At 43.5% G+C, this 72,089-nt stretch overlaps 3 protein-coding genes across 5 annotated transcripts in view; 1 reads left to right on the top strand and 2 right to left on the bottom strand.

The window, feature by feature from the left end:
* shdb (Src homology 2 domain containing transforming protein D, b) overlaps window positions 1–111 on the bottom strand; it is a 28,509-nt gene extending 28,398 nt beyond the window's left edge. The window contains exon 1 of the mRNA XM_024404137.2: window positions 1–111. This exon is cut by the window's left edge and continues 154 nt beyond it. The gene's annotated coding sequence lies outside the window, so the exon portion shown is untranslated.
* A 24,793-nt stretch (window positions 112–24,904) lies between these two features.
* Window positions 24,905–25,527, top strand: LOC121847447 (ankyrin repeat domain-containing protein 24-like). Its single transcript, XM_042328572.1, has 2 exons — window positions 24,905–25,127; window positions 25,399–25,527. Exons 1-2 carry the CDS (start codon window positions 24,970–24,972, stop codon window positions 25,472–25,474), a joined length of 234 nt encoding a protein of 77 aa, XP_042184506.1. The 5' UTR covers window positions 24,905–24,969; the 3' UTR covers window positions 25,475–25,527.
* Window positions 25,528–43,270: 17,743 nt separating this feature from the next.
* Window positions 43,271–69,327, bottom strand: LOC112235421 (SHC-transforming protein 2). Of its 3 annotated transcripts, XM_024404026.2 has the most exons (14): window positions 69,182–69,327; window positions 60,554–60,808; window positions 54,452–54,522; window positions 52,316–52,376; window positions 52,109–52,228; window positions 49,938–49,991; window positions 49,701–49,752; window positions 49,353–49,479; window positions 48,009–48,186; window positions 47,332–47,422; window positions 45,816–45,986; window positions 45,333–45,631; window positions 44,590–44,758; window positions 43,271–44,362 (listed from the first exon to the last, which is right to left on the bottom strand). In XM_024404026.2, the coding sequence occupies exons 2-14, from the start codon at window positions 60,782–60,784 to the stop codon at window positions 44,340–44,342; spliced, it is 1,647 nt and encodes a 548-aa protein (XP_024259794.1). In that variant the 5' UTR covers window positions 60,785–60,808; window positions 69,182–69,327; the 3' UTR covers window positions 43,271–44,339. The 3 variants fall into 3 exon arrangements, with proteins under 3 accessions (XP_024259794.1, XP_024259672.1, XP_024259736.1); XM_024403904.2 differs by lacking the exon at window positions 69,182–69,327 and having other exon boundaries at window positions 60,554–61,813; XM_024403968.2 differs by lacking the exon at window positions 69,182–69,327 and having other exon boundaries at window positions 44,590–44,734; window positions 60,554–61,808.
* Window positions 69,328–72,089: the final 2,762 nt, after the last annotated feature.

Raw genomic sequence — 72,089 nt, 5'->3', positions numbered from 1 at the left:
GAGCGTGGAGAAGCACAGTAGAGTTCCGATAGAAAGAAACGACTGATCGCAAATGTGCAAGTGAGAGCAAAGCCTACGAGAGAAACCACGCGATTAAAGGGGAGGGTGTGAACCCACGAGTCCCAGCGGATTATCCCTTTAAAAATCAGCCGATTTATCATTGAAACATTCAGCACAGACCACTAATCCCATATCGTCTGAGTAATTGCTTAAATAGAATCGTGTATTTTTTATGTTTATTTTTTTCTTCTATGTAGTAGCCCTACAAATTAAAGGAAGGAAAAAAACTAACTTCAGCATAGCCACGGAAGTAGGGGTGAGCAGCACCCTCTGAAAAAATAATAATATATAAATAAATAATAATAACATTATTTTTAGAAAAATATATATTTTTCACAAAAGTAGTGTACTGGGCCTTTACTAGCATTATCAGATCGATTATAGACTTCTGTAGCATGTGCAAAAAAAAATGTTTCAGTGTCTCTGCTTTTTAGAGTTGTTGCCCTGTCCCTTTCTCTGAGATTGACATTCTAATGGTTTCAGAAAGAACAAAACCCTGTCCTTAAACATTTACATCAAAAGGTGCAAAGTTTTGGGTAAAGACACTAAACATCCACATCAAAGGAAATATTTATCTTGAACAAATAACATTAGAAAACAGCCACTTTTTGTGCAGTATTAAAAAATCATCCTTACAAACAACTTAATGTAAATGTATTGTACATAGGCTGGTCATTGAGTACATAGAGACATCAAGTGGTTTGTGATGATATGATGTGGCTCAGTTGGTAGTGCATGACACTTGCAATGCTAGGGTTGTGGGTTCAATTCCCACAGGGGACCAGTATGAATATGTATGCTTGGGATAAGAGTGTCTACTTAAAAGGAATTAATAGACTACTTCAGTTTTCACATAGAAAAAAAGTATTTCAAGAAACTGGAAACATATATCAAGCATCTGTTTTTATTTTCCACAAGAATTATCAGATTAACTGTTTTGTACAGATAATTATCAGACTCAAGTTACAAATGCTGGTAAAAACTCAAGTACATTTAGTTAACATTTTTCACATTTTTTTGCTAGTCCTATTTTAGGGACCAGTTATATACCCCAAAACTACTTCCTGCTGACCAGATTAATGAAATGCTTGTTCTGGTTGAATAACAATTGAAAACTCATCAAAAGAGACTAAAAGCTTTGCATAATTGCAAAGTTTCCTCTTTTTTCCTCTCAGATGTTCCTCATTCCAACACTCTTTTGCTGATTAGTATGGCTTAATAACAAGTTAGGCTATGCCACTCAAAATTATGTAAATGATGTGGGACAATTTGTAAAAGAGGACGAAGGATTTCCTCTGCACAATAATTAACACCTACACCCACAAACTGTCATCCTCAGCAAAGTCTGACACACACATATTGAGCAAGCAAATGGAAGACATGAGGTGCATGCCTGCCATACTCTCCAAGAAATGCCCACCTATGCAAAAGCATGGTGATGCAACATCTGCAAAGAAAACCACATAATTGGTCTGCACACTAAGAGAAAACATAATTTATGTTAAAATGGATTGCACATTTGTCATCTAGGCAGAGTGTGCTTCATACTTCCACAAATGTCCATTTATCCTGGGCACACGGTTGTTAAGGAGCCAATTGGATTTCAGCAATTAGGTGGGTGATCCAGTACTGTCTGGGCCAGTTAAGACACCATTAATGCCTCTTTACGACAGCCATGATCTCACTCCCTCCACGGGAGAAAGAGAGGATGAGGTCATAGCTGAACAGCAGCCCTCACCACCATCGCTACAATTCCCCCTCTCCTCCCCCGCAATACTCCCCAAATGACTTCTTCCAGACTGGTATGCCAGGAAGGAGGGACAGTGGGGAACAAAAGAGTGAAGTAGTGCAAGAAACAGAAGGAAAGGCAGAACCCCCTGCAGAGAGAGGAGGACAAAGAAAATACCACATTTATTGATACAATGTTGTGTTTGCATTAACAATCTTCCAGTTTTTTCCACCAAAGACTGAAATCAAATCCAGTTTAATGAAAATCGATGTTGTGGACAGACTTCTAACACAATCATCAATGAAGACCAGTGACAAAATAGCAAATACTAATGCTTGGCATTTATTGCCCCCTTTTGGTGATTTGAACATACTGCATAAAGACGTCATTATGTATCCATCATTCTCATAATGACACCTGTTAGACGTGATATGTGTAGGAGAAGCTGACCTGACTGTTTGGCTGGTGTGGTTTGTCTGTGCTGTTCCTGGGATTGTGTCTCTCCCTACAGTGCTCTGCTCTCCACCATCCACATAGCCACAGCCAACCTTCTGTGAAGAACACATTTCAGGTATAATTAAGTTAGCTTTGGAGGATTACACACTGAACATCCAGTAGTTTCAATTAGATAGATACATATTTTAGTTCCAATATTTTAGTTCCCTGTAAATTAGTGTAGGTCTATTTATTGTGTTATAATTGCCTGAAATTGGCACAAACTTGACAGCAGAAATGTGGGGGGCAGGGAAACATGAATACAAGCCAAATGTCATTTAAACTGCTCCGGACTTTTCTAACTTTATTAGGTTACACTGTGCAATGTCTACATGTTTCGAGCAGCCCACCATAGTCCCTGTGTCCAAGAGCGCCAAAGAGGGGTTGGGTTAAATGCGGAAGACGCATTTCAGCTGAAGGCATTCAGTTGTACAACTGACTAGGTATCCCCCTTTCCCCCTTATCTAACCTTTATTTAACTAGCCTAGTCAGTTAAGAACAAATTCTTATGGGGACTGGAATTAAAAATGCAAATAAATAAATAAATAAATATAGGACAAAACACACATCAGGACAAGAGAGACAACACAACACTACATAAAGAGAGGCCTAAGACAACAACATAGCATGGCAGCAACACATGACAACACAGCATGGTAGCAACACAACATGACGACAACATGAATGAAGAGATTGAGATAAAACTGTCCAGTTTGAATGTTTGTTGCAGCTCATTCAAGTTGCCCCGTAGAACCCACATCTGTAGCCATGAAATGCTTTGAAAGGCTAGTCATGGCTGACATCAACACCATAATCCCAGACACCCTGCACCCACTACAATTTGCATACTGCCCCAACAGATCCACAGATGACACAATCTCTATTGCACTCCACTTTTGCACCTGGACAAAACAACTGCTTGGATGCGCACAACTCCAACACCATCATTAAGTTTGCAAGCGACACAACGGTTTTAGGCCTGATCACCGACGATGACAAGACAGCCTAATTGGAGGAGGTCAGAGACCTGGCAGTGTGGTGCCAGAACAACAACCTCTCAGTCAACAAGGCAAAGGAGCTGATCGTGGACTACAGGAAACGGATAGCCGAGCACACCCCCATCCACATCGACAGGGCTGTAGTGGAGCAGGTTGAGAGCTTCAAGTTCATCGGTGTCCACATCCCTAAGGAATTATCATGGTCCACACACACCAACACAGTTGTGAAGAGGGCACGACAACGCCTCTTCCCCCTCAGGAGGCTGAAAATATTTGGCATGGGATCTCAGATCCTCAAAAAGTTATATAGCTGCCCCATTGAGAGCATCTTGACTGGTTGCATCACCGCTTGGTATGGCAACTGCTTGGCATGCGACCACAAGGCGCTACAGAGGGTCATGCGTACAGCACAGTACATCACTGGGGCAGAACTCCCTGCCATCCAGGACCTCTGTACCAGGACTTGTCAGAGGAAGGCCCTAAAGTTATAAACGATTGTCTCTGCTACCGCACGGCACGGCACGGCAAGTCCGGAACCAACAGGACCCTGAACTGCTTCTACCCCTAAGCCATAAGACTGATAAATAGCTACCGGGATGATCTGCATTGACCTTTTTTTCACTAACTCTTTTAACTCATAACATATACTGCTGTTACTGTTTATTATATATCCTATTGCCTAGTCACTTTATCCCTATGCACATACAATTGAAGTTGGCAGTTTACATACACTTAGGTTGGAGTCATTTAAACCTGTTTTTCAACCACTCCACAAATTTCTTGTTAACAAACTATAGTTTTGGCCAGTTAGGACATCTACTATGTGCATGACACAAGTAATTTTTCCAACAATTGTTTACAGACAAATTATTTAACTTATAATTCACTGTATCACAATTCCAGTGGGTCAGATGTTTACATACACTAAGTTGACTGTGCCTTTAAACAGCTTGGAAAATTCCAGAAAGTGATGTCATGGCTTTAGAAGCTTCTGATAGGCTAATTGACATCATTTGAGTCAATTGGATGTGTACCTGTGGATGTATTTTAAGGCCTACCTTCAAACTCAGTGCCTCTTTGCTTGACATAATGGGAAAATCAAAAGAAATCAGCCAAGACCTCAGAATTTTTTTTTGTAGACCTCCACAAGTCTGTTTCATCCTTGGGAGCAATTTCCAAATGCCTGAAGGTACCACGTTCATCTGTACAAACAATAGTACGCAAGTATAAACACCATGGGACCACGCAGCCGTCACACATCCTATAGAACATTTGTGGGCAGAACTGAAAAAGTGTGTGTGAGCAAGGAGGCCTACAAAGCTGACTCAGTTACACCAGCTCTGTCAGGAGGAATGGGCCAACATTCACCCAACTTCTTGTGGGAAGCTTGTGAAAGGCTACCTGAAATGTTTGACCCAAGTTAAACAATTTAAAGGCAATGCTACCAAATACTAATTGAGTGTATGTAAACGTCTGACCCACTGGGAATGTGATGAAAGAAATAAAAGCTGAAATAAATCATTCTCTCTACTATTATTCTGACATTTCACATTCTTAAAATAAAGTGGTGATCCTCCCTGACCTAAAAAAGGGAATATTTACTAGGATTAAATGTCAGGAATTGTGAAAAAGTGAGTTTAAATGTATTTGGTTAAGGTGTATTGTGTGTGAACTTCTGACTTCAACTGTATCTACTGCAAATACCTCGTACCCCTGCACATCGAAACGGTACTATTACCCTGTGTATATAGCCTTAAATAAAGACTACAAAGCTCATTGTGTATTTATTCCTTGTGTTATATTTCTATGTTTCTATTATTTATCTTAATTTCTCTCTACATTGTTGGGAAGCACCCGTATGTCAGCATTTCACTGTTAGTCTACAACTGTTTACAAACCATGTCACAAAGGCATTTTTATTTTATTTGTTTACTTTCTTTTCCATCTCCTGTCCTGGGTTTACCACAAAGTCAACACTGGCCTATAGTAAAATGTAGTGAAAAAAAATTGCTCTGTGGTCTGATTTTAAGGCTAGGGTTAGACACAAGCTTGACAGAGTGGTTAAGGTTAGAGTTAGGTTTAAAATGTTTTCAGAAAAATTGTAGAAATGGCCGTGGCTTATGACTTTGTTAATGACGACCTTTGTCCTGAGTGCACAACTACTTCCGGGCTGATCTTAAATACCACCCCCAATTATCATCATTTGCTACATCTTATTGCTTTGGTCTTCCTGCCTTGGGCTAGATAGCCTACATTATTTGATACATTCTATCAATGTCTTGAAGTCGTCCAAAAATGCAATATTTGACCGAATAGGTTAAGTTTTCAGATGACACAACAGTGGTAGGCCTGATCACCGACAAAGACGAGACAACCTATAGGGAGGAAGTCAGAGACCTGGCCGGGTGGTGCCAGAATAACAACCTATCCCTCAACGTAACCAAGACTAAGGAGATTATTGTGGACTACAGGAAAAGGAGGACCGAGCACGGCCCCATTCTCATTGACGGGGTTGTAGTGGAGCAGGTTGAGAGCTTCAAGTTCCTTCGTGTCTACAACGACAAACTAGAATGGTCCAAACACACCAAGACAGTCGTGAAGAGGGTACGACAAAGCCTATTCCCCTTCAGGAAACAAAAAATATTTGACATGGGTCCTGAGATCCTCAAGGTTCTACAGCTGCAACATAGAGAGCATCCTGACTGGTTGCATCACTGCCTGGTACGGCACCTGCTCGGCCTCTAACCACATGGCACTACAGAGGGTAGTGTGTACGGCCCAGTACATCACTGGGGCTAAGCTGCCTGCCATCCAGGACCTCCAGGCGGTGTCAGAGGAAGGCCCTAAAAGACCCCAGCCACCCCTGTCATAGTCTGTTCTCTCTACTACCGCATGGCAAGCGGTACCGGAGTGCCAAGTCTAGGACAAAAAGGCTTCCCAACAGTTTTTACCCCCAAGCCATAAGACTCCTGAACAGGTAATCAAATGGCTACTCGGACTATTTGCATTGTGTGCCTCCCCCCAACCCCTCTTTTTACGCTGCTGCTACTCTCTGGTTATCATATATGCATAGTCACTTTAACTATACATTCATGTACATACTACCTAAATTGGCCCAACCAACCAGTGCTTCCGCACAGTGGCTAACCAGGCTGTCTGCATTGTGTCCCACCCACCCTCCACCCACCAACCCCTCTTTTTATGCTACTGCTACTCTCTGTTCATCACTTTAACCATACCTACGTGTACATACTACCTCAGCCTGACTAACCGGTGTCTGTATGTAGCCTCGCTACTTTTATAGCCTCGCTACTGTATATAGCCTCGCTACTGTTATAGCCTCACTACTGTATATAGTCTGTCTTTTTACTTTTCATTGCGTGATGACGTAGTTAAGTGCGTGATGACGTAGGTCAGCGTGATGACGTAGTTCAGTGCGTGATGACGTAGTTAAGTGCGTGATGACGTAGGTCAGCGTGATGACGTAGTTCAGTGCGTGATGACGTAGTTCAGTGAGTGATGACGTAGTTCAGTGCGTGATGACGTAGTTCAGTGCGTGATGATGTAGTTCAGTGCGTGATGATGTAGTTCAGTGCGTGATGATGTACAGTGCCTTGCGAAAGTATTTGGCCCCCTTGAACTTTGCGACCTTTTGCCACATTTCAGGCTTCAAACATAAAGATATAAAACTGTATTTTTTTGTGAAGAATCAACAACAAGTGGGACACAATCATGAAGTGGAACGACATTTATTGGATATTTCAAACTTTTTTAACAAATCAAAAACTGAAAAATTGGGCGTGCAAAATTATTCAGCCCCCTTAAGTTAATACTTTGTAGCGCCACCTTTTGCTGCGATTACAGCTGTAAGTCGCTTGGGGTATGTCTCTATCAGTTTTGCACATCGAGAGACTGAAGTTTTTTCCCATTCCTCCTTGCAAAACAGCTCGAGCTCAGTGAGGTTGGATGGAGAGCATTTGTGAACAGCAGTTTTCAGTTCTTTCCACAGATTTTCGATTGGATTCTGGTCTGGACTTTGACTTGGCCATTCTAACACCTGGATATGTTTATTTTTGAACCATTCCATTGTAGATTTTGCTTTATGTTTTGGATCATTGTCTTGTTGGAAGACAAATCTCCGTCCCAGTCTCAGGTCTTTTGCAGACTCCATCAGGTTTTCTTCCAGAATGGTCCTGTATTTGACTCCATCCATCTTCCCATCCATTTGAACCATCTTCCCTGTCCCTGCTGAAGAAAAGCAGGCCCAAACCATGATGCTGCCACCACCATGTTTGACAGTGGGGATGGTGTGTTCAGGGTGATGAGCTGTGTTGCTTTTACGCCAAACATAACGTTTTGCATTGTTGCCAAAAAGTTCAATTTTGGTTTCATCTGACCAGAGCACCTTCTTCCACATGTTTGGTGTGTCTCCCAGGTGGCTTGTGGCAAACTTTAAACTACACTTTTTATGGATATCTTTAAGAAATGGCTTTCTTCTTGCCACTCTTCCATAAAGGCCAGATTTGTGCAATATATGACTGATTGTTGTCCTATGGACAGAGTCTCCCACCTCAGCTGTAGATCTCTGCAGTTCATCCAGAGTGATCATGGGCCTCTTGGCTGCATCTCTGATCAGTCTTCTCCTTGTATGAGCTGAAAGTTTAGAGGGACGGCCAGGTTTTGGTAGATTTGCAGTGGTCTGATACTCCTTCCATTTCAATATTATCGCTTGCACAGTGCTCCTTGGGATGTTTAAAGCTTGGGAAATCTTTTTTTATCCAAATCCGGCTTTAAACTTCTTCACAACAGTATCTCGGACCTGCCTGGTGTGTTCCTTGTTCTTCATGATGCTCTCTGCGCTTTTAACGGACCTCTGAGACTATCACAGTGCAGGTGCATTTATACGGAGACTTGATTACACACAGGTGGATTGTATTTATCATCATTAGTCATTTAGGTCAACATTGGATCATTCAGAGATCCTCACTGAACTTCTGGAGAGAGTTTGCTGCACTGAAAGTAAAGGGGCTGAATAATTTTGCACGCCCAATTTTTCAGTTTTTGATTTGTTAAAAAGTTTGAAATATCCAATAAATGTCGTTCCACTTCATGATTGTGTCCCACTTGTTGTTGATTCTTCACAAAAAAATACAGTTTTAATCTTTTGTTTGAAGCCTGAAATGTGGCAAAAGGTGCAAAGCTACTTTCGCAAGGCACTGTAGTTCACCCAAAATAAAATGTAAATGTTCATGTGAAATAAAAATGCAAAATTCAATGTTTCCATTACATTTTCGAAGATTGGCAAATGTGTGCCTACTCTGGGAACTGCTCTTGCCAACAGCTCGAATCACTGGCTCTTGGCTGCAATATTTTTATTTGTCAAATGGCAGTCAAGTTCATCATGTCACCAGAATAATACCTCAATATTTATTGTCAAACTGTGGTTGAAGTTAATCAGAATATATTTAATCTGTAGCCTAATAAACTACATGGTTTCCTGATTGTAGTGGGAGGACCACACACAACATATTATTGCGTGCCTCCAAGGTTACTTCTAAACTCAACAAAAAAAGAAACGTCCTCTCACTGTCAACTGCGTTTATTTTCAGCAAACTTAACATCTGTAAATATTTGTATGAACATAACAAGAGTCAACAACTGAGACATAAACTGAACAAGTTCCACAGACATGTGACTAACAGAAATGGAATTGTCCCTGTTTTAACAGTCAGTATCTATGCCACTGATCATCTCTGGCTGCATTTACCCCACTCTTCCAAAGGCACCTGCAAGTTCCCGGACATTTTGGGGGAATGGCCGACATGATCCAGGTCCATCTTCAATGGGATTGAGATCTCTTCGCTGACCATGGCAGAACACTCTTGTCTTGCAGGAAATCACGCACAGAATTATGGCTGGTGGCATCGTCATGCTGAGGGTCATGTCAGGATGAGCCTGCATACCATGAGGGAGGAGGATGTCTTCCTGTAACGCACAGCATTGAGATTGCCTGCAATGACAACAAGCTGAGTCCGATGATGCTGTGACACACCGCCCCAGACCATGATGGACCCTCCACCTCCAAATCAATCCCGCTCCAGAGTACAGGCCTGATCATTCCTCAAGGAAATCATCATCCCTGGTGAGACAAAACCATGACTCATCAGTAATTTGTCTTTAGTCCCAGGGTGTGCAGGACCTTCTTACCAGGCCTACTACCTCTTCCTGCCTAGTTCTTCTAAGGCGCTTGTCATGTTGACAGAACAGGAGGAACTGCTTTGGGTGACTGTTGTTGATGTGTGCAGTTGGTCCCTGGTTGCGCCCGGGTATGGGCGAGATGGTTATACTGTTACTGTCTCTGATGGAGGGACTGTGCGTTCCTGGTGTAACTCAGTTGTTGTTGCCATCCTGTATCTGTCCCGCTGTTCTGATGTTCGGAACTCATCCTGTGCAACTTCTGCCAACTTCCCCTGTCTCCCTGTAGCAACAGCAACACTTTCCTCACTGCAGCCTGCCTGAGTTAAAGTTATGTGGAGATTTTATGTGTGGAGCTGGCCTTGTGCATTTCAGGTAAAATAACAACTCAATGTTTATATCCCAGGACAAATTAGCTAGCAACAGCAAGCTAGCGACTTCGACCTGTCCCCAAATTAATATAATTGGTTCAGAGTTTGTTTTGATATTTTAACCTACATGTTGGATCGCGTTTGGTGTGGGGTGACAAAATAAATTTATGCACGATGGCGCATGTTATGCTCCTGAGAACAGGGGAGAAATAATCACGAGAGTGATACGATGTTGTATTCTCAATTCAACGTTTAGTGTAATCATTTCACAAAAGTAACACATTACAAAACAACAGAAAACCCATTATACAACTAACACAGCAAAATATCTTATTAACAACGTACATGTTCATTCACAATCGACATAAAATGGCAGCTACTTTCAGTATGATGCTATTCTTCACTTCAACCGAGCAGGGCTAATATTACTCTCTTCAAACTTAACTCTTAACTTCCTCAAGACGTTACTAAGACACACCTTAAACACTCTTGACATGTTAGCGAGTTATAACATTTAAATTACTATTTTTATCAACAATAAAGTACCTGAGAACAGGGGCGAAATAATCACGAGAGTGATACGGTGTTGTATTCTCAATTCAAGGTTTAGTGTAATGAGAAAAGACCGCGATTTTCCCCAGGAATATGGGTGGAGACCAGAGCAATCGATCTCCGGCTCATAGATTAAGAGCATTTTGTAGATGACAGATGAACACTTTTAGGCACCACAAAATAAAGTAATCAATATAACGTTTACACATTACTCTCACAATTCGTACCCTTTGACAGATTTGAACTTTAACACAATTATATGAATGTTATCAATCTCTATCAACTAATACTGAGTGCATCTTCTTAACCTTAGATGTTTTAAGATCCTCACATACTATGAACTTACTAATACTTTTTAATGTATAACAGGCTATGAATATTTCCTTTAACCTGTTACACTCTCCCCGACAAAATAAATGTTGTCCCAACATTACCAACATTGTCTTCTTCAACAGTCCGTATGCACTGGACCTAGAAAATCCTCTTCTGTAAGGTAGTACTTGAGCAGAGGTCAAGGGTCTCAGTTCAAATATAACTAACAAGTTATATTCACAGTCCATATCTGTTGACCAGCTATATAACATAAGCAGTCTTTTCTCATACTATTGATCAACAGTCCATCAATTTTAATGATCTATATGCATATTCTGCAAATTGTCTCTTTTGACAGTCTGTGAAATCAGACAGTAGTCCATGGTCAAACATGTCAACTCTGTATCCTCATGTTTGCTGAAGCCCATACATGTAAGGTGGCTGAAAGTAGCATTGCTGTAGTGATGGCAGCCATGGAACCAGTCCTGGTGCAGAGTAGACAGGGAACAACTGTGGCTGTGGCTGTATATTGTAGCAGGAAGGGATACCAAGCTGATCATAGGTGATACGTCTTGGAGGGTGTCTCTCTCTTTGTGGCAGCTGGTAGGCTGGTTCCTCAGGTTCAGCAGCATCAGTATATGAAGGAAAGGCACTTGGTGGATGATCATCAGGCAAATTTTCAGCAGGCAAGTCTTTAACTGTTGTTGTCTCCTCCAGCCGCTTTTCAACAAGAGGCTGTGCTGGTAGCGTATCAGGGACTGGCACTGCAACTGTCTGTTTCACTGTTGGGGGCCTGTGTTCCCACTCTCTCGCTGGTTCAGCATTCCTCTCTTCAGGTACTGTAGGAGATGTGGGAACCTGTAGCAGCTGTCACTGTTCCCACTGTCTTCATCAGAATCTAGAGTCTGTGATGCAGGCTGGTGTCTCCTCGTTTTCTGACTTTTGTCCACTTTGGTCATTTCTGGTTGTGTCTCAAAAGGTAAGTGGTCACAGGACATGAGCAGATTTCTGTGCAGGACCCTGGAGCGTCCATACCCTTTTCTGGTCTCAATTCATAAATCGGCAGGTCTGAACCCATTTGTCTCACCACTGTGTGAATTGTATCTTCCCAATAGTTACGGAGTTTTCCTGGTCCTCCTCTTGGTGTCAGGTTTTTAATCAGAACTCGCTCACCAGGCTGTAGCACTGAACTCCTAACTTTAGTGTCATAGTACTTCTTACTTCTTTCAGCGGCTTTCTGAGCATTTTCATTTGCAATGGCGTATGCTTCTTCCATCCCTCGTTTCCAGTTCTCCACGTATTCTCGCTGGTTACTGGAACCTGCCTCTGTGCACAATCCAAAGAGCATATCAACTGGAAGCCTGGGTGATCTCCCAAACAGAAGATAAAATGGTGAATAGCCAGTCACTTCGCAACGGGTGCAGTTATAGGCATAAACCAGTTTGTTCAGAGACTCCTTCCAATTTGACTTTTGTGTCTCAGTTAGTGTCTTTAACATTTGCAACAATGTTCTGTTCATGCGTTCCGCTTGACCGTTTCCCATCGGGTGATAGGGTGTTGTCCTGGACCCCGCCATGCCACTGAGTTTCTTTAACTGATGGAACAACTGATTTTCAAATTCTCCCCTTGGTCATGGTGGATGCGGGACGGGAACCCAAACTTCAGGGCAAAGTCATTGAAGATGAGATTTGCAGCAGTTTTACCTGACTTTGATGTGGTGGCGTAGGCTTGAGTGTAACGTGTAAAATGATCAACAATCACGAGGATGTACTCATATCCCCCTTTGCATCTGTCGAGATGAAGGAAGTCTATACATACCAGTTCAAATGGCTGTGTTGTCACAATGTTTGTCAGAGGAGCTCTTGTTGCATGGGCTGGCTTTTTCTGCTTGACACAGCTACAAGTTTTAGTCACATAGTGCTCGATGTCAGATTGCATAAAAGGCCAGAAGAAGCGGTCACGTACTAGTGATACAGTGCGGTCAGTACCTTGGTGTCCCATGTTATTGTGCAACTCTTCCATCACTTTACCTTTGTACTGCTCTGGTAGAACTAACTGCTGTAGTGATTCTGTACAGAATGCCATCACTGTCTAGTGTCAATTTGTCCCATTCTCTGAATAGGCATTTTGTCTTTGGACTGAATTTCTTTTGCTCTTTAACTGGCGGTTTGGAACCAGACAGTTTGAAATTGAGCACAGGACGGATGACCAGATCAGATTCTTGTGCTTCTCTTATCCCATCTTTTGGGATCGAGCTGGTTGTTGCAGTAGTTGTCTCACCTTCAGCTGATACTGACATCGATGCAGCTGAAAATGACCAAGGTACAACAGCCTCTTTCTGTACCTCAACTGCTTGTATCGTGGCGGCGATGGTGTCTGGTGGAAGCTCCTCAGAACATTCTCTCATCAGTGACTCTACATCCAGTGGCATCCTTGACAAAGCATCTGCATCGCCGTTCTCTCTGCCTGGCCTGTACTTTATTGTAAAGTGGAAATCAGCCAAGTCTGCAACCCACCTGGAAGTGGTTGCGTTCAGTTTTGCAGTAGACAAAATGTAGCAGAGCGGGTTGTTATCGCTGTATACAGTGAAGGTCGGAGCATAGTACAAATAGTCATGGAACTTATCAGTGATTGCCCATTTTAGAGCGAGAAATTCTAGCTTGCTCGAGTGGTAGTGATAGTTCTTCTCAGCTGCTGTTAAGGTTCGAGAGCCATAAGCAATGACCCTAAGCTTCCCCTCTTGCTTTTGGTAAAGAACTGCTCCCAAGCCTTGGTGTGACGCATCAGTGTGTACAACAAATGGCTGAGTGAAATCAGGGAAACCTAAAACTGGTGGGTGAAGCAAACACTCAATCAGCTGTTCAAGTGCCTGTTGATGCTGGTCAGTCCACAGGATTGGCTTGTTTGAGGGCACCACATGACTTACTCTCTTTGTTTTTGTTTTCTGTGGGTGGTCAGGTAATTTCTCTGAATCTGCTTTCAGGAGGTCATACAGGCAGCTGGCACTCCTAGAAAAGTCCTTGATGTACTGTCTGTAGTAAGTGAGTAAACCAAGCATTTTTCTGAGCTGGCCCACAGTCTCTGGTCTGATTTCTTTCAATGCTCTTACTGCTTCAAAATCGGCTGGGTCAACTCGGCTGCCCTCTGCAGACACTATTCTGCCCAAATAACGGACCTGGGGTTTAAAGAGATCACACTTACTTGGTTTGAGTTTAATGCCATACTCTCTGAGACGCTGCAAAACTTTTCGCACATCATTCACATGGCTGTTGAATGTTTTACTGAAAACTAGCGTGTCGTCCAGATAAGGAATGCAGATGTTATCCCGGACCCTTCCAAACACTCCTCCATACACCGCTGAAAAGCTGCAGGAGCGTTCATGAGGCCGAATGGCATACGTATCCACTCATAGAGTCCCCACGGTGTCACAAATGCTGTCAGTGGTCTGCTTTCTTCAGAGATGAACCCCTGGTGATACGCTTTCCCCTGATCTAAGAGGGAAAACCAGGAATTACCACCTAAACTGTCCATGATGTCTTGGCCCCGAGGGATGGGCTGGCGGTCGGGATGTGTCTTTCTGTTCAGATCTCTGTAATCTATACACAACCGGAGGGTCCCGTCCTTCTTACGAACGCACACGACAGGTGAAGAATATGAAGAGTTTGACTTCCTAACCCAGCCCTGGACTATGAGGTCATAAATGTAACCCTTCATCTCCTGATACAGTGGCCTGGGCACTGACATGTATGTGCGCTTTACTGGTTCAGAGTCCTTTAGAGAAATAGTCATTTTCAATCATTCAATGCAGCCAATGTCATTGTCTGATCTGGAGAAGGAGTGACACTCTTCTCTAAGCATTTGCCTAACAACCTCTCTCTGTTCTTCGGTTAGGTGAGTTAAATCTACTGGTGGATCCCACTGTTCAGTAGCAGTACATGGGGTTCGAACGCTGGTATGATTCACTGTGGCTGGGGTGACAGTTTTTTCAAAGACTTGGGCAGGTAACACAGTCATAATGGTTTGTACTGTACCGATTATTGTGCGTCCTAGCAGGGCAATGTCGTGGTCAGTGGGGTTAGAGACATCAAGCAGGATAACTGGGAAAACACCTTTCCTGACTCTGACTAGTGTGTCAAAGAACTCAAGGTCGTCTGGCCACTGCGGGTTCAGGTCTGGCTGGAAAAGCATTGTCATGTCATCTTTGAAAGGCTGGGAAGCTACACGGCACTCAATCTGAATGCTACTGTGTTTTGGTACAGCAACCTTCTCTTTCTTGGTTTTCACTGCGTATTCATCTGTCTGTTCTGCGCTAACAGCCTGTATAAAAGCTCTCACCTTGTTTCTTTTGAGGCTTGGGAAAGCTGTTTTTACTGTACTGTATCGTTTAGTCTTTTCGGTCATTGTCAGGATGTGCTCGATAACATTGAAACCTATGATGGGATGTGATAGGTGACAGCCTTTCATTACCAGCACCGGGATGATGAGTTCCTTTGTTTGGTCAGTTTCAGAGGCTAGCCGAAAAGTTGTTTCAATCCATCCCAGGTACGGCATTTCAGTCCCATTTGCTGCAGTCAACCTTAGATCATCAGGTGAGTCCAGGATTTCTGAAACATCTCTCAGCCTTGCGTTTGGGAGAGATTCCTCTTTCCATCGTTCATCAATGACCGATACCTGAGAGCCTGTGTCCCATAGAGCTTGGAGGTGGTGGCGATTCAGGTGACACTCAATAAGGCACTGTCTGCCGACTAGCGAGGTGACCTTACGGGGTGGCAACCTTGAGCTAGGGATGGTAAGGAGTGGGCATTTTCCTCTGTGCGGGAAAACCTTTCACTATTAGAGTCAATTTTCAGGTGAGTGCATTTTTTTGCCTTATGTTTAGTCCAATGTTGGTTTTGACATACTTTGGAACAGTACAGTGTCTCTTTACATGATGAACATTGTTTCAGGTTCTCAAATGAATCTTCTCTGGCACAAACCTAATATTACTCTCTTCAAACTTAACTCTAACTTCCTCAAGACGTTACTAAGACACACCTTAAACACTCTTGACATGTTAGCGAGTTATAACATTTAAATTACTATTTTTATCAACAATAAAGTACCTGAGAACAGGGGCGAAATAATCACGAGAGTGATACGGTGTTGTATTCTCAATTCAAGGTTTAGTGTAATGAGAAAAGACCGCGATTTTCCCCAGGAATATGGGTGGAGACCAGAGCAATCGATCTCCGGCTCATAGATTAAGAGCATTTCGTAGATGACAGATGAACACTTTTAGGCACCACAAAATAAAGTAATCAATATAACGTTTACACATTACTCTCACAATTCGTACCCTTTGACAGATTTGAACTTTAACACAATTATATGAATGTTATCAATCTCTATCAACTAATACTGAGTGCATCTTCTTAACCTTAGATGTTTTAAGATCCTCACATACTATGAACTTACTAATACTTTTTAATGTATAACAGGCTATGAATATTTCCTTTAACCTGTTACACGCACACACACGCAGCCGGTTTGGGTTCCGTGTAAGGCACATTCAACCAGATGAGCAGAGACTCTGGGCATCTTTCTTTTGGTGTTTTTCAGAGTCAGTAGAAAGGCCTCTTTAGTATCCTACGTTTTCATAACCGTGACCTTAATTGCCTACCGTCTGTAAGCTGTTAGTGTCTTAATGTCCCTTCCACAGGTGCATGTTCATTAATTGTTTATGGTTCGTTGAACAAGCATGGGAAACAGAGTTTAAACCCTTTACAATGAATATCTGAGAAGTTATTTGGATTTTTACGAATTATCTTTGAAAACAGGGTCCTGAAAAAGGGGTTATTTTTTTGCTGTGTTTGTATGAAAAGTTATTATATCAATATTTGAGCATAAAGGCGTTTACACTGCCATTTCTCTCCTAACTAATTTTACCGACATAAATAGATCCTACCATGTCAAGCGAACAAATGTTTCCCTTTTTTAAATGTATTTTTTAAAATATTATAATTATAATTATTTGTGGTATTTAAAATGTAAAAAATCAAACGAAGAAATTATCTGTCGGCCTGTATAAAATTGTACCGACACTTCCTCTTTCCATCACAGCTGTCGTGATTTTGTTTTAATAAGGTATAACTTTACTAGCAAAAAAACTCTGTACGGAAACGTGGTTAGAGTTACAATTTGGGACATGCTGCAAGACAAACTGCAATGCAGTTAAACATGGTTTATAGCAATAAACCAGCATTGAACTAGATTATTTATAAAAAGAAATTAGCCTACGATAATTTGAAATGAAATAGGAATATTTGTCCTTATTTGATAAATATGAGTTATTCCAATGTTTACATAAAAAATACATACGACACTAAATCTGTCATCTACCCCCGCCAATCAAACACTGATCCAACCTCTTGCGCATAGGTGATTGGAGGATCTAGAAGAAAGGGCAGGTGCCTTTGAAAGTCCCAACATGATCAGTGGTGTACGTTGCGATAGCAGGCGACTCATGGGACCGAAGCAACCTCTTCCAAGTACCAACACTCTACATCAGGTATTTATTTATATACCAAGATAATTTAGAGGTATGTAGCCTAATGTGTGTAGGCCTACTACATGTACATTACCTATTCATTACCACTTTAATAATAATCTGTGTGAACTACATGTACTTCAACTAGTAATTGAACTACATTTTGCAGTAGCTTGGTGGTAGTTGAACTAAATTCAAATATAAGTAGTGTTTCCAGTAGTTAACTTTTTTTGTCAAGTAGCAGTGTAGCTAACTAGGATACTGGAACTATGCACTACTTTTCATGCAAAAATAAAATCTGGATGAAGTAGGCAATCATTTCCTTTCTTTTTTTGGCGTCAGACCTGCCTATTTTTTTCTGTTTTAATATGCTAAATTACACATTCTGTTAACATATGACCTCAAAGTGTCTTGCAATTTGTAGTCTATGACATTACAGATTTACAAAGGATAATTTTTCCCAAAAGTAGTTTGGATGTAGTGAACTACTTTTTCAAAGTAACTTTAGTTAACTAAAATATACATTTTTAATAAGGGTAGCTTTAGTGTAAGCGTAAATTATTTTCGTGTGAAATCATTTGTAGCTTGGTAAACTATATTTTTAGTGTAGCTTCCCCAACACTGATAAAAACTGTAAATGTATTGGTTATTTTTCCCAAAAGGCAAAATGCTTCATAAATGCGCAGACCAGCTGGCCGGTGTGTTTACGGACATATTCAATCAATCCCTATACCAGTCTGCTGTTCCCACATGCTTCAAGAGGGCCACCATTGTTCCTGTTCCCAAGAAAGCTAAGGTAACTGAGCTAAACGACTACCGCCCCGTAGCACTCACATCCGTCATCATGAAGTGCTTTGAGAGACTAGTCAAGGACCATATCACCTCCACCCTACCTGACACCCTTGACCCACTCCAATTTGCTTACCGCCCAAATAGGTCCACAGACGATGCAATCTCAACCACACTGCACACTGCCCTAACCCATCTGGACAAGAGGAATACCTATGTGAGAATGCTGTTCATCGACTACAGCTCGGCATTCAACACCATAGTACCCTCCAAGCTCGTCATCAAGCTCGAGACCCTGGGTCTCGACCCCGCCTGTGCAACTGGGTACTGGACTTCCTGACGGGCCGCCCCCAGGTGGTGAGGGTAGGCAACAACATCTCCTCCCCGCTGATCCTCAACACTGGGGCCCCACAAGGGTGCGTTCTGAGCCCTCTCCTGTACTCCCTGTTCACCCACGACTGCGTGGCCACGCACGCCTCCAACTCAATCATCAAGTTTGCGGACGACACAACAGTGGTAGGCTTGATTACCAACAACGACGAGACGGCCTATGAGGGCCCTCGGAAGGAAAATAACCTCACACTCAACGTCAACAAAACTAAGGAGATGATTGTGGACTTCAGGAAACAGCAGAGGGAACACCCCCATCCACATCGATGGAACAGTAGTGGAGAGGGTAGCAAGTTTTAAGTTCCTCGGCATACATCACAGACAAACTGAATTGGTCCACTCACACAGACAGCATCGTGAGGAAGGCGCAGCAGCGCCTCTTCAACCTCAGGAGGCTGAAGAAATTCGGCTTGTCACCAAAAGCACTCACAAACTTCTACAGATGCACAATCGAGAGCATCCTGGCGGGCTGTATCACCGCCTGGTATGGCAACTGCACCGCCCTCAACCGTAAGGCTCTCCAGAGGGTAGTGAGGTCTGCACAACGCATCACCGGGGGCAAACTACCTGCCCTCCAGGACACCTACACCACCCGATGCTACAGGAAGGCCATAAAGATCATCAAGGACATCAACCACCCGAGCCACTGCCTGTTCACCCCGCTGCCATCCAGAAGGCGAGGTCAGTACAGGTGCATCAAAGCTGGGACCGAGAGACTGAAAAACAGCTTCTATCTCAAGGCCATCAGACTGTTAAACAGCCACCACTAACATTGAGTGGCTACTGCCAACACACTGTCAATGACACTGACTCTACTCCAGCCACTTTAATCATGGGAATCGATGGGAAATGATGTAAATATATCACTAGCCACTTTAAACAATGCTACCTTATATAATGTTACTTACCCTACATTGTTCATCTCATATGCATACGTTGATACTGTACTCTATATCATCGACTGCATCCTTATGTAATACATGTATCACTAGCCACTTTAACTATGCCACTTGGTTTACATACTTATCTCATATGTATATACTGTACTCGATATCATCTACTGTATCTTGCCTATGCTGCTCTGTACCATCACTCATTCATATATCCTTATGTACATATTCTTTATCCCCTTACACTGTGTATGACAGTAGTTTTTTTTGGAATTGTTAGTTAGATTACTTGCTCGTTATTACTGCATTGTCGGAACTAGAAGCACAAGCATTTCGCTACACTCGCATTAACATCTGCTAACCATGTGTATGTGACAAATAAAATTTGATTTGATTTGAAATGAAACTGAGAATTGCTCTGTCTCGATGATGGCATTCTAAAAAATATGTAAGGCATAATCAATGAGGGGCTATGCATTCTATATGGAAAATAATGAACAAAATGGAAGGTGTGTTCCACAATGCACTAGCGGATATTCCGTGCTGATATACTGTGCATTATACGGAAATGATGCATGCTGTAAAATGCCCTTTAAGCCAATCAGAAACTAGTATTTAACAATGCCATGGTATAAATCGTGGTTATCACACGACTCCATCAAACCGGGTTATTGTTGTGTTGTAGGTAATGCAAAGGGAAACCTGTTTGAATGCATGTTAAAAGCTAGCAACCCATGTGTTGAAATCTATGGTGAGTGAAATAATTGGTATATTTCTTTTCAGAGTTTCACTTTTCTGGGTGCCAAGTGCAGTAAGCCAAAATGAAGAACCTCAAGGCAAAATTGAAGAGGAATGAGGTAGGAGAATCTCTCTTACAAAACCATCCAACCATGCACTGATATCTACAATACACAGAGTCAGATTACATTTAGAGTTTGGAGGTGTATTCAGGTGCAGTAAAACCTCTTACTCAAACTTTCTTTGAACCTGGTATTGATTGCTATGTGTGGTGCTAGGCTCTTCTCAGGTGGCTAATTGTGTGTAGGTCCCCGTGCTGACAGACAGTGTGTGTGTGGGTATCACTGAGCAGTATCACTGAGCAGCAGGAGAGCAGTCCAATCTGCTGTAACCAGAGCTCTCAGGTAGCCTTTAATTATTCAACTCATACACACTCACACAAGAATCCTTATTTTCCTTCTGTCGTCACCATCTCATTATGCAGGTGGTTTTAATGTGACATGTGAGAGTGAAAATAAAGTAATCAATCCCAAGACAAGAATTCTGTACAAATGCTGTGTATATACTAATGTCTTAAATGTCTACGCAACGGAAGCTGGTTGCGATAGCTTTGTGTGGCTATGCTATAGGTTATAGTACAGTTAGCTCTACTGTAAGCTCTGAGTAGAAATGTAACTCCTGTGTGCCTTGACCTGTTTTAGTGAGAGATCCCCATAGCCAGAGTGATATGACTGCTTTGCTGGGGTGTAGCTGAGAGAGAACAGAGTAAGTTATTAATTAATCAATCAATGACTTACACTCTCACTGGGAGGGATGCTCAGATTTTCATTTAGAGACTGGGAGAGAGTGAGAGAGAAGGGGTTGGGGGAGGGAGAGAAGGGGGCTCACACACCATATTGAAGAACCCCTTTAGGTTCTAGGTAGAAGTCTTTTGAGTTCCATGTAGAACCCTCTGTGTGGAAAGGGTTCTACATGGAACCCAAATTAGTTCTACCTGGATCCAAAAGGGTTCTACTTAGAACCAAAAGGGGTTCTTCAAAGGGTTCTCCGAGCTATGGGGACAGCCAAATAACTTATTTTGATTTTAGATAGCAACTTTCTTTCTAAGAGTGTAGCTTATCATCCATCTTAATGTTTCTCACAATGTTAGTCACACACACACACGACACACATAATCACACTATAGGAAATAGGACCAGCCTACTTTACTTGCTATTAATGTTGGTATACCCTGTCCTATTTTCTACTAACTTAACCATTTGATACAACGTTGTACACTGTACAAAACATTAAGACCCCCCCACCCTCAGAACAGCCTCAATTTGTTGGGGCATGGACTCTTCAAGATTTTGAAAGCATTCCACAGGGATAATGGCCCATCTTGACTACAATGCTTCCCACAGTTGTGTCAAGTTGACTGGATGTCCTTTGGGTCATGGACCATTCTTGCTACACACAGGAAACTGTTGAGCGTGAAAAACCCAGCCGCGTTGTAGTTGTTGACACACACCGGTGTGCCTGGCACCTACTACCATACCCCGTTCAAAGACACTTAAACCTTTTGTCTTGCCCATTCACCCTCTGAATGGCACATATTCACAATCCATGTCTCAATTGTCACAAGGCTTAAAAATCAGTCTTTAGTCTGTCTCCTCCCCTTCATCTACATTGATTGTGTTGCTGCCATGCTGTGTTATTGTCTTAGGTCTCCCTTTATGTAGTGTTGTGGTGTCTCTCTTGTCGTGATGTTTGTTTTGTTCTACATTTTTACAGTTGAAGTCAGAAGTTTACATACACTTAGTCATTAAAACTCATTTTTCAACCACTCCACAAATTTCTTGTTCACAAACTATAGTTTTGGCAAGTTGGTTAGGACATCTACTTTGTGCATGACACAAGTAATTTTACCAACAATTGTTTACAGACAGATTATTTCACTGTATCACAATTCCAGTGGGTCAGAAGTTTACATACACTAAGTTGACTGTGCCTTTAAATAGTTTGGAAAATTCCAGAAAATGATGTCATGGCTTTAGAAGCTTCTGGTAGGTCAATTGACATCATTTGAGTCAATTGGAGGTGTACCTGTGGATGTATTTCAAGGCCTACCTTCAAACTATGTGCCTCTTTGCTTGACATCATGGGAAAATCAAAAGAAATCAGCCAAGACCTCAGAAAAGAAATTGTAGACCTCCACAAGTCTGGTCATCTGTACAAACAATAGTACGCAATTATAAACACCATGGGACCACGCAGCCTTCATACTGCTCATGAAGGAGACACGTTCTGTCTCCTAGAGATGAACGTACTTTGGTGTGAAAGTGCAACTCAATCCCAGAACAACTGCAAAGGACCTTATGAAGATGCTGGAGGAAACGGGTACAAAATTATCTATATCCACAGTAAAAAGAGTCCTATATCGACATAACCTAAAAGGCTGCTCAGGAAGAAAGAACCACTGTTCCAAAACAGCCATAAAAAAGCCAGACTACGATTTGCAACTGCACATGGGGACAAAGATCGTACTTTTTGGAGAAATGTCCTATGGTCTGATGAAACAAAAATAGAACTGTTTGGCCGTAATGATCATCGTTATGTTTGGAGGGAAAAAGGGGGAGGCTTGCAAGCCAAAGAACACCATCCCAACCGTGAAGAACGGGGGTGGCAGCATCATGTTGTGGGGGTGCTTTGCTACAGGAGGGACTGGTGCACTTCACAAAATAGATGGCATAATGAGGATGTAAAATGTTGTGGATATATTGAAGCAACATCTCAAAGACATCAGTCAGGAAGTTACAGCAAATGGGTCTTCCAAATGGACAATGACCCCAAGCATACTTCCAAAGTTGTTGCAAAATGGCTTAAGGACAATAAAGTCACAGTATTGGAGTGGCCATCAAATAGCCCTGTAAATGGCTGCGTCCAGGTCAGATGAGATTATTCAGGATGTTATTATTCTATCAGCGTGTCCTCTCTGCCCCTACCCTGGCACTACCAGCCAGCTCTGTTCTCCTCTTTCTGCTGAGCCTTCGTCTGAGAGCGAGAGAGAGAGCTGACTAGCCCAAATAGGACAGCAGAGAGAGGGAGAGAGAGCTGACTAGCCCAAATGGGACAGCACAGAGAGGAAGAGAGCTGACTAGCCCAAATAGGACAGCACAGAGAGGAAGAGAGCTGACTAGCCCAAATAGGACAGCACAGAGAGGGAGAGAGCTGACTAGCCCAAATAGGACAGCACAGAGAGGGAGAGAGCTGACTAGCCCAAATAGGACAGCACAGAGAGGGAGAGAGCTGACTAGCCCAAATAGGACAGCACAGAGAAAGAGAGAGAGAGCTGACTAGCCCAAATAGGACAGCACAGAGAGGGAGAGAGAGCTGACTAGCCCAAATAGGACAGCACAGAGAGGGAGAGAGAGCTGACTAGCCCAAATAGGACAGCACAGAGAGGGAGAGAGAGCTGACTAGCCCAAATAGGACAGCACAGAGAGGGAGAGAGAGCTGACTAGCCCAAATAGGACAGCACAGAGAGGGAGAGAGAGCTGACTAGCCCAAATAGGACAACACAGAGAGGGAGAGAGCTGACTAGCCCAAATAGGACAGCACAGAGAGAGGGAGAGAGCTGACTAGCCCAAATAGGACAGCACAGAGAGAGAGAGAGAGAGAGAGAGCTGACTAGCCCAAATAGGACCGCACACACAGAGAGAGAGAGCTGACTAGCCCAAATAGGACAGCACAGAGAGAGAGAGAGAGAGAGAGAGCTGACTAGCCCAAATAGGACAGCACAGAGAGAGAGCTGACTAGCCCAAATAGGACAGCACAGAGAGGGAGAGAGCTGACTAGCTCAAATAGGACAGCACAGAGAGGGAGAGAGCTGACTAGCCCAAATAGGACAGCACAGAGAGGGAGAGAGCTGACTAGCCCAAATAGGACAGCACAGAGAGGGAGAGTGCTGACTAGCCCAAATAGGACAGCACAGAGAGGGAGAGAGCTGACTGAAACAAATGGATAGACTGTGAGAGGAGTGGGAAGAGAAGACGGTACTAGGCTGGGGTGTGAAATAAGAAGGGCACAGAAAGCGGGAGGTGGTGTGTGTGTGAGAGAGAGAGACAGTGGGTGCCAGGTTGAGACTGTAGACTGAGTATGTAGGTCCCTGAGAGCATTAACAGCAGTGCAGGAAGAGGGGAGGGTGTTTTGGCTGAGAGAGCAAAGCATTGCATATGGAGAACTACATTGCTGTGAGACTAGAGGGCTAGAGCAGTGAACTTCTGTTTGTACAGGGATGTATAGACTTCATGTTTATGTAGCATCATCATCATGACTCTCCTGTCATACATTTCTTCTGTTCTGGATTGTGCAAGTGGGTTATTGGTTGTCTGTGAAGTTATACTCTATATTTATGCTTTGTCATTTAGTGCTAAGTTGGTGTGCAACTCTGACTGTGTGTTTGAGGCTTGTGGGTAGTTGAGTAGTGTATGTTTGTGTGTGTCAGTATTTTGGTCAGACAGTGGACAGCTCTTTGGCTCTATGGATTGTCAGCTCTGAGCCTGATGAAGTGTTTTTTCTGTCCTTGTTTCATCTTACTGGTGGTAGGTATCCCTCTCTGTTTGACCTGAGCTGTCTTTTCATTGTTCTTTCTCTCACAAAGGGTTACTTTCTCTGGAAAAAACTGTTGAAAGTGATTTTGTGCACTGTGTGTAATGTTACCATAAAAGCAAGCAGATGGTACTGTGTGTCCGTCTTCATTTCACTTCGATGAGATACGCAGTATTAGATTTAGTAGTGTCTCATCTAGACCGACTGTATGGTTAGTCATCACTCAGACCTTTGTACAGTGTGTAATCAGATTGGGGGTCAGGGTCTACTCTGTATAGTACAGCATGTACAGTCATTTGGTTAGCTCTGATCAGCCCCAGGTTGTGACCGGGTTATGATCCATCTGTCCCTATCCCCTCAGAGCCAGGACTGGAGTAAGAGTGATGAGAGACTACTGCAGGCTGTAGGGCAGAACCAACCTGACAAAGTAGCTGCTCTGATTGTGAAGAAGGGACTCTTCCCCACCAAACTGGATGCAGAGGGGAAGTCAGTGTAAGTACCAAACACTTAGGGCCAGTTTCCTTGACACAGGATAAGCCTAGTCTTGGACTAAGAAGTACTTTCAATGGAGAATCGTTATTGAACTTGCTTGTTAGTATTGGACTAGGTTTAAATGTGTCCACGAAACGTCCCTTTATGTTCAAACCGTCAGTGAGAGAGGGTAAAGAGTTTAAATATTTTCTACTTTCTTTGTTGTCATTATTAATGTTGATGATCTTCTTGTTGGTTATATTCATAACCAGTGTTATTCTCTTCCTGGTAGGTTCCCCCTCTGTGCGTCTCAGGGTCATCTGGACTGTCTGGAGGTCATCCTGGCTCACGGGCCAGAGGATCTCTGAATGATCCAATGTTGACCTAAATGACTAATGATGATACATACAATCCACCTGTGTGTAATCAAGTCTCCGTATAAATTCACCTGCACTGTGATAGTCTCAGAGGTCCGTTAAAAGCGCAGAGAGCATCATGAAGAACAAGGAACACACCAGGCAGGTCCGAGATACTGTTGTGAAGAAGTTTAAAGCCGGATTTGGATACAAAAAGATTTCCCAAGCTTTAAACATCCCAAGGAGCACTGTGCAAGCGATAATATTGAAATGGAAGGAGTATCAGACCACTGCAAATCTACCAAGACCTGGCCGTCCCTCTAAACTTTCAGCTCATACAAGGAGAAGACTGATCAGAGATGCAGCCAAGAGGCCCATGATCACTCTGGATGAACTGCAGAGATCTACAGCTGAGGTGGGAGACTCTGTCCATAGGACAACAATCAGTCGTATATTGCACAAATCTGGCCTTTATGGAAGAGTGGCAAGAAGAAAGCCATTTCTTAAAGATATCCATAAAAAGTGTTGTTTAAAGTTTGCCACAAGCCACCTGGGAGACACACCAAACATGTGGAAGAAGGTGCTCTGGTCAGGTGAAACCAAAATTGAACTTTTTGGCAACAATGCAAAACGTTATGTTTGGCGTAAAAGCAACACAGCTCATCACCCTGAACACACCATCCCCACTGTCAAACATGGTGGTGGCAGAATCATGGTTTGGGCCTGGTTTTCTTCAGCAGGGACAGGGAAGATGGTTAAAATTGATGGGAAGATGGATGGAGCCAAATACAGGACCATTCTGGAAGAATACCTGATGGAGTCTGCAAAAGACCTGAGACTGGGATGGAGATTTGTTTTCCAACAAGACAATGATCCAAAACATAAAGCAAAATCTACAATGGAATGGTTCAAAAATAAACATATCCAGGTGTTAGAATGGCCAAGTCAAATTCCAGACCTGAATCCAATCGAGAATCTGTGGAAAGAACTGAAAACTGCTGTTCACAAATGCTCTCCATCCAACCTCACTGAGCTCGAGCTGTTTTGCAAGGAGGAATGGGAAAAAATTTCACTCTCTCGATGTGCAAAACTGATAGAGACATACCCCAAGCGACTTGCAGCTGTAATCGCAGCAAAAGGTGGCGCTACAAAGTATTAACTTAAGGGGGCTGAATAATTTTGCACGCCCAATTTTTCAGTTTTTGATTTGTTAAAAAAGTTTGAAATATCCAATAAATGTCGTTCCACTTCATGATTGTGTCCCACTTGTTGTTGATTCTTCACAAAAAAATACAGTTTTATATCTTTATGTTTGAAGCCTGAAATGTGGCAAAAGGTCGCAAAGTTCAAAGGGGCCGAATACTTTCGCAAGGCACTGTAATTATAATTGATAGAACAGACCACATTCCCTGCTGGTTATACCAGGGGCCATATTTGGTGTACAATTTCAAATGTTCAATTAATTAGCATTGGCAACTACTACAACACTTTGTATGCTATTTAATGTACTGTACCAGAATCCATGGATCATAATCCTTTCTATCAGTGGTAATTCTATGGCCTAGTCTATGGCCCTACTCTGGTCCCCCAGGAAATGGCTGTAATGTGAGGAAGTGGATGAAGTAAAGGGGACAGCTGGGGGTAATTGTAAAAGCCTGAAACAGAGAGGCTTGCTGCACTTTTATCTTCAAACAAAGGCTTGGTGATTTACAAAAAACAGATGTGTGCTTCGTTTGAAATTGAGATGAATGGAAGCAGAGCAGTGCCTGAAATGTCTCTGATGTATCTGTGATATATGAGGACTCTTGTGTCTTACAGCTTACAGTAGGGCTGTGTGGTGTTATACTGAGTGCTACGTTATACAGGAGGAGTTTTATGGGCCGGTATGCTTCTTAGCTAGAACTACAGTGTGTGTGTGTGTGTGCATGTATTGAATCTCAATGGACCAGAGGTTAAAAAGATTTTCCATTTGTCTCTCCCAATGCATACATAGCCACTGAGAACAATGGCGAGGAGGTAACTGACCACTCAGCTTTTCATTTTCACTCACTACACATTCAGTACATGTAAAAACATAACACAACTATTTCTAGATTGTACGTAATAGAATTTACAACATAAGAAGGAACACCAACTTATTATCCCATTTTCAATCTACAACAACATCTTTTGAACAACAACAGCTGAAGTAACATCACACATTAAAAGCTAATTTCACAACGTTTTGGGCTATAGTACTGCCTGGCTTTGCTTTTGTCCTTGCTGCTATTTCTCTCCTGTTCCCCTGTTCCTTCTGCTTGTCTGTGTCTCCAGAGGCAGCCCCCTCCTCTGCCAGGGGGGACCACCCCCTGCAATAGGAAAGCCCCTCCTCCACCTCGCTCCCCTCCCCAGGTACGAGGCCAACTCCAGGGATGGATGGCACCGTTTTTATAAAATACTTTATATATGATTCTTACTTACTCTAACTTATGCTAGGCTGTGATGATCATACTAACTTTAATAACAATGTTCCAGGACTCTCCACCCCTACCTTCTCCTGCCCCCCAGAGCTCTCCTCCCCCTGCCTCTCCCTCAGCTCAGTCTCTAGAGACACGGTGCTCTAATCAGGCCAACCTCGTGAGTTACTTCCCCTGCCACGGCATACTGTATGCAGAGCACCTAAGCATACAGGAGATAAAATAGGCTTATATTTATGGTAACTCAACACAACTCAATTCAAGGGATTCATCTTTCGATATCAATTTTGAAGAGCACTATTCATGACTAAAGTAACAGACAATACATAGTGAATCACTATCTACTGCATTAAATTTGAGACTGCTAATGAGTATGGTGCTGCTGTTTGGCTGTGATACCACTGATATGGATTTCCTTGTGTGTGTCTGTGAGACGGAGAATGAGGTTTTTGAGGAGATCCGAAGGCTGTGTCTGGAAAGGGGGCGTCTGCTCCAGAAGATTAAAGGTCTGGAGCAGCAGCAGAACAGCGCACCCACTGCCTTGGAGGAGGTACTGCATGCACTGTTCATTTCCCAGCCTGAGATCAAGCTCAAACCCCCATTCCTTGGAAACTTCTCATATATCTGAAAGGATGTTAGAAATCTGGTAATAGCTGTGCACTCACTGTCTCCCTGTGCTAGCTGACCCAGCTGAGAGAGTGTCTGGAACAGGCGGAGGCAGAGCGGGACAGGCTACAGACTGAGCTGGAGGAGCTGAAGGCAGGTCAGGTGATCGGAGCCAGTGACTCAGATGATGACATACTGGACTTCCTATGTGTGTGTGGGGGGAGAGAGGGAATGCTGCTGGCAAATTGTTACAGATGCCGTATCTTAATTTTTGTCCCAGTTTCTTACAGCAGAAAAAATAATCCTGCAGCAACAGGAAATGTGAATTATTACGTATGTGGATTATAATGAATGGACATTGTTTGTAGGGCTTAATACATTCTTTGTTTGTGCAAATCGTGTCTGAAATAAGGAGGAAATTACAAACTTTGGAAGCCTTTTTAAACCCCAAATACACTACAAGCTTGCATTTCCTGCAACAACAGGATGATCAGATTAAGATACGGCATTTGTATATTTGTTAAATGGACCAAATGTTGGATGGATGTATGGACTAGGTTGTAGAACCCTAATGAGTCATACATCATAACTAGATGAATTTCACTCAAATTCTACTGCCATGGTAATGGCTGATGTTTTGCAATATGTTTGACAAAATATGACATTGATTTACCCCGTATATCTTGAAGGTGTTGAGAAGCTGCTCTCCAGGCGGTCCAGAGAGTCTCCCTCTGCTCTAGACGAGGAGGAGGCAAACTCCCCGAACTCTACCTCTCCTGGTCCTGCAGACCCAGACACTGTGGCTGAGCTATGCAGACAGGTGGATGAGCTGACCTCACAGAACCAGGAGCTGGTCCTCAAAGTGCAGGTAAGAACACATACACACACACACACACATAGCTGATTCATTGATAAAATGGGGTTATCAAAAGGTCATCCAGACCAGAGAAGTCCCAGTCAGCAGATGATGATGGACTGGTTCAAGGATGGCTGAACAGCGTCAGATTGGACCGTTTGTCATATCACCACTTTATAGGTCTATGATGAAGCAGTACCTAGGTATAAATAGAATAATAGCATCACACAGAGACTTGGTGCAGGCTTTCTTCACTAACTGGGTCATGGTCTGTACAAGTAGACAGAATTAGGACAAAGGGTTATAGCCAATGTGTAGTGAATAGTATAGTGAACAAAAATATGAAGGCAACATGCAACAATTTCAACGATTTTACTTAGCTACAGCTCATATAAGGAAATCAGTCAATTCAAATAAATTCATTAAGCCCTAATCTATGGATTTCACATGACTGAGCAGGGGCGCAGCCATTGGCCCACCCACTTGGGAGCCGGACCCAACCACTGGCGAGCCAGGCCCAGCCAATCAGAATGAGTTTTTCCCTACAAAAAAAGCTTGATTACGGACAGAAATACTCCTCAGTTTCATCAGCTGTCTGGGTGGCTGGTCTCAGACAATCCCGCAGGTGAAGAAGCCGGATGTGGAGGTCCTGGGCTGGCGTGGTTAAACGTGGTCTGCGGTTGTGAGGCCTGTTGGACGTACTGCCAAATTGGAGGTGGTTTATAGTAGAGCAACAGCTCTGGTGGACGTTCCTGCAGTCAGCATGCCAATTGCACATTCCCTCAAGAATTGAGACATCTGAGGTATTGTGCTGTGTGACAAAACGCACATTTTAGAGTGGCCTTTTATTGTGCGTTTATATTTTTATTCCGTGTATTTAAACCCTGGCTTGCTGATGCTATTTATTGGCCATTGAGAGGCTTTGAACCCACTGGTCGCCCATATTGACACTCCCCAGTACGTAACAGTCCTCCATAGGCATGAATGGAATTCTACAGTATTTCAATTAAATGTTTAAAGGTCAAAATTACATTTGTTTGTTTGTTGTAGTGGGGACAGTAACATTAGTTATCTCTAAAAATTATGCTTTCAGGGAAATGTTTTAATATATTTTGTATTTTTTTATTTGTATTAAGGTGTCTGTAATAGAATAAACATGGCAAAAACTAATGTAGATATTAATACATGCATTTCTATAGTTTCCTATTTTCTACAATGGTGAGGGCTTGCCAAGATGGAGGCACAGTGGCTTCAACACAACGCCTCCTATCAACCATCTAGTGTACTGTATATATAAATCATTGGTTATAACCAGGCTACCATTGGAGGGTTTGTCTGGGACTGTGTGTGAGGGGCAGCAAGGATGGTGGTACAGCACAAAAGCTAACTATGAAGCTGTCATGAAGGAAGAGGAGAGGAAGCAGTTCTGTGAATGTTGAATTGTGACATAAAAATAGGATGCTTGACTTATGAGACACATCACAACTGTTAGCGAAGAAAGAAAACCCTTACTGATTATTTCTGTACTGTGATTTTGTGTGGTTTGCAGATGCTGGAGATGTTTGAGAAGGATGACCCTGACATGCAGACAACCGGCCCAGACTTTGTCCCCACGGCCCTGTATGACTGACTCAGGAGGGAGTTTGAAGCTCTACAGGAGCGCTACTCCCAGGCCCAGGCTTCATCTGAGGCCTCCAGCATGGCGGGAGAGGGGTAAGGATTATTACCCACAACACCAGCCCCACTGTATACCCTCTGGATAAGAGTATCTGCTAAATTACTAAAATGTCACATTTACATCACTCACTAAGGTTAGAGTTCAATTTGTAGAGGTGCCCTGGAGTGGACTACAGTAATATATTAACATGGACACCCCCAGAAGGCTTCAACATATTAACACTGGTCCAGTCCTATTTTAGAGTCTTTAAGCCCACTAAAGAGTCAATATGTAATTTGAACCCTGCCAGCCACAGTAAACTGGAAACCACACATCCTGAGGCTGCATTCATTGTAGCTGGGGATTTTAACAAGGCTAATCTGAAAACAAGACTCCTTAAATTCTATCAGCATATCGATTGTGCTACCAGGGCTAATAAAAAACCTGGATCATTGTTATTCTAACTTCCGCGACGCATATAAGGCCCTCCCCCGCCCTCCTTTTGGAAAATCTGACCACGACTCCGTTTTGTTGCTCCCAGCCTATAGACAGACTAAAACAGGAAGCTCCCGCGCTCAGGTCTGTTCAACGCTGGTCCGAACAATCTGATTCCACGCTTCAAGCTATTACGTGGATTGGGATATGTTCCGCATTGCGTCAAACAACATTGATGAATACACTGATTCGGTGAGCGAGTTTATTAGCAAGTGCATCAGCGATATCGTACCCACAGCAACTATTAAAACATTCCCAAATCAGAAACCGTGGATTGATATAAGCATTCGCGCGAAACTGAAAGCGCGAACCACTGCTTTTAGCCAGGGCAAGGTGACCGGAAACATGACCGAATACAAACAGTGTAGCTATTCCCTCCGCAAGGCAATCAAACAAGCTAAGCTTCAGTATAGAGACAAAGTAGAGTCGCAATTCAACGGCTCAGACACAAGAGGTATGTGGCAGGGTCTACAGTCAATCATGAATTACAAAAGGAAAACCAGCTCCATCGCGGACCAGGATGTCTTGCTCCCAGACAGACTAAACAACTTCTTTGCTCGCTTTGAGGACAATACAGTGCCACTGACACGGCCCGCTACCAAAACCTGTGGACTCTCCTTCACTGCAGCCGACGTAAGTAAAACATTTAAACGTGTTAACCCTCGCAAGGCTGCAGGCCCAGACGGCATCCCCAGCCATGTCCTCAGAGCATGCGCTCACCAGCTGGCTGGTGTGTTTACGGACATATTCAATCAATCCTTATCCCAGTCTACTGTTGCCACATGCTTCAAGAGGGCCACCATTGTTTCTGTTCCCAAGAAAGCTAAGGTAACTGAGCTAAACGACTACCTCACTTCCGTCATCATGAAGTGCTTTGAGAGACTAGTCAAGGACCATATCACCTCCACCCTACCTGACACCCTGGACCCACTCCAATTTGCTTACCGACCAAATAGGTCAACAGACGAAGCAATCGCAACCACACTACGCACTGCCCTAACCCATCTGGACAAGAGGAATACCTATGTGAGAATGCTGTTCATCCACTACAGCTCAGCATTTAACACCATAGTACCCTCCAAACTCGTCATCAAGCTCCCTGGACCCTGGGTCTCGACCCCGCCCTGTACAACTGGGTACTGGACTTCCTGACGGGCCGCCCCCAGGTGGTGAGGGTAGGTAACAACATCTCCACCCCGCTGATCCTCAACACTGGGGCCCCACAAGGATGCGTTCTGAGCCCTCTCCTGTACTCCCTGTTCACCCACGACTGCGTGACCATGCACGCCTCCAACTCAATCATCAAGTTTGCAGACGACACAACAGTGGTAGGCTTGATTACCAACAACGACGAGACGGCCTACAGGGAGAAGGTGAGGACCCTCGGAGTGTGGTGTCAGGAAAATAACCTCACACTCAACGTCAACAAAACAAAGGAGGAGATCGTGGACTTCAGGAAACAGCAGAGGGAGCACCCCCCTATCCACATCGATGGGACAGTAGTGAAGAGGGTAGTAAGTTTTAAGTTCCTTCGGCGTACACATCATGGACAAACTGAATTGGTCCACCCACACAGACAGCGTGGTGAAGAAGGCACAGCAGCACCTCAGGAGGCTGAAGATAATTGACTTGTCACTAAAAGCACTGTCAAACTTTTACAGATGCACAATCGAGAGCATCCTGTCAGGCTGTATCACCGCCTGGTACAGCAACTGCTCCGCCCACAACCGTAAGGCTCTCCAGAGGGTAGTGAGGTCTGCACAACGCAGCACTGGTGGCAAACTACCTGCACTCCAGGACACCTAGACCACCCGATGTCACAGGAAGGCCATACAGATCATCAAGGACAACAACCACCCGAGCCACTGCCTGTTCACCCCGCTATCATCCAGAAGGCGAGGTCACTACAGGTGCATCAAAGCAGGGATCGAGAGACTGAAAAACAGCTTCTATCTCAAGGCCATCAGACTGTTAAACAGCCACCACTAACATTGAGTGGCTGCTGCCAACATACTGACTCAACTCTAGCCACTTTAATAATGGAAAAAGTTGTGTAAAAATGTATCACTAGTCACTTTAAACAATGCCACTTAATATAATGTTTACATACCCTACATTACTCATCTCATATGTATATACTGTACTCTATACCATCTACTGCATCTTGCCATCTTGATGTAATGTATCACTAGCCACTTTAAACAATGCCACTTAATATAATGTTTACATACCCTACATTACTCATCTCATATGTATATACAGTACTCTATACCATATACTGCATCTTGCCTATGCCGTTCTGTACCATCACTCATTCAAATATTTGTATGTACATAATCTTCATCCCTTTACACTTGTGTGTGTATAAGGTAGTTGTTGTGAAATTGTTAGGTTAGATTACTCGTTGGTTATTACTGCATTGTCGGAAACTAGAAGCACAAGCATTTCGCTACACTGTCATTAACATCTAGAAGCACAAGCATTTCGCTACACTGTCATTAACATCTGCTAACCATGTGTATGTGACAAATAAAATTTGATTTGATTTTATTGTAATTGAAGATTCTAACACAATATGCCAACCATAGGTAAGCCTCTCACTTCACTTCAGTTCTGATGTTTATTTTTTTTCACCTCCAGGTGTGAGGAGACTGTGGAGGGAGGAGGAGAGGGAGAGACAGGGGCAGAGGAGAAGGAGGGGACAGAGGGGAAGGGGAAGGAGGGGACTGAGGATGAGAGCAGTGATGAGCTGAGGGAGAGGCTGTGTGGCAAGGAGGAGCAGCTGGCCCACTCCCAGTCTGAGCTGGAGGAGCAGCTGGCCCACACCCAGTCTGAGCTGGAGGAGCTGAGAGAACAGGTGCACCTGGGGGTATATTCTGGGGAACAGGCAGGGGGAATGGGGAGTGAGAGAGACCCCCCCCAGGGGCAGTGGCGAGGTGGTGATCCTGGAGATGCAGCAGCTGTGAGGGAGCTGGAGGAGGCGCTGAAAGAGAGAGGGGGACAAGGAGAGGGACAGAGGGAGGAAGCGGGCCTGAGGGAGTTAGAGGGGGAGGGACAGAGGGAGGGAGCGGGCCTGAGGGAGGTAGAGGGGGAGGGACAGAGGAAGGGAGAGCGCAGAAGACAATGACACAGTCAAACAGCTGAGAAAGAAAGTTGAGGAACTACAGGCGGCCCTGGAAAAGAAAGGGACAGAAAGAGTTTGAAAAGGAGGACGGAGGAGGGGAGAGGGTGAGCGAACTGGAGGCCACCCCGGTGGAGAGCAAAGAGTCAGGGGGAGCTGGGGGAAAGAGAGAGAGAGTGGTAGAGCCAGACAGAGAGGTGTTGCGTAGGCTCCAGGGCCGTGTGGTGGAGCTGGAGGGGAAGCTGAGGGACTGTGTTCCCCGTTCGGAGATGGACGATGTGCAGGTGACCCTGGTCTGCAGTGTGAGCAGCTGGCCAGGGAGAGGTCCGAGGCCAGCCTGAGACTGAACGAGGCCCAACTGGAGCTGGAGAGACTACGGTCAACCAGCCCCACACACTGTCAGGGAGATGAGGAAGAGAGGTCGGAAGGGTAAGAGCCCTCCATCACATCAGGTATGTTTTTCCCTGGTGTCAACCTGGTGTCCTGTTACTAATCAGGTTTCCATCAAACCATTTCATGCAGATGAATTACCTGATGCATGAAAAAAGTAATGACCGGGCTGTTGGAAACAGGAAATGCCGGAACAATTTCATAATTGTCTGCAGACAATTTGTTTGTTCGACATTGTGGGTTCTTTTTATGTCTGTAAAATTGATTATTCAAAAAACATCGGAGGAAAAGCCTTTATGCATAAATATTGATATAATAACCATCATATCGAAATAAAGTTGGAGTCACGCAATGATATGTTTATTGACTCGGTTTATTGCAGTTTATTAGGCTACAGATGAAATGACCCCCCAAAATGATCTAGCTTTTATCCATAATAATCTCATCATGTAGACTAGCCTACCAGCTCTGTATCTGCAAGCTGTTGGCTAGAGCACTTGTTCCAAGACCAGAGTGGGCACGTTTGCCATTTAAGGTTTTTGTGGAAAAAAACCTTGGTAGAGTTGAAAATGCAATGGAATCTCATTTAACTTTAACCGCAAAAGTTAGTTTCATGTGCACTACTTTATCATGCACAGCCGTTTATCTGCAGCAAGTCAGTATGATGAAAACACATCTCTGGTGGGAAATCTGCATGAAATCTGTCGCCAATTGGATGGAAACCTAGCTACTCCGCTATTATAATGTTCTCTGTCACTTATCAAAAAATGTTGCTCTCTTTGGGGCATAAGGACAAATTATTTTACTGTAGTTAATTACGGTGGTAAGCTGTAAATAACTAGTTTATAACCATTCATTTGCTTTCACTTCCAACTGGGCACACACTGGTTAAATCAACGTTGTTTCCACATTATTTTGAAGAAATTACATTGAACCAATGTGGAATAGATGTTGAATTAACATCTGACCCCAGTGGGTTCTGTCCAATCAGAGCTCTTTCTTAGCTTTGCGTGGTGATACTTCTCACCAATAAGAGCACTCTCTACTTCTGTGATATTTCCTCTCTAATATCAGAGTGCTCCCTGAGACGGGTGAGGGAGGAACTGGAGGTGGCTAGGCAGGAAGCAGCTCAGGCTCCGGACTGTCTGTGTGCGGAGCGTGAGGGTTGGTCTCAGGACACCCTCCACCTGAGACATGCAGTACCCCTGTCCCAACACACAGAGGTGCTGACGGCTCTGTCGGAGCAGCTGGCCCAGACAGCCCAGGAACTGCAGGCGGAGAGGGCTTTGCAATGCCACGCCCAGACAGAGACGGCCAGGCTGGATGCCCAACTACAGGCCACACAACAGGACCTTATACCCTGGGAGGAGCATGACAAAGTTAAGGTTAGCTTCAAATGGTATTCTAGCAAATGGCAAGAATGAACTGTTAGACTCAAATCATACTACGTTGAGGTCCTAAGTGAATGGACATTAGGCTTGTATTTAAAAATCTACAAATTGTAGATAAAAATCAAGGGGTTGTGCAATCAATATAATTTGGCACTAATAACAAACCCTCTGTCATCATGTATGACCCACAATCAATTACTGTAGCCTACAGTAAAAGTACAGTGCCTTGCGAAAGTATTCGGCCCCCTTGAACTTTGCGACCTTTTGCCACATTTCAGGCTTCAAACATAAAGATATAAAACTATATTTTTTTTGTGAAGAATCAACAACAAGTGGGACACAATCATGAAGTGGAACGACATTTATTGGATATTTCAAACTTTTTTAACAAATCAAAAACTGAAAAATTGGGCGTGCAAAATGATTCAGCCCCTTTACTTTCAGTGCAGAAAACTCTCTCCAGAAGTTCAGTGAGGATCTCTGAATGATCCAATGTTGACCTAAATGACTAATGATGATAAATACAATCCACCTGTGTGTAATCATGTCTCCAGTGAGAACAGTGCGGCGGAGGCCAAGGAGGCTTTGAGTGTGAAGGAGACAGAGCTGAGAGACCTGAGGTCCCAGAAGGCTGTGGAACAGGGACTGGTGTCCAAGGAGGACCACGAGTCCCAGCGCCTCTCACTGCAGGCCGAGATCAACGCATTCACCGCCCAATTCAACAACCTCACACGCAAACACAAGAAGCCTTGCACCCGAGGTGTGTTGTATTTGTTCCTGTTCACCAAAATACAGAGAATTGTAACAAAGTTAGAGACTGAAACCTTAACTCAAGAGTTAACCACAAGCCACATGTTACTGACTACACATTGGACTGATGTGCACCAGGACTTCCTTTCTCCTAGCATTAGTTATGTGTGTGTTCTATACAGTATCTCCTTGCCACCTTTCCTTTCATGGCCATCGACGTGCTCTCCCTCCTCCACTTGTCTTTATCTCTCCTCACTCCCCTCTCTCTCCCCATTCTCCCCTGACTCCCTCCCAACAGGTGTTCCAGGTGCAGCGTGAGGCTCTGTTTAATAAGAGTGAGTGTCAGGTGGCCGAGGCTCAGCTGGCCACGGCGCAGCAACAGCTGGCTGACCTGCAGGCCCAGTCCAGCCACGTCCAGGAGCTCCACAAAGACATCCAGGACTCCCAGGCCCTGGTCAAGGAGAAGGACCGCAAGGTAAGACTGAGACACAAATGATAGAAGTAAAATTTAGCGACCATGTCCTTTATTCAAAATCAACCCCTAGCCCCTCCCCCTTTGCCTGGCTACCCATCCACATCACTCTGGTCAAACACCACACCAACTAACATTTATTCTACACGAGGAGTCTGGATTTGATCTCCTCCCTGACGACTTTTCAAATGCGAACACATTCAAACCATTCTGATTGGTCCCAAAAAACCGATGGGTTGGGCCAGAGCCTGAACACACGTGGGAAAGCATTTCGGAAATAGAAATAGGCTTTGATACTCTGATTGGTTACAGACGATCCAATCGCTGATGACTTGTTTTGTACAACGCCCCTCACTTTTACGTCAGCAGAAACAGCTTCTACAGTTGCGGTCACAGACTGAATGTACAGTGCATTCGGAAAGTATTCAGACCCCTTGACTTTTTCCACATTTTGTTACGTTACAGCTTTATTCTAAAATGTATAAAATAATGTTTTCCCCTCATCAATCTACACACAATAACCCATAATGACAAAGCAAAAACAGGTTTTTAGACATTTATGCACATTTATAAAACATAAAAACTGAAACATGACATTTACTTAAGTAGTCAGACCCTTCACTCAGTACTTTGTTAAAGCACCTTTGGCAGTGATTCGAATCTCTTGGGTATGACGCTACAAGGTTGGTACACCTGTATTTGGGGAGTTTCTCCAATTATTCTCTGCCGATCCTTTCCAGCTCTGTCAGGTTGGATGGGGAGCATCGCTGCACAGCTATTTTCAGGTCTCTAGAGATGTTTGATCGGGTTCAAGTCCAGGCTCTGGCTGGGCCACTCTAGAACATTGAGACTTGTCCCGAAGTGTTACGTTCCCCAGTTTATGTGTTGTAGTTTGTGTATTTGCATGTGTTTATTTCAGGAAATGGCTTCCTGAAATCCCTCAAGCAGCTAATTGGTCGACTCCATGGCTAATTGGGGAGCTGACCCCGCCCCCTCGTCAAGACTCAGCTGTCTCCAATTACCCATTCAATCTGAAGCTATATAAAAGCCAGTGTTCTGTTCAGGAGAGAGATTTGCTGGGAGGTCATTGCAGAGATTTTGCTAAAGAGATTTGCTAGAGATTTGCTGGGAGGTCATTGCAGAGAGATTTTGCTAGAGGTTGAGTTTGCTGGGAGTTCATTGCTGGGAAGTGGTATGTTCTGTGAGTTTGTTGCTCAGGTAGAGCCTATTTGATGTCCTTTGTTTCTTAGTTTGTTTGTGAAATTGTTTAATATTCTGTTTCATTTGTTCCCAGGGGGGAAGGGGAAGGCACCTTGGGAGTGCTTAGGCAAGAGGCCCGTGGGCATACATATACCCATAGTATATTCACTGTCTAGGCACACTAGGTAAGACCTGGGCGGACCACCCCCTGTATTTTGGTTAGGGCACCAGGTGGTGCTAAATTAGGTAAGTAGTGGGTAGGCAGGTAAGATAGGAGAGAGATTTACTTTCTTTGCTTTGGTTCCGTCCAGCCCCTTTTCCCCATATTACCGTGTAAAGGAATAAAGTCCTTGTAAAACGGTACCACATTCTGTCTGTTGTCATCCTTACTCGCACCTACAGTACATACCTCTTTCCCTTCACGGAGAGTTTAGTTGTAGCAGGGTGTTGCGTTCCCTCATAGAGGCGTGCGTAACACGAAGCTACTCCTGTGTTGTCTTGGCTGCCCCAATCTGAGGTCCTGAGCGCTCTGGAACAGATTTTCATCAAGGATCTCTCTGTACTTTACTCCATCTTTTCCTCAATCCTGACTAGTCTCCCAGTCCCTGCTACTGAAAAACATCCCCATAGCATGATGCTGCCACCACCATGCTTCACCGCAGGGAAGGTGCTATGTTTCCTCCAGGCGTGATGCTTGTCATTGAGACCAAAGAGTTCAATCTTGGTTTCATCAGACCAGAGAATCTTGTTTCTCATGGTCTGAGAGTCTTTAGGTGCCTTTTGGCAAACTCCAAGCGGGCTGTCATGTGCCTTTTACTGAGGAGTGGCTTCAGTCTGGCCACTCTACCATAAAGGCCTGATTGGGGGAGTGCTGCAGAGATGGCTGTCTTTCTGGAAGTTTCTCCTGTCTCCCCAGAGGAACTCTGGAGCTCTGTTAGAGTGACCATCGGGTTCTTGGTCACCTCCCTGACCAAGGCTCTTCTCTCCCGATGGCTCAGTTTGGCCGGGCGGCCAGCTCTAGGAAGAGTCTTGGTGGTTCCAAACTTCTTCCATTTAAGAATGATGGAGGCCACTGTGTTCTTGGGGACCTTCAATGCTGCTCAAATGTTTTGCTACCCTTCCCCAGATCTGAGCCTCAAAAAAATTCTGTCTGAGCTCTACGGACAATTCCTTCAACCTCATGGCTTGGCTTTTGCTCTGACATGCACTGTCAACTGTGGGACCTTATGTAGACAGGTGTGTGACTTTCTAAATCATGTCCAATCAATTGAAATTACCACAGGTGGACTTCAATCAAGTTGTAGAAACATCTCAAGGATGATCAATGGAAACAGGATGCTCCTGAACAGCGGAATTACATTCAGTTTGAGTCGTCAGCCAACCTATCCCCTGGCACTTCTTCCAGAACATAGGGTTTAGGTTCCTTGCCCTCTGGGAAGCTGGGTGCCATATTACTATACACTCCTTTATATCTACACATAGTGCCAAAGGGTGAGGGCATGAGTGTGATTTGGAACTGAGAAAATGACCTTGGGAAATGAAGGGATCTAGGTTCTCCCTTCCACCCTTGTTGTGTGTAGATAATTGAGCTGTCTAAGGAAGTGTTCCGTCTGAAAGAGGCTGTGGTGTCTTTTTTTACTGATAACAAGTTTAAACAGGTGCCATTAATACAGAGTGGAGGACAGAGGAGCCTCTTAAAGAGGAAGTTACAGGTCTGTGAGAGCCAGAAATCTTGCTTGTTTGTAGGTGACCAAATACTTATTTTCCACCATAATTTGCAAATAAATTCATTAAAAATCCTACAATATGATTTTCTGGATTTCTTTTTCTCATTTTGTCTGTCATAGTTGAAGTGTACATATGATGAAAATTACAGGCCTCTCTTGTCTTTTTAAGAGGGAGAACTTGCACAATTGGTGGCTGACTAAATACTTTTTTGCCCCACTGTATATATATATACTTTTAGCTTTCATTTGACATACTTCTAGGAACTTCACATGTTGGTGCTCATGGGTCCTTTAAATGGAAAAGACCAGTCTTCATTGGGGGATGCCATGTGCTCAAATAATGCCTGACAGCTGGACTTTACATGAAGCCGCTCCATGCAGTATGTACATCTCACTTTAAAACATCATCCAACATTCCTAATCAATCCAGACAGAAGAAGAGTTTTTATTTATTTACGACAGATTTTTACCTTGTCAGCTCAGGGATTCAATCTTGCAACCTTTCGGTTTCTAGTCCAACGCTCTAACCATTACGGTACTTGCCACCCCGAATGATGTGGATTGGATTCAACACAAACCCCACACATTTGAATAACCTTAATTTTGACAAATTTTATTGAAAAAAATGTATTTAGTTCAAAGAAGAGTAGATACAAGAAAGGCCTGATAAAGCAAAGGGGTCATTTGGAAAAGTTCCATACTGTAAAGTACACTAACATCACAGAAAGCCATGTCCCCTGTCTCCCTGTGCCTGGAAGACCCAGTAAATACCAGGACATCCCCTATCTATTGATAAAACATGTTGCCATTAACAACACAGGATGGTGATCAAATCAATAAGGGCCTATGCTCATGAAGATTATTGATTGGAGGACTGGTACAATAGAATAGGAAGCAAACAAAAGAGGACAGTCAATCAGAACACACTATGGGATGTTCTACAGTATGTACACCCCCCTCTCCCCATACATCAGCAGCTTATAGAAAGTTTCACAATAAAAAGGATGATTTGACTTTCAGTCCACTCCATTCATTGATTAAAGTGTGATTTGGCATGGCAAGAAAATTTGCCATTTGCTCTCGGGGTATACATAGATGCAGCACACACTACTGTCTTCTGCTGTGGTACAGTGGGCCAAAAAAAGTATTTAGTCAGCCACCAATTGTGCAAGTTCTCCCACTTAAAAAGATGAGAGGCCTGTAATTTTCATCATATGTACACTTCAACTATGACAGACAAAATGAAGAAAAAAAAATCCAGAAAATCACATTGTAGGTTTTTTAATGAATTTATTTGCAAATTATGGTGGGAAATAAGTATTTGGTCAATAACAAAAGTTTATCTCAATACTTTGTCATTGCCAACAAAGTGTATATAACAGAGGTCAAATGTTTTCTGTAAGTCTTCACAAGGTTTTCACACACTGTTGCTGGTATTTTGGCCCATTCCTCCATGCAGATCTCCTCTAGAGCAGTAATGTTTTGGGGCTGTTGCTGGGCAACACGGACTTTCAACACCCACCAAAGATTTTCTATGGGGTTGAGATCTGGAGACTGGCTAGGCCACTCCAGGACCTTGAAATGCTTCTTACGAAGCCACTCCTTCGTTGCCCGGGCGGTGTGTTTGGGATCATTGTCATGCTGAAAGACCCAGCCACGTTTCATCTTCAATGCCCTTGCTGATGGAAGGAGGTTTTCACTCAAAATCTCACGATACATGGCCCCATTCATTCTTTCCTTTACACGGATCAGTCGTCCTGGTCCCTTTGCAGAAAAACAGCCCAAAAGCATGATGTTTCCACCCCCATGCTTCACAGTAGGTATGGTGTTCTTTGGATGCAACTCAGCATTCTTTGTCCTCCAAACACGACGAGTTGAGTTTTTACCAAAATGTTATATTTTGTTTTCATCTGACCATATGACATTCTCCCAATCTTCTTCTGGATCATCCAAATGCTCTCTAGCAAACTTCAGACGGGCCTGGACATGTACTGGCTTAAGCAGGGGGACACGTCTGGCACTGCAGGATTTGAGTCCCTGGCGGCGTAGTGTGTTACTGATGGTAGGCTTTGTTACTTTGGTCCCAGCTCTCTGCAGGTCATTCACTAGGTCCCCCCGTGTGGTTCTGGGATTTTTGCTCACCGTTCTTGTGATCATTTTGACCCCACAGGGTGAGATCTTGCGTGGAGCCCCAGATCGAGGGAGATTATCAGTGGTCTTGTATGTCTTCCATTTCCTAACAATTGCTCCCACAGTTGATTTCTTCAAACCAAGCTGCTTACCTATTGCAGATTCAGTCTTCCCAGCCTGGTGCAGGTCTAAAATGTTGTTTCTGGTGTCCTTTGACAGCTCTTTGGTCTTGGCCATAGTGGAGTTTGGAGTGTGACTGTTTGAGGTTGTGGAGAGGTGTCTTTTCTACTGATAACAATTTCAAACAGGTGCCATTAATACAGGTAACGAGTGGAGGACAGAGGAGCCTCTTAAAGAAGAAGTTACAGGTCTGTGAGAGCCAGAAATCTTGCTTGTTTGTAGGTGACCAAATACTTATTTTCCACCATAATTTGCAAATAAATTCATTAAAAATCCTACAATGTGATTTTTCTGGATTTTTTTTCTCATTTTGTCTGTCATAGTTGAAGTGTACCTATGATGAAAATTACAGGCCTCCCTCATCTTTTTAAGTGGGAGAACTTGCACAATTGGTGGCGGACTAAATACTTTTTTGCCCCACTGTATATATAGAATGTATGATACTGCACAAGTGATTTGGGAGGAAAGATATGAAACACCAAGTATTAAGGCACTGAACTATTTTATGGGTCTTAATTATCTTTAAACTGAGTCATTTGTAGTAATGTAGTCTGCCTTCTGAGAGCACAGGCTCTGACCAGTGTGATATCTTCACACAGTAGGCATGGTAACACACAACTTGGGTAGGTATTCACTGACGAGCTATGACTGTCCCATACAAACACTTTGACAAGCATATGGTTATTATTGAACCCAATGATATTTGGAGTTCTACCCATGTATTTTGGCCAACTGTATATTCCCAATGTTGTGTTATGCAGACTTCCTGTGGATATTGATGGGACAGAGAGACAGACACATTTTCAAGGTTTGTGTCTGGTTAGTACTGTATCTCTGAAGCATATTTCAATTCATGCAATCAGATATTTAACGCCTTCAGAATTAGGTCCTGAGATTACATATGAATAAATCATGAAGGTGCAGGTGCTACTGCTGCAGATGAACAGTTTATAAAAGTCCATTAAAGCATCCCAATGTCTGAGGAGCAAAGAACTGCATTCTGATAAAAAATTTTAGTGATATTTTGCTGCCAGGAGTTTCTCACATATCATATACAATGTTCACATTTCTCCATTTAAAGACACAGGGAACCCAAATCATTCTGGGACTGCATATGACATCAGCAGTATGAGACTCAGTATGAGGTGCAACATCATCATGCACTCAAAAATGATGCTTTCCTATGGAACAACTACTGTATGTGACTGTGACCTCACATTCCATCCTTGTGATTGGCTGAGCTGTTCCGAGGCATCGGTTAGCTTAATGACTGTATACTGAGAGTTCAGGTGGAGATGGTGGAAAGTTTGTCGGCACTGTCGGAGGCAGCCAGGTACTGCAGCCATGCCCTTGGGTCCTGGACAGAGGGAGTTGCCTGTGTCCTCCTACCCCTGCGAAAGCTCTGATTCTGGGGATATGACTAAGTGAAGATCTTCCTCCCTGGGGTTATATAGACACACCTCTGACTCCTAGTAAAACAGGCAAAAATGGAAAACTTTCAAAGGATATCATTCAAACACATACTAAAGAACTAGACCAGCAGAACACTAAAATCTAGAACATAAGCTTTATTAAAACACTATAATGTATCAATAAACTGCCCACACTGAAACAAAGGTTATCACAAAACAGTCATTCTAATAGAACTAGGCAGTGCTGAGCACAATCACTTTGGGCTGTCATTTCTGTCTCTTACCATTCCAGAACGCTGTCCCCTCTTTCCTCCGGACCACCTGTTTGAGGTGCAGTTCGCTCTCGGCTGCCACGATGGGCAGCTCGTTCTTCAGGTGGTAGCTGATCAGGTGACTGATACTGTCAAACAGCATGTCTTTGGTTCGTACCTGGCAGTGACGAGGAGGAGTGGGCTAACAGATGTTAGTAGGTCACAAAGAGATTAAATGGCTACTTCTTGATGCATGTTAACAGGGATGCTACCACCACCATTGTTTTGCATTCAACAATGCTCATGCTAGGCTGTAGCTAAGTAAAAAAAAATACAAGTGTCAGCTTTCTGGAGCAATTGCTAAGAGAGGTGCTACCACTATTATTCTTTAGTATGTTTTGTACTAGCACAACAATGCTAATGCTTGACTGTACCTAAATAAACAAATTCACATTTCAGGTGACTGACACATCATTTCAGTAAACTATTTAAAATGCCTTCGGAAAGTATTCAGACCCCTTGACTTTTTCCATATTTTGTTACGTTACAGCCTTATTCTAAAATTGATTAAATAATCCTCATCAAGCTACACACATTACCCCATAATGACATAGTGAAAGCACGTTGGTAGAAATTTTTGCAAATGTATAAAAAAAAAATTTTTTTTTAAACATCTTATTTACATAAGTAGCCTTGAGTCTTCTGTATACTCTCCAGCCCCCTAGACCATAATTTCCCCATCCAATATTGTTTATCACTCAGTGATTATCACTCACCATTCCCTCTGGGTCGACCAGTAGCAGGTGTTTGGGCAGACCGCAGTGCATGCCTGTCAGGACGTACTGGCCTGGGTTGGTGGCACTGTCTCGTACAAGGAAGTCCCCGTCTCGGACCAGCAGTTTCTCAGCGTCCCGGCGGCTCATACGGCCATGGTACCAGGCCTCCCGCCGAAGCTGCTCCTCTGTGGGGGCGACAGGGGCACGACGCCGGGGCGGACTGGGCCACTGATCCTCCAGCACACACACCCCACCGTTACCACCGGCCTCGTGCATCTTCAGAGCATCCTCAAAGGGTTCTGCAGAGAACCAGGAAGAGTGAGAACACCTGCATGGCTCACACACGGAACCTGTAACATGAATGACATCATTCATACATGCCAACCCAATTGCCCAGATTCTCCCCACATCTTGAATAATAATGGTATCTCTATTGTGTCAGTGGCTGTGTTCAGCAGATGGGTAGATGTTGATGAGACTCACTCATGTCAAAGATGTCTTTCTTGGGGCTGTCTGGCCCCCTGGCCCCCCTATGGCCCTCTGCTCCCTGCTCCAGGCCCTCCAGACTCTGGGTGTTCACATACAGGTGCTCTTCATAGTCCCTACTTCCCGGGGGATGGCCGTCTGCCCGCAAGTACCCATCTGATGTCAGACCTGTCAATCACAACTCAGTTTACTAACATACAAAATTACCAAAAGTATGTGGACACCCCTTCAGATGAGTGGATTTGGCTATTTCAGCCACAACCGTTGCTGACAGGTGTATAAATCGAGCACACAGCAATGCAATCTTCATAGGCCATTCTACAGCCAATGTTTGTCTTACTGAAGAGCTCAGTGAATTTCAATGTGGCACAGTCATAGGATGCCACCTTTCCAACAAGTCAGTTCGTCAAATTTCTGCCCTGCTAGAGCTGCCCCGGTCAACTTTTAAGTGCTGTTATTGTGAAGTGGAAACATCAAGGTGCAACAACGGCTCAGTCACGAAGTGATAGGCCACACAAGCTCACAGAACGGAATCACCGAGTGCTGAAGCGCGTAGCGCGTAAACATTGTCTGTCCTTGGTTGCAATATTCACTACAGAGTTCCAAACTGCCTCTGGAAGCAACATCAGCACAAGAACTGTTCGTCAGGAGTTCTTGTGCTGGGGTTTCATTGGCAGCTGCACGGAAGCCTAAGATCAAGCGTCAAAAGGAGTGGTGTAAAGGTCACCGCCATTGGACTCTGGAGCAGTGGAAACACGTTCTTTGGAGTGATGAATCACTCTTCACCATCTGGCAGTCCGGCAGACAAATCTGGTTTTAGGAGATGCCAGGAGAACACTACATACCCCAATGCATACTGAAAACTGTAAAGTTTGGTGGAGGAGGAATAATGGTCTGGGGCTGTTTTCATGGTTGGGGCAAGGCCCCTTAGTTCCAGTGAAGGGAAATCTTAATGCTACAGCATATGACATTCTAGACAATTCTGTGCTTCCAGCTTTGTGGCAACAGTTTGAGGACGACCCTTTCCTGTTTCAGCATGACAATGCCCCCGTGCACAAAACGAGGTTCAAAACGAAATGGTTGGTCGAGATCTGTGTGGAAGAACTTGACTCACCTTCTCAGAGCCCATGACCTCAACCCCATCGAGCATCATTGGGATGAATTGGAACGTTGACTGCGAGACAGGCCTAATCGCCTAACATCAGTGACCGACCTCACTAATGCTCTTGTGGCTGAATGGAAGCAAGTTCCAGCAGCAATGTTCCAAATTCTAGTGGAAAGCCTTCCAAGAAGAGTGGAGGCTGTTATAGCAGCAAAGAGTGGACCAATTCCATATTAATGCCCATGATTTTGGAATGAGATGTTTGACGAGCACATACTTTTGGCCATGTAGTGTATATACTTTGATGAAATTATATGAGAATGAAAATGTATTATTTACCCAACCATTATAATGCCTATGACTTGCAGTATTGTGTCCTGCAGTACCATATCCGGCCACACGGTGTCTCACCTGAGCTGCCGTTCTCAGTGTCCCAGTGAAGCTCGTAGCACAGCTGACCTGAGGGGTAGGACACTGTGTCTCTCCTGGCCGGAGAACCGATCTAAAAACAGATTCCACAAAATCTCATTAGCATTACTAATAGTAGACATGTGCTTCTTTATGACTCTTCAGACCACCTGTTAATAAATAGTTCCTCTCTTGCCTATATAATACACTTCTACAGACACCATATGTTTGAATCCTCAGTATAGACTGTAGGGTATAAGGAAGACTTTTTTCTCACCAATTAGGCAACCCAGAGGCCTGGTTTCTATCTCCTGTGATGTCTATCTCTTGTAACTATGTAGCAGGGTAGCCTGGTGGTAAGAGCGCTGGACTAGTAACCGGAAGGTTGCAAGTTCAAACCCCCGAGCTGACAAGGTACAAATCTGTTGTTCTGCCCCTGAACAGGCAGTTAACCCACTGTTCCTAGGCTGTCATTGAAAATAAGAATTTGTTCTCAACTGACTTGCCTAGTTAAATAAAGGTAAAATTAAATCTACAGTTATTGAGTTCACTGCTACTGTAAGCCCACAGCTCTCTCTTATATACATTATGGGGGAAAGGCAGGCAAGGTCATCAGTCGTGTGTCCACAGATACTAGATCAAAGGGTTTATGTAGGTCATCCTGGAGGCTGGGGAATCACCTGCGCTGCCTTGCTCTGTGGTTGGCTGTGGACGTGGCCCAGCAAGGCCGTACAAGGCCTCAGCCTCGAGTCCACCACTCCTCCAACAGGAGGCTCCTTCCCTGGGATGCTGTTGTAGTAGTCATGCTCCGAGGAGTCCTCGTCATCACCCCACGCCGAGTCCTCTGTCCTGATGTTCCTGAGGTGACACAGTTAGAATAAAGGTAATTGAATTTCCAAATGTGACAAGGAAAAGGGATCAGACACATCCTCCACAGACGATAACATAAAACACTAGGTTTGAATGGTTATATTGTTGGTAGCAGGAGATACATTTGAATCAAGAGCAGAGCAGGTACAGTAGAGTTCTTCCGTCTACCCGGTGACACAGCGAAACACATTGCACTTTAAATAACAGTTTTGATTTAATTGGGATCAAAACAGGATGATGGGCTGAAATCTGAGCGCAGCATATCACATTTCTAACACCTGACCGAGAGAAAAAAGGACGAGTTTCATATCGGGTTGAGTGTGTGTCAGTGTAAAATGCAAGTCAACGCTTTAAATAGGACACCATGCTTGCACTGTACCAATGTGTGCTAACCACAGAGGATGAATACATTGTGTGTATTTAAGTATTTTTTGTTGTTGTAGTGGGGACAGTAACATTAGTCATTTAAATAAATTTGACTTTAAAGGTGCACTATGCAGAAAGTCGCTACGCCATTTCCTGGTTGCTAAAACTCTAATAGTTTTCCCAATTTCAGTTTGTGACAAAACTAGGAAGTATGGTGTGGAGAATCATTGTACCATCTAAACAGCTGTGAAATATCTTTTTTATAACCAAAAATATAGTATTTTCAGCTGATTGAAGCTGGTGTACAAAACCAAATTAAAAACCGCAAAAACGAAACATAAGAATGGGAAGCGTATAAATAGTAAACATAGAACAGATCTACCACTTCTTAGACTTGCTTTCAATGAGAATGACAGATCTCTAACTTACTATGTGAATTTGGTCAGGTCGCCCAAAAATACATGTTGTTTTATATGTTTTTCTATACTTTATTATGTTTAGCTCACATAATCTAATTTAAAAGTATACACAAAGGCGTCTGTAATAGAATAAACATGGAAAAAACTAATGTAGACATTAATACATGCATTTCTATAGCTTCCTATTTTCTACAATGGTGGAGGCACGGTGGCTTCAACACAGCGTCTCCTATCAGTCATCTATTGCAGGGTTTCTCAAACTTGGTCCTGAGTAACGTTTTGTTTTTTGCTCTAGCACTACACAGCTAATTAAAATAACCAACTCATCATCAGGCTTGATCTAGTGTATATATAAATCATTGGTCTCACCTCTCCATGGTGGGGATGGCTTTGGGAGGGCTGTGGAGGTACTGTTTAAACTGCAGTTCAAAGGCCTGGCCGATGGTACTGATGACATTCTGGGCTAGACCGTCACCACACTCCAGGATATGGCATGCTGAAGAGAACACAGTGGATGTGAGTGCTGCAACGCCCCTGTGAGCATAACAACTTACATTTTAAAGAATAGTTAGAAAACATCTATCTTTAACTTAAACAACTGTTAGTGAACCATATTGTCAGTAAACTCTCATGTGTTTAATGCCAGGAAGAAACTGCATGGACGTATAATAGAGATATTATTTCTGTTTATGAAATAGAATGGTGAACTGAAGATACCTCTCTGATTGACTGGATCTTTGGCCACATAAGCAACATAATCCGGCGTGTCCTGCAACGGAGGGAAAAACCTCAAACTCTGATGAATTAGGATATAATTGAATAAGATGGTCACAGGATTGGAAAACGGTGAAAAGCAGCCAAGTCAGACATGCAGTCTACCAAGCGGCCCATTTCAACAAACAGACAGAGGAAAACAGGGAAAGCCTAAAGTGCACTTATGCTACAAACTCTCACCGTGTCTCCCCCAGAGGCAAAGGAGATGGACTCCATGGGATGGTGTGCTATCACCTGTGAAAGAGAGAGAGAAAGAAAGGAAGATGCAGACGTTATATCAGTCCTTCACCACATCAATATCACATCTTCTACTAATCAGCTATCCTAAAACAGGAAGCTAAAAAGATAGCAATTTATTGCTTTGTGTTGCACTACCCTGCTGTGAGCTAGCCAAAGCCAAGTGTGTGACATGAAGTGTGATAGCCCCCCACCCACACCCCACTTTGTCATTCACTAGCTTTGCCATTCACTAGCTTTGCCATTCCCTAGCTTTGTCATTCCCTAGCTTTGCCATTCCCTAGCTTTGTCATTCCCTAGCTTTGCCATTCCCTAGCTTTGTCATTCCCTAGCTTTGTCATTCCCTAGCTTTGTCATTCCCTAGCTTTGCCATTTCCTAGCTTTGCCATTCCCTAGCTTTGTCATTCCCAAGCTTTGTCATTCCCTAGCTTTGTCATTCCCAAGCTTTGTCATTCCCTAGCTTTGTCATTCCCTAGCTTTGTTATTCCCTAGGTTTAGCTGAACTGACACGCCTGATCACACCTTTCATATCACAGACCTGGCATTAGCTAGCCCAATTGGTCTCACCTCTCCGTGGTGGAGGAAGTTGAATGTCAGTTACTGCATTTCTACACAATTGAAAAACTCTAAAATGCTATTTGGAGAACAACAAAAACAAACAAAAATGACCCCAGACATTAATTCTCACCGCAATAATGGGTTTAAATGTCAGTGGAAATGCATACACAATGTCAACCGCATCATAAAATGATGCATTTACTTGTGGAAAGGCCCATACCGTACGTGAAATAGATGCATAACAAGTCACAACAAGGCCAACTTCAAATGCCGAGATCAATGTGAAAGTAACAGATGCATAAAACAGCTGGCCACGAGGCTTACTAGGCCGAGGTCAAATGCAGACATCAAATTCAAATCATTTGGTGCATTGCCTGAATGACCGGCCATGCAAACTGTCTGGCACTGTCTCTGCTCTTTGCCTTCTTCAAGATGAACTGAAATATTGTAGTAAGTTAAGGTGATTTTGTTAACCAAATGTGATAAAGAAGCATGATGCTACCCTTAAAACTGCTAAAACTCATATTTATGTTACAACGTTTGGAAATTGGCTCATCTGACTACTACGTGCCGCCATCTTGATAACGTATCACCAATGACATCCTTGAATGATTCGTCTGACAGGCAGCACAGATTACAATGCATGTTAGGAGCCTCAATGAGAATGCTTTCATTTTGACAACAATAAAAACACAGTATATGAAAATTTGGACGAAAAGATCGCAAAGCAGTTGGTGAGAAAAGGCCTTAACTTCGGCTAACACAGTATGATCCGATGCCCAAGTCAAAACTACTAGTAATATTTAACACAGCTAGACCTTACTCGCTGAACGAACACAACATGTGCAAGTGGGTTTTTGACTGGACTACTCCGGCTTATTCGATGCTAGCTATCAACTTTGTTCTTGTGGACATCATGCATTTAGCTAGTTTACACAATGTCAGGTAAAAGTAGATCCACTGCCCATGTGAAAATCACTGTAATGCAGCCTACAGCTTAATGGGCTCAAAAATGTATGCAAGTGGATTATTAACTGGATTATAAAGGCTTGTTAACATGATTGTGTGTATTTTGTTGTTTTTCCATCTCAAATTGGTAGTTTAAGTTTATTCACTTCTTTATCAGAGTCTTGTTTTAAAAAATACATGAGTAAAGTGGGCACACGGACGCTCTACCATTCCCCTGACGTTGTTTCAATATGGCTGCGGCCACATCTCTCTAAGCTTGTGCTAGGCGCTCAAAAAACGTATAATATTATGTTCTAAAAGCACATTCTACAAGAAAACCTAACATCAACATGTAAAACAATGATGTAGGTTGATTTGAGCGTTTCAGTTCCACTTTAAAGTGAGAGAAGAGCATGCAGGCTAGACTGGCAGCTTCTCTCCAAGCGATGCTCTGCATGGTCATAAAGCCAGCCATCTAATACATTTTAATCGGGATTGGAATAATTTTGGTCTACTTTTTTGTAGCAACTGCCATACTCCACTGATGGCCCTGGGTGTGATATCCTGTGCTATGTTCTGTGGTTAGTTGTAGAGAGGGGATCCCTAACCTGTCGTGTCGTGGGGATGAGCAGGTTGAGGCCCTCTATAGAGATGTTGACAGCGATGCCCATACCAGCGAAGCGCAGGTTACTCTTCCCCATGATGGTCTGCAGGGCCTTGTTAATGTTCTTCAGGACAGGAGCACAGAGCCTGGGTTAGCATCACACACACACAAACTTAACTACAGTGTTGCATCAACATATTTTTTCGCCCACCTTCTTCCTCCAGGCCCCCTTACTCCCAGGCACAGCTTCACACAGTCTGTTGATGGCCTCCCTGGGTGGGTGGGAGAGGGAAAGAGGAGAGGCAAAGGGGTCACAATGACAACACACTAAGACGAGACAGTTACAGCCATACTGAATGCCATATCTCCCCCTTAACCATGCCATTGAAGAGTTCTAGATCTGAGCATCATGGTAATATTTCCATCTTGCCCTTTGGTAGTCTAGAAGAGCATCTTGCCATGTTGGATACACCTAGCCAATCCACTCAGATCTATTAAAGAGGATATGGGCCAGGGGTCAATTTAGAATTCAGCATCAAGCAGCTACATGGGAAAAGGTTGAAAAGTCTAACTGTACTCCTTCATCCTCAACCTATAAACAGCCTATGGGTGAAGTGGTTACGTAAGCTATAGAGAAAGCAGGTCAGTAGCCCCTCCCTCAGCCTCAGGTCAGAGGTCAAGGGTCACCAATCCATCTCACTTCAAAGGTCACAGGGAGGTCCCTCAGATCAAAGCAGGACAGAAGATGTATAATCTCAGTTTACACAAGGCTAACAGGAGGAACACTTAATATCAATATCCTATTCAGCTGAGTTCACATAAGCATATTCTCCCCAGTAAATTCTGTTTGGGTAAGGAACAAAAACATCTCAGCATGATTGATGTCTTGGTCTGAGGATTTATGGGCTCATTAGGCTCTATTCGATTAGACTTCATTTTCCTCTCCATTTATTCTCCTGATTCAGAAGCAATGGGAGAGCGACATTTTGTGGTGTACTACTGCAGTGTATTCTATGCCATTAGGCTGCTCTAACTGTGAGCATGGGCAGCCTTGGGGACTAATGAGTGATGATGTCTGATGATGTTGTCCCCTTGTGTGGTGGCAGAGATAGCCGGAACACAGGGTCTGTCAGGGGACAGATGGGACAGGTGGTGGCGCCAGCTAGAGTCAAGGATCAGCGTCCATCTCCAGTAAAGGACTTTTAAGAGAGTTTTGGAAAACAGCATTTGCATGTGACTCAACTTGAGGCCTGGGAGAATAGCAGTGCATGGATCCTGGGCGTGAGTGTTTTGGTGTGTTAGTCTACAGTCTCTGTCCTGGCCAAGTACAGTCCCATTGGAGCATATTGGTCCAAAACCATGACACTGCATGACCTGTCAAAGAGGACCTTCAGACTCATGGAGGACCAACAAATAATCAGAGGTTTAATCTCCAGGCAGTCTTTGAAGTTGTTTCATGGGGAATGACAGGATTTTTGTTAAGCTGCCAATAACAAACAACTGCAGAAAATACTCAACAGGAAAAAAAACTAATAGAAGCAGAACAGGAAAAACAGGAAAAACTCATTTCATTAAATTAATTCATTTGGAATGCATGTAATGTAAACATCCCAAACTGTTCTTCAATATCCTTAAACAATAACGGTATAGTGTAAACAAATGTCATTCTGAAAGCAATGATAACTGAGCTCGTTACTAAATTATTCAAACGGAGCACTGGTAAGTTCATTATATCATAGATCTTGCCATAATACTGTCATAAATACATCCATCTTCAATCTCTGCTCTTTAAACCATATAAACATTATATTTCTCCCACTTCCTTCTTCCTTGTTGTTTTACTCTGTCTCCCACAGACAGGCAGGGTAGAGTCCATGTGGACCACTGCAGCTCAGCTCTCCATAGTCATTAACGAGCATCATCAATAATAGATCTCTCCATCACTCTATCTCTGCCTCTCCCCCAGCACTTAAGCCCTGTGTGTGTGTGGGCTCAGATTACTGACAATCGATCATGGAGGAGAGAAATATAGGGAGGACCTACACTGCTCCAACTCAGGCAAGGAGCCCCGCGCACACAGACACACAAACACACATGTGAGTGCCAACAGTCACATCACATGTGCCATTGACATGCATAAATGGCTCCGTCAAAATGTCACAGTATTCTGGGCCTTCTGCAGGAACTGTTTCCCTCTAGTGATATCATTACAGGGGAAAGCAGGACTGGCATGCCTATGAATCTCTACCTGATTTGGTATCACTGTGACTTGTGTTTACCTTCTCCCTCTGCTCAGATTGGGTTCTACTGACTCATCACAAGCGGGACATTCTCAACTCTCGCTTACCTCGTCACCTGGGTCCGAGTGTTGAAGTCCAGCGATCGCATCGACTTCAACACCTCAATGCAGCCCATGTACTGCAAAGACAGAAAAACAACATACTTTATCACATGACAGATTTCCAACCCAGATGTATTCTTCTATAGATTCCTTTCCTCAATCCAATTAGAGGGTTGTTAATACATACAGTACTTTACAAGACAGGAACTGTCATGACCGCCCTTTTCACTGATACATGGCACTACGGCAATGGAACACACACAGTGTGGCATGTATTTCCAGAATGGTTAACACATTACTTTATAGTATGAAAAATATCTATACCATAGTACTAATACCCCATATAGTAACATAGTCTGAGGCCCACTCATTTGCAGGCAGTGTTAGGGACGGGGTAATGGTCTGGTTAAGGTGGTAATAATGGGTATTAGATTAGGGAGCTGCAGCCTCAGAGGCCCCAAAGGAGTGCGTGTGTGTGTTTGTGTGTGTTTTGTGTGTGGGTGTGTGTTTGTTAGAGTGTGTGTCACGGGAGACCCAGGAAAGTGCTCTGGGAGAGGTTACTCCATCACCAGGGCTCCCCTGGAGTCTGTTATTAGTCACACTGAAACTCCCATCTACTACCAAAAAGACTATTATACATCATACGTATGCTACGTATACTAGGACATTAAATGGGCTGTATTATTGAACCATATCAGCATCGGAGTAATATAAACATCATAGATCTAAGCCAATTTAAATGATGTTTAAATAGGCCACATCTCCTTTAAAATCCTCTTCTGTCTATGCATCATGCCCGGAGGCCCAACGGTACACAGCTCACAGAAAAGGACACATTTTGTCATTTGTATTTAATTTGTCTTGATTAGCAATTGAAATCCATGGGTGTTGTCGTGGAAAGTATTAAAACAAATATTATTCAGTACCGGAGCTTGTGAATTCAATTAGACTTTTATTGCAGAGAACAACAAAAGCCGAGCACCTCCATGGAAGACTGCCTTCTCATTCTTAGTGCTTGGCTTTTATACATTTTTACCTTTACGTAACATCATCACCCCATTTGCTTTGTTACATAGTTTCCATTCTCTTATTGGCACAGATATTGGGGCATAGATTCTATTGGTGGCGTGGCATGCATACCCCTTAGCTAAAGTTTCTGTCCAAAGGTCTTTACAAGTTCAGACCTACATTATCAACGTATGCTTAACTTGTGTGAGTGTCCAGTAGCCTTCACAAGATCAGATATGGCCCAGACCAGTCACGTCTTGTTAGTTTACCTTGCCTCATCTACACAGATTCTGCTTACGTTCTGTTCCTTACATGTCCAATGGTCAATTCGATGTTGATCTAGCTTGGACACTCACATAGGTTTAGCCTTCATTCTGCTTGCATATGTCTAATATTTAAGCTTACATTGATTATTCTTTCTACTTCAAAGAGAACAGTATAGGTTACTGAAAATCATCCGATGACTGGAAAATCTCCAACAGTGTTTAGGTGTGACAGAGCCAGGGGCAGAGTGGATGTGGCTAATCTTTCTTTTCTAATTAAAAACATGCATCTTATGACATGTCCTCTAGGTCTAAGTGGGACGACCACACCCACGCAAAACCAAACACCAATATAGACAACAGATAAATCAGCCGAGTGAACACACACACACACACACCTACGCAGACACATTTGCATTACTGTGCTACTTTAAAGAGCACACCAAGTTGACTGTGCTTCCACTATACAGTATCAACCTGCTGTATGTACATTGAGTGTACAAAACATTAGCAACACCTGCTCTTTCCATGACGTAGACTGACCAAGTGAATACAGGTGAAAGCTATGATCCCTTATTGATGTCACTTTAAATCCACTTTAATCAGTGTAGATGAAGGGGAGGAGACAGGTGTGACATGATATTTAAGCCTTGAGACATGGATTGTGTATGTGTGCCATTCAGATGGTGAACGGGCAAGACAAAATATTTAAGTGCCTTTGAACCGAGTATGGTAGTAGGTGCCAGGGGCACTGGTTTGTGTCAAGAACTGCAACACGGTTGGGTTTTTCATGCTCAACAGTTTACTGTGTGTCTCAAAAATGGTCCACCACCCAAAGGACATCCAGCCAACTTGACACAACTGTGGGAAGCATTGGAGTCTACATTGACTCTACTCCAGCCACTTTAATCATGGGAATGGATGGGAAATTATGTAAATATATCACTAGCCACTTTAAACAATGCTACCTTATATAATGTTACTTACCCTACATTGTTCATCTCATATGCATACGTTGATACTGTACTCTATATCATCGACTGCATCCTTATGTAATACATGTATCACTAGCCACTTTAACTATGCCACTTGGTTTACATACTTATCTCATATGTATATACTGTACTCGATATCATCTACTGTATCTTGCCTATGCTGCTCTGTACCATCACTCATTCATATATCCTTATGTACATATTCTTTATCCCCTTACACTGTGTATGACAGTAGTTTTTTTTGGAATTGTTAGTTAGATTACTTGCTCGTTATTACTGCATTGTCGGAACTAGAAGCACAAGCATTTCGCTACACTCGCATTAACATCTGCTAACCATGTGTATGTGACAAATAAAATTTGATTGATTGATTGATTGATTGAGTCAACATGGGCCAGCATCCCTGTGGAACGCTTTCCACACCTTGTAGAGCCCATGATGAATTGATGCAACCTAATATTAAGAAGAACGTTCTTAATGTGTTGAACATTCAGTGTATGGGGTAGGTATACTGTAGTCTCCTTCACTTTCACAGGTGTAGGAGCTTAGCCAACCTATGCATCCTCATTTGACTCAAGCTCAATCACTGTCTTGTTACTGTATGTGTAGTTTGTCTGGATCTGTTGTTGTGGCTGGCTGCTGCCAGAGACAGGGAAAGAAATACTCAGGCTAACTCCACTGCCTTAGAGCTAAACAAGCACCCTAACCAGATTAGGAGACAGGGGAAGTCTTCCATCAGTCAGACAGTCTCCTCCTCTCCCTCCTTTTCCCTCTCCTTCTCTCTAGCTTCTTCTCAATGCCTTCATTGTCACTCTCTCTCGGACGATACACTGTGCTTTCGAGCGCTCTACTCTACTTCTGCCCCCCCGACATAATCTCTACTGCTCCCTTCCGGAAACCTGTGATGCAGCGTTTCCAAGAAACATTCCAGAGAAATTCTGAAAATGTGTCCTTCTTCTTAGCCAGCTCTCTTCCTCTGAAAGACACGCCATCTTCGATGTTGCCTTGCCTTGAAGGAAGTGACTGTCAACAAAGGGTATCTATCATATTACAGAGGCAAATTTGGTCCCTCTATCCAAGAACATCCTGTTCAAGTCTGCAGCCAAAGTCGATCTAATATCTATGCTGTTGATGCTCGGCTCTCTAGATAGATGCAGGGAGATACTGGCTAGGGGCTCATGTTTCTAGGTGGAAAAGTTATACTGCACTGTCGCTACCTTACAGTCCAACCAAGGTGCAAGTCTTTTTTCTTTTCGCTGAATAACTCTCTTAGTATTTCTCATGTTGCAGTTTTACAGGTCAGGGTAGATGGATGGCAGCTGTGTGGGTTTGGTTTCAGAAGGCCTGCATTGCAGTGGAATGGCTGTGGAAGAGGCAGATGCAGGGCCACCACACCACAGCTTCTGCCTCAGCTTGCCGGGGTGGTCGGCTGGCTGCAGGGACAGGGAGGAAGTGCCTGGGAGGAAATGTGCACAATGGTGTCTGTCTGCCTGCCTCTCTGCCTGTCTGTCTGCCTGTGTCTCCCTCCAGCAGAGAAGAGAGAAGACGATGTGGCATTCATCTCACTGCTGGCTTGCCTCTGACGCTAAACAGAGTTGATCCTGGTCAGTCCCTGGATGGGAGACCAGATGCTGCTGGAAGTGGTGTTGGAGGGCCAGTAGGAGGCACTCTTTCCTCTGGTCTAAAAAAAATATCCCAATGCCCCAGGGCAGTGAATGGGGACACTGCCCTGTGTAGGGTGCTGTCTTTCAGATGGGATGTTAAACGGTTGTCCTGACTCTCTATGGTCACTAAAGATGACATTGCACTTATTGGCACTTATTGTGTCACCTAATCATCCCCAGCTTCCAATTGGCTCATTCCTCCTCTCCCCTGTAACTATTTCCCAGGTCGTTGCTGTAAATGAGAATGTGTTTTTTTTTTACCTGGTAAAATAAGAAAATAAAAAACAACAATAAAAACAATGGCAGCAGCACATCTCTTCATTCGAAGACTCAATCATGGACACTCTTACTGACAGTTGTGGCTGATTTGCGTGATGTATTGTTGTCTCTACCTTCTTTCCCTTTGTGCTGTTGTCTGTGCCCAATAATGTTTGTACCCTGTTTTGTGCTGCTACTATGTTGTGCTGCAGCCATGTTGTGTTGCCACCATGCTGTGTTGTTGTCTTAGGCCTCTCTTTATGCAGTGTTGTGTTGTCTCTCTTGTCGTGATGTGTGTTTTGTCCAATATTTTTATTGTTATTTTTATTTCATTTATTTTAATTTTTAATCCCAGCCCCCGTCCCCGCAGGATGCATTTTGCCTTTTGGTAGACCGTGATTGTAAATAACAATTTGTTCTTAACTGACTTGCCTAGTTAAATAAAGGTTAAATAAAAAATAAAATAAATATATAAAGATATAAAGATGGCAGAGAGAAAAGCAGAGCGCAGCAGAAATCTGCTGTCATGCAGACAGTAATATATATATATTACTACACTATATATACACACTGCCATCTTATCTGCCTGGCTGGCTGCAGGGGCCATTTAAATATTATTATAATGGTAGGCTACAGCAAACTGCTAATGAAAACTGGTGCAGGGTGTAACAGTAATGAAATATTTCCTATAATGCTCTTAGGTATTTTTTCTCCTTGCAGCATGCTTAGCTGCAGACTATGTTAGGCATGTGAGGAAAGCAGGATTAGAGCTGAGGGAAACCCCTGGCTGGGTGTTCTCTCTCTGCTGTCTGCTACTACAGATGGACTAGAATACCCTGCTATGTCACGCTAGTTCTTCCCCAGTACATGTGATGCAAATGACTGTGATTAAATGTAATTGAATATAGGAATGAATGGTGCCTGTGTGTAATGTAATTACAAAGCGTGCTTGGGCCTAGACTGGGCTAATAAAGAGCCATGTCGTTTTATTGAGGCTGGGGGGAGTAAAGGAGGGGGAGATCATTGACATTGACGTCAAACACTCTGCCTCGGATGTAACCCTTTGTGAGCCAAAGTCACCAGCTTAGACCAGGAAATGATATCTAAATCTTTGTATATTTGCTTTTTTGCAAAATAGCCGTTGTCACTGATTACAACGATGTAATGTATGTCTGTCTGAAGTAACATGACATCCAATCCTTCACTTAGGCGCAAACAATCAGGCTAATCACAAAACATCCCCCTCCCACACACACACTTCATAGAAACTAGAGATGAACCTCATTAAATTATTGTGCTTTGTTATGCACATTCTATTAATATAGATTCTGACTCACTCCACTCATTCACCACATGCAATATTTGTTGTTCAGTTTACGATTCCATTATCTATATTTCACTCAACTGACATCCACCCACTCGAAAGCCTGAAGGTTGACGCAGTCTCCCCAGCCCACTACATCACACCACATAAAGCAGAGAGAGCCATCTAACTCCTCAGCCTCCACACATTGGCTGCATAACACACTGCCCGGCATCCTAATGTCCCATTGTATCCAAGAGACACACTTAGGGTGGTTTATCATCTTAACATTGGGATATTATTTCCAAGGAATGAGACGTCCCAATGTCATCTGCAAACAGGATATCTTTCTGACAGTGTTGTCTTATAAAAGCTTTACTCCGAAAGGGATTTAAATCATTCACTATTCTACAGGTTTGTTTGTAAACAACATAACAGGAACTCGGTGGAAAGCATCAACAAGCTGTCAAATTATCCCTGACAGATACAATATTTAACAGCACGGAAGACGACCCTTAAAAAAATGCAATGCAGAAATGCTTTAATATACACAGAATTAAAATAAATATGTGGGTAATGCGGAGAGCTGTAGAGGGACTGCATGCATGGTGACTCACCCTGACAATGTAGGAGGCCCCAGGGCCTGTGATATTCTTGTCTGGGTGCAGCCATCCCTGGGAGGGCTTGTGGATGAAGCTGCCCTTCTGGTTGAAGTCCTCCCCTCCCAGCCACATGCCCTCCACCCTGGTCCTGCGGTTCATCCCTGTCCTGAAGCCGTTGTGGCCCCCAAGGCTCCCTGTGCCCTCTGCAGCCCCTGCTCCATGGCCCCCTGGACTGGCTGAGCGCATTGCAGATCTCTGCCTGCTGATGGCCTGTAGGGAACAGGGGGTGACACACACAGGGTCACAGGAGTTCAAAACAGCAGCCAGACTTGCCACGGGACCACTGGGGGCCGAAGGGCCACTGGGGCCGTGCGAGCCCTGCGATGAGGGGGCTGCAGTCTTGCCGGAGTCCTTGCTTGAGCTGGAGCTGGAGCTGGAGTTGGAGGGGCTCCTGCTCAGCAGAGTGTTGGAGAACTTCCACTGAGGCATCCTGGGGATGAGCATGCAGAAAGTGGTGGTGGCGTCCTGCTCCCCGTCCAGGCAGGGGGAGTCGGCTAGGGCCGGGGCTGCGGAGGAGGACCCGGGGATGGACTCCAGAGGAGGCAGGGGGGGCAGCGGCAGGCTGGGGGCGGAGGAGAGGACCACAGGGGTGGCCACCACTTTTCCGCTCATGGCTAAGCTCTGCATCAGGTCGTCGGAGGAGGTCACAGAGGCGTTGCGAAAGCGGCCATACTTTGGCTTAAGTAGCATGCCCGGAGGAGCAGCCTGAAGCAAAGGCTGAGAGGGGTTGACAGAGGATGAGGGGAAGGGGAAAGGGGGAGGGGGAGAGGTGCAATGGAAGAGAGGGGGGAAAAAAATCTGCAAAATCTTCTGGAAAGAGCTGTATCCCCTGTCAATGTTGAGTGAGTACTGTCCAGTGCTCTCCCACTCACACACGCTCTCTCCTGCCTCTCTGCATCTGAGCTTCTCCCTTGCTCTGGCTCGCTTGCACGCACCCCCACTCTCTCTCTCTCTGGGTGATGTCATTGTGTTATTGTTCGTTTATTAGCCCTGCCCAGCTGCTCTCAGACAGCATTAGCTAACACATATCTGCCTGAGCCTCCCTCCTAGCGCGCGCACACACACACACACACACACACGCGCATGCGCACACACAATCAGTATCTATATGCAGCGCATAGACACCAACATTATAATGTCCCCACATGTGGGAATGACAGAAAGATAGAGATTTTTCCTATCATAAGACATACCTTAGGCAATGGCTGCAAAAGCAAAACATACATGAATGCAATTTTTAACAAAGACCATCAATTCATGATTAAGTGAAAGAGTCAATAATCTCTTAGCCACATAATAATATTTTAGCCACATTAACATCACATTTATGGGACTGAATTGTGCTGCCAGTAAAATAAGACAAAACATCTGTGACTTTGACAAAATGCAATGAATTATCAGTGGTTGTAAAGAAAAACGCCCACTGTACCTGAAGTCTTATGTCAAATCAAAATGTAATTTTATTTGCCACATGCTTTGTGAACAACAGGTGTAGACTACCAGTGAAATAGTTACTTGCAAATTATTTTCCAAAAATCCAGAGTTAAAGACAAAAAAATCCAAAATAAATAGAAATTGTAACACAGGTAATAAATACATAGTGAACAAATAACAATAACAAGTAAAAATGACATGTCTATATAGAGGGAGTACCAGTATCGAGTTGATGTGCAGGGGTACGGAGGTAATTGAGGTAGCTATGTGCATATAGGTAGGGGTAAAGTCACGACAGGATCGATAAGACTGAGGTGTAGCAGCAGCAAATGTGGAGCAGCAGCAGCAGCGTATGTGGTGAGTGTGTGTGTGTGTGTGTGTGTGTGTGTGTGTGTGTGTGTGGCGTCAGTAAGCATGTGTGCACATGTTGTGTGTGTGTGGGCGTATGCAGTGTGTGTGTGTATCAGTGTAAGTATATGTGAGTGTGTGTGTGTGTATCAGTGTAAGTATATGTGTGTGTGTGGCGTCAGTAAGCATGTGTGCACATGTTATGTGTGTGTGTGGGCGTATGCAGTGTGTGTGTGTATCAGTGTAAGTATATATGTGAGTGTTTGTGTGTATCAGTGTACGTATATGTGAGTGTGTGGGTAGAGTCCAGTGTGTGTGTGTATCAGTGTAAGTATATGTGAGTGTGTGTGTATCAGTGTAAGTATATGTGAGTGTGTGGGTAGAGTCCAGTGTGTGTGTGTATCAGTGTAAGTATATGTGAGTGTGTGTGTATCAGTGTAAGTATATGTGAGTGTGTGGGTAGAGTCCAGTGTGCATAGAGAGTTAGTTATCTCTCTGCTCTCTACACTTCTGGTTCCATAGTGGGATGATGATGATGACTGAGAGCCTGAACTTGACTGAGCATCATAAACTCTTTGACAATCTTTTCTTGCCTTGAAACTGTCACAGTAAACAAATAACAGGAAGTACTCTTTTCCATTGTGTGGTTGGTATATTTGGGGTGGCAGGTAGCCTAGTGGTTAGAGCGTTGGGCCAGTAACTGAAAGGTTGCTAAATCAAATCCCCGAGCTGACAAGGTAAAAATCTGCCCCAGAACAAGGCAGTTAACCCACTGTTCCTAGGCCATTGTAAATAAGAATTTGTTCTTAACTGACTTGCCTAGTTAAATAAAGGTATAAAAAATATGTTCTGTGTGTAGGTGTTTACCCCCTTATGGTAAGGTTGTTAATCTATAACAACTAAAGGCTACAATAATTCAGCAAATGGTTCCTGCACTGCAACTAAAGGTCAACAATAGCTGAGAAGACGTGAAAACATGAGTAGAAATGAAGGTGCAGAAATGAACTTCTTCTAACTAGCTAAAATTGTAAACAATTCATTCAGATTGATTATATGAGTGGTGATGGGGAAATTTTGCCACAGTCATGTGACTCATCCAAATGGTGAAGTATAACATCCAATTTGCAAATGCACACATATTGATTCCATGTCCTAAAAACAGGCAAAATCTAACAAAGCTAGCATTGCAGCAATACTCAGAATTACTCCCAGCCCATGTGACCTCTACTCCCATGTACCCCCCTTCCACACCCCTCTCCCAAGAGCTATCCGCCATCTTCTAAAGGAGCCTGCAGGAGGAGACCAGACCTTTTAGCTCCCCACTCTAGTCCCCTCATATTCTCTCAATTTCAGGTTACCATGGGAGGGGGAGAGTAGTCTACAAAAACCCTGACAAAGTGGGTTAAGCCAGGATTTGTTCTGCTCATCTTTCTGGGAAAATTTGGTCACAGCAGAAAAACATGTTTCGTCACGCAGCAGACAATCAAACCCAATGTCATATTATCAGACACACAGGAAGTGGATTTAGGATGATAATTTAAATCTGAAACCATTCTACTCTGGAACACACAACACTACTCAGCTCTAAACGGTCAAAAATAATGGATGAGAGACACAAAGTATCAGGTATGAAGGTAAGACCCAGATGCAGACCACGTCAAATAAACATTAGTTTAATATCCCAAACAGGGGCAGGCAAAAGACATGACAATGCAGGCAGGGGTCAGAAACCAGAGGTGGCAACAGTACCAGGCGGCAGGCTCAGGGTAAGGCAGAGGTTGGTAGTCCAGATGGTGGCGAAGGTACAGGTCGGTAGGCAGGCTCAGGGTAAGGCAGAGGTCGGTAGTCCAGATGGTGGCGAAGGTACAGGTCGGAGGCAGGCTCAGGGTAAGGCAGAGGTTGGTAGTCCAGATGGTGGCGAAGGTACAGGTCGGTAGGCAGGCTCAGGGTAAGGCAGAGGTCGGTAGTCCAGATGGTGGCGAAGGTACAGGTCGGTAGGCAGGCTCAGGGTAAGGCAGAGGTCGGTAGTCCAGATGGTGGCGAAGGTACAGGTCGGTAGGCAGGCTCAGGGTAAGGCAGAGGTTGGTAGTCCAGATGGTGGCGAAGGTACAGGTCGGTAGGCAGGCTCAGGGTAAGGCAGAGGTCGGTAGTCCAGATGGTGGCGAAGGTACAGGTCGGTAGGCAGGCTCAGGGTCAGGGGCAGGCAGAGTGGTCAGGCAGGCGGGTGGGCTCGGAGTCAGGACAGGCAAGGGTCAAAACCAGGAGGGCAAGAAAAGAGAAACTGGAGAAAGCAGGAGCTGATACAGAAAACGCTGGTTGGCTTGAACAAACAAGACGAACTGGCAGGTCTAAATACCCAGGGGATAATGGGGAAGATGGGCGACACCTGGAGGGGGGTGGAAACAATGACAAAGACAGGTGACACAGATCAAGGTGTGACATAAAGAAGCAAATAATCTTGTTTAACTGATAAAGATAAGTATAAAGTTATTTAAATAATGAAGTATGTAAAAACTGTAGAATTAACCCATTAGAGTCTACTAAGCTGTATGGAACTTTTAAGGCACTAAACTGTCTCCATATATACTTCCCCCAAAAGAATTCAACCGGTACCGGGGACCTTCAGACGAGTCTGTGGGCATCCTAGAGAAAAATAACTGACATGTATGTGTTTGTGAGAGTCTCACCTTTCCACAGAGGGGTAATATTAGTGTGTAGTCCAAACTGTTTGGACGCCTCAGACAGAAGTTGGCAGATCGGCTGTACCGATTTCAGAGTTCCAAGACGCTTGTGGGGCACATAGAGCAAAACAGAGAACACCATCGTGTTCTCTTTCAATAGAGGGGTCATAATAGTTGTGGGCCAAACTGTTCGAACGCTATAGACAATTCTGTGAGAGGACCGATTTTTGGGATGTCTAATGGTCTGACAAATACCGCTCTAGCTCTGACACCTTTCACCGCAGATGCGGAAGTACGACATCGGCAGATGCGAAGTGCGACATCGGCAGATGTGGAAGTGAGACATCGGCAGATACGGAAGTGCGACATCGGCAGATGCGAAGTGTGACATCGGCAGATGTGGAAGTGAGACATCGGCAGATGTGGAAGTGAGACATCGGCAGATGTGGAAGTGTGACATCGGCAGATACGGAAGTGTGACATCGGCAGATACGGAAGTGTGACATCGGCAGATATGGAAGTGCGACATCGGCAGATGTGAAAGTGCGATATCGGCAGATGCGGAAGTGCGACATCGGCAGATGCGAAGTGTGACATCGGCAGATGTGGAAGTGAGACATCGGCAGATGTGGAAGTGAGACATCGGCAGATGTGGAAGTGTGACATCGGCAGATACGGAAGTGTGACATCGGCAGATACGGAAGTGTGACATCGGCAGATATGGAAGTGCGACATCGGCAGATGTGAAAGTGCGATATCGGCAGATGCGGAAGTGCGACATCGGCAGATGCGGAAGTGCGACATCGGCAGATGCGGAAGTGCGACATCGGCAGATGCGGTGTATTGAGACACATCCAATAAATAACTCTAGCTTAACGGACAGATTTTTATGGAGATTTTTTTATTATGCTAATTAATTTATATGGGGGCACGGACATTATAATGTCCAACAGACTCACAACACACTGTGCACAGCCCTAGTGAGACCTAATGAATTCATACAGTTACTCCACAGTGAACTTTATTCCACATTCTACAACACATAAATAACAGCTAATGTTTAAAAAAATATCTATATATATTTCACCTTTATTTAACCAGGTAGGTCAGTTGAGAACAAGTTCTCAATTACAACTGCGACCTGGCCAAGATAAAGCAAAGCAGTGCGACAAAAACAACAACACAGAGTTACACATAAACAAACGTACAGTCAATAACACAATAGAAAAAAATCTATGTACAGTGTGTGCAAATGTAGAAGAGTAGGGAGGTAAGTCAATAAATAGGCCATAGAGGCCGAAATAATTACAATTTAGCATTAATACTGGAGTGATGGATGTGCGGATGATGATGTGCAAGTAGAGATACTGGGGTGCAAAAGAGCAAGAAGATAAATAACAATATGGGGATGAGGTAGTTGGGTGGGCTATTTACAGATTGGCTGTGTACAGGTACAGTGATCAGTAAGCTGCTCTGACAGCTGATGCTTAAAGTAAGATAGGGAGATATCTCCAGCTTCAGTGATTTTTGAAATTCATTCCAGTCATTGGCAGCAGAGAACTGGAAGGAAAGGCGACCAAAGTAAGTGTTGGCTTTGGGGATGACCAGTGAAATATACCAGCTGGAGCGCATGCTACGGGTGGGTGTTGCTACGGTGACCAGTGAGCTGAGATAAGGCGGGTCATTACCTAGCAAAGACTTACAGATGACCTGGAGCCAGTGGGTTTGGCAACAAATATGTACCCACCATACAGGTGGGTAGTATATGGGGCTTTGGTGACAAAAATGGATGGCACTGTGATAGACTACATCCAGTTTGCGGAGTAGAGTGGTTGGAGGCTATTTTGTAAATGACATCGCCGAAGTCAAGGATCGGTAGGAGAGTCAGTTTTACGAGGGTATGTTTGTCAGCACGAGTGAAGGAGGCTTTGTTGCGAAACAAGAAGCTGATTCTAGATTTCATTTTGTATTGGAGATGCTTAATGTGAGTCTGGAAGGAGAGTTTACAGTCTAACCAGACACATAGGCATTTGTAGTTGTCCACATATTCTAGGTCAGAACCTTCCAGAGTAGTGATGAAGAGCATGCATTTAATTTGACTAACATTTAAAAGCAGTTGGAGGCCACGGAAGGAGAGTTGTATGGCGTTGAGGCTCGTTTGGAGGTTTGTTAACACAGTGTCCAAAGAAGGGCCAGATATATACAGAATGTTGGGGTCTGCGTAGAGGTGGATCAGAGAATCACCAGCAGCAAGAGCAACATCATTGATATATACAGAGAAAAGAGTCGGCCCAAGAATTGAACCCTGTGGCACTGCCAGAGGTCTGGACAACAGGCCCTCCGATTTGACACACTGAACTCTATCTGAGAAGTAATTGGTGAACCAGGGGAGGCAGTCATTTGAGAAACCAAGGTTGTTGAGTCTGCCGATAAGAATGCGGTGATTGACAGAGTCGAAAGCCTTGGCCAGGTCGATGAAGGCGGCTGCACAGTACTGTCTTTTATGGATGGTGGTTATATAGTTTAGGACCTTGAGCGTGGCTGAGGTGCATCCATGACCAAGCTCGGAAACCATAGTGGAGAAGGTACGGTGGGATTTGAAATGGTCGGTAATCTGTTTGTTAACTTTGAAAAGGGGGATGACCGTGGCAGCTCTCAAATCTTTGGGGATCTCAAACGATATGAAAGAGAGGTTGAACAGGCTACTAATAGGGGTTGCAACAATTTCGGCGGATAATTTCAGAAAGAGAGGGTCCAGGTTGTCTAGCCCGGCTGATTTGTAGGGATCCAGATTTTGCAGCTCTTTCAGAACATCAGCTATCTGGATTTGGGTGAAGGAGAAGCAGGGGGGGCTTGGGCAAGTTGCTGCAGGGGGTGCAGAGCTGTTGTCCGGGGTAGGGGTAGCCAGATGGAAAGCATGGCCAGCCATAGAAAAATGCTTATTGAAATGATTGATTATAGTAAATTTATCGGTGGTGACAGTGTTTCCTAGCCTCAGTGCAGTAGGCAGATGGGAGGAGGTGCTCTTATTCTCCATGGACTTTACAGTGTCCCAAAACTTTTTGGAATTAGTGCTAGAGGATGCAAATTTCTGTTTGAAAAAGCTAGCCTTAGCTTTCCTAACTGACTGTGTATATTGGTTCCTGACTTCCCTGAAAAGTTGCATATTTTCTGAATGGGGCATGCTTATTTAAGGTGGTGAGCAACAGCTAACGGTTTAAGGTTAGGCTTTGTATCCAACCGTGATAGGAGAGCATGTCCTTATGAAGATTTTTTAAAAATTTGAATGTGATCACGTGAAGTGCTCCAAAAACACGTTTCCATTACATGATTACATGTGAAGTGAATAATATTATTATGATTATGAGAAGTTAATGTGGTAACATGATAACCTTAAACTACACATGTGAAAATGTGATCACATGTGAAGTGTTACAAAAACACTTGTTTTCGCATGTGAATTTTTACATGAACTCATTTCCACATGTTTTTTCTGTAAGGGTGTTAACATGAATGACCAAATAATTAACTGAATCACCCATTATCTAGGTAGAGGGCAATCAACCAACTAAAGCATGCCACCCACTCATTAAGGCAGAGCATAACTCCATGGCTAGCTCCTCACACTGTAATACACAAGGTCATTTGAGCTCAAATGTAATAAAGACACAAAATTAACCTGGTGACTTCCTCCAACAACCCAGACTCTGAGATGAAATACACAAATGTTGTTTTTCCCCACAATATATAACCTCAGTCAGCAGTAGTTCATCAGAGGACATTGTTTTGTTACTGCTGATGACATGGAGGCATAGTTCAAAATAGTTCAAATCTGACACTAATTGAAAAGGCAACGCAAGGAACATTTGATTACAATGCAAAAGGTCACATACAAATGTCAAGAAATAGCTTGGTTCATTTGCAAGCAGGAGAAGTCAGCTTTTTGCAGCAGTGGAAGTTGAAAAGTTTCAGTGCATCATAAAATTACTTGTGGTGACAAAAATGACAAATGCAGGAGATTTGAAGTGTGCGTGCGCTGTGATTTTTAAAAGAGCAAACATATACAATACACTGTACATGCTGTAAACATAAGTCCTTCTGAGGGAAGCAATAGACTCACCTATATCACAGACACTTGGAGAGCGGAGTGAAGGTGCCCTGACTTGAAACAGTAACCCAGCAAACTAAAACAATAAGGAAGTTCAGAGTACGTGAGAGAGCATACCAGCATTGTGAGAATAAGACCCTTCTGCTCCAAAAATGGCAACAAGCTACAGTTACCACACGTCAAGCTACAGTTACACACACACCACCTCCTAAACAACCAATCACATCACTTGCTTGTTTGTGGCATAGGGGAATTGAGAAGTTACTTATAAACCAGATGTCATCAATATGTAGGATGTGACTGATATAGAGAGAGTAGCCTCAGATCTTGTTGAACAGTATCAGAGGTAATGCATACTATCTAGGCCTACTGCTACTTTGAGTTGGAGGAGAGTGAAAACAGGTGCCACAATATATAGCCAGAAGAATTTAAATCAATCAAAAAAGTTAGCAACATTTCAGACCATACAGGCTTATTTAAGGAAATGTAGACTATTGCATATTGACCAGAAACCAGTCTTCTGTGGGAATACAAAAAGTGTGTGTAGACTTTTTAATACACATCAGACACAGTGAAAAACCTTTTCTGATCAAATTGAATACATCTGTATCTGTAATACTTAGTGTGTTTGGCAATGCAACTAATTTGTTTGCACTACAATACAAGGAGCTAATGTTCTCCTGGTTTTCAGTGTGCTGTGCCACTGCAATATGCAGAAGAATAAGTCAAGCTGTGCATGCACTACATCTCATTAGCAACCATTACAGAGCCCAGAGATGTGATTACAACTAGCAAAAACACACTCTCTGGGAATGCTGTTTCCATGGAACTAATTCCACAAGGAAAACTATCACACATGGGGCCCGTGGAAACAACTGGAAGTCAGAAAATCAATCGATGTAACAGAGGTTTAAAACAGTTGTTACATTACATTTCTAAATAAGACAATGTGCATGTATACTGTCTCAAGTTAATATTATTGAATAAGTGATAGAGTGCAGAAGTAAGATTACAGTAGAATATGTGTTTATCCATCTCTCTCTCTCTAACTCTCAAATGTCACAGGAACAATGTGGTAGACCAACAAACCATTGACATTTAACAGTGTTATTTAGCAACTCAAAACAAACACACTGTTGACTGTATTGAAGAGTGTGATTGGTGATATCAGTGGAAAAACTAGGATTCCTTACATAGTCAATGTAGAAAACCCTTACAGTGCTCCTGGACATTTTCTCTCAGCCTGGTCTAACCCACAAACTCTGGGACACCATTTCACTCTGCAGAGAGGAGAGGTGCTGGGGAATGGGCTTTCCATTGTTTACAGACTCCCAACTTTCACACATCTACTTCTGGCAAACTTTGTTGCTTGGGGCAACTCTCTCCTGACCTGTGTCTTGTGACCTGGTCAGCCAATCTGTGGCCTAGACAGCGGCAGGCAAACCCCAGCACAATCTCTGAACTCTTCAATTGCATTTTGGAGCCCAGGTTGAGCACTAGCTGTGTAAACCCCTGGCTCCATATTACGGCTGGGCGATATATTGAACTAATTCAATTAATTAATCGCTATTTGCATTTGAGGTTTGGGCCAACAGAATTGGTCGTATGGACACCACAACACACTAAACACAATATTTTACTGTAATAGAGGAGAAGTTAACCTTTCTACCCATACCCTGTTTATGATCCAACTTCTCAAATTTTGAGCAGAGCAGACACTACTAAAACGGATGTACCGATGAACATTGATTCTGGAAAATGAATACTCAGTTTGTTGAGCGTGCATTACAGTAGCACGTATCGCTAGCAGTATTTTCGTCCAAAAAATATTGTTATACTAGCTGTGTTTTATAAATGTGCAATAAGCATAAAACCGTTATATAAGGAATTGGCAACTTGTTCTCATTCTGGTAGGCCACTTCATTTCAACATCTGAACAAACTGGACAGGCTAGCATGCTGTTCAAACAGTTGGAGATGGACAGAAGGTTGTGTGCATAACAATTTAACTGTTTTGCCTTGTTAGCTGAATTCAGAGCATGTGATTACACCTAAATCCAAGTTGGCTAAATTTTGAAATATATATATTTGCTGGCTACTCACTAGCACGTGGGCTTGTGCTTGAGAGAATGTTTATGAGATCTGTGTTTATTTTCTATAATGCCTGCTACATTATTAGTGAATGCGCATTGTGCATGGTTCTGGTTAAATTTGTAACAAAAAGGTAATTTTTATAGACTGACCTGAAAGCCAGATCAGTGATTATTGCAACAACAAAAAAGCAGGTACAACTATTTTGATAAAATCATTTAATTATTAGTGGGTCTTATGGTTGTGGAAGGCTTATATTCAGCCTAGGTATAATTTACCAAGCTCTGAATTCATTAGATTATTGCTGACTGTTTTAAATGCAATGTATTTGACCTTTAATTGTACAACAAAGCCTATTGATAAAACATTTTTTTTAAATGTAGATATTTTTATTTTTTTATTTTACCTTTATTTAACCAGGCAAGTCAGTTAAGACTCGGGGGTTTGAACTTGCAACCTTCCGGTTACTAGTCTACCGCTCTAACCACTAGGCTACCCAGTGCATTCGGAAAGTATTCAGACCCTTTGACTTTTTCCACATTTTGTTACGGTACAGCCTTATTTTATTCTTCAATCTACACACAATACACCATAATGACAATGCGAAAACAGGTTTTTAGACATTTTAGCAAAATTATTACAAATTAAAAACAGATACCTTATTTACATAAGTATTCAGACCAGTGGCGGTCGGTGCTGTTTACTATTAGAAGGATGTTTTTTTTTAATGAGTATGGCCTTATTTCAATTAAAGCATATTGGATGACTGTCATTCATATTCCATTCACCCAGCTCAATGTAACATCGATAGGTTTAGGCTACTACATGAT

The sequence above is a fragment of the Oncorhynchus tshawytscha genome, linkage group LG01, assembly GCF_018296145.1.
Source record: "Oncorhynchus tshawytscha isolate Ot180627B linkage group LG01, Otsh_v2.0, whole genome shotgun sequence".
Classification (NCBI taxonomy): Eukaryota; Metazoa; Chordata; class Actinopteri; order Salmoniformes; family Salmonidae; genus Oncorhynchus; species Oncorhynchus tshawytscha.
The sequence above is the reverse complement of the archived record's forward strand: the minus strand, read 5'-3'. Positions and strand labels throughout refer to the sequence as shown.

Bases quoted from the DNA above. Each gene is read 5' to 3' on its own strand.
- LOC121847447 (XM_042328572.1), top strand. From the start codon at position 24,970: ATGATCCATCTGTCCCTATCCCCTCAGAGCCAGGACTGGAGTAAGAGT. The intron at 25,128-25,398 runs GTAAGTACCAAA...TCTTCCTGGTAG, and splicing joins GATGCAGAGGGGAAGTCAGT to GTTCCCCCTCTGTGCGTCTC.
- LOC112235421 (XM_024403904.2), bottom strand. From the start codon at position 61,564: ATGACATCACCCAGAGAGAGAGAGAGTGGGGGTGCGTGCAAGCGAGCC. The intron at 49,753-49,937 runs GTGAGAGTTTGT...CCTCCGTTGCAG, and splicing joins TTGCCTCTGGGGGAGACACG to GACACGCCGGATTATGTTGC. The intron at 44,759-45,332 runs GTGAGTGATAAT...AACATCTGTTAG, and splicing joins TGGTCGACCCAGAGGGAATG to CCCACTCCTCCTCGTCACTG.